The sequence below is a fragment of the Nothobranchius furzeri genome, chromosome 1 (genome assembly GCF_043380555.1).
Source record: "Nothobranchius furzeri strain GRZ-AD chromosome 1, NfurGRZ-RIMD1, whole genome shotgun sequence".
NCBI classification, from domain to species: domain Eukaryota; kingdom Metazoa; phylum Chordata; class Actinopteri; order Cyprinodontiformes; family Nothobranchiidae; genus Nothobranchius; species Nothobranchius furzeri.
Genome location: NC_091741.1, coordinates 35,634,825 through 35,706,913, shown reverse-complemented (window position 1 = coordinate 35,706,913; position 72,089 = coordinate 35,634,825). Strand labels below are relative to the sequence as shown.

The window sequence follows — 72,089 nt, the reverse complement described above, 5'->3', positions numbered from 1 at the left end:
ATCATTTATTTTCAATACCAAGAAACTAGAAACCCATCCACTCGTCTGATCCAGGGATTGTTATCACTTAGGGACTTCTATGTGTTAATCTGTTCTGAGTTGTAAAGTTGAGTTTTATTCCGGCTTTAGTTGATTCAGTCAGGTGGAGACTTTACCATGGCTGAATATTCCACACAAACTCAGGCTGTTGTCCATCTGTCCTGTTTACAGTCTTTCTATGGATCTGAGCAGACAGTTTTCCTGTCGTCCTAAGGCTCGGTCTACACAGCAGGATTTAAGAATTTCCAGGTGATTTTCAGAAACATGAGAGGCCTGCATGGCACGTAGTGATAAAAATACACAGATGTAACATTTTTGGTCCTACAGTGTGTGGTGTCAGCAGGGCAATAATACACAAGAGCCGTTTTCACACATTAGACGAGAAACTTCTCTAAACCAGATCAAACATGGCTTTATGGTGGAGGAGGAGCGGTCCATGTGCTTCTCACTTTCTGGTTGGCTACATGTCACAATCAACAAGCATGTGTCGGTACTGAACTGAGAAAATCTAACATCAGTGGCGGCTGGTGAATGATTTTTTTTGTTGGGGCTCAATTTAACAGGTGTTGTGCCAAAAAGAGCATGCCAGCCGAGATCTGCATGACCTGTTGGGGGAGGTGAATATGAAAAACGAGGTTTTTTAATAAATTTGTACTATTAGCATGTTTCTCGTCCATTTACCTCTTTATAAAATGATGGATTGTGGGCAGATAAATTTAAAAAGTGAGTTTCTCTGAAGAAAAAAAATTAATAAATCATTAAAATTTTTGTAATTTTCAGTCACATTCCTGGTTTTTTAAACCAACAGCAAAATTCAAGCAGGCAGAAATAAATTTAAAAATATTCACTAAACAGTCTCTAGACTGTTTAAATAAAATGTGTCAAACTGTTAAATTATGTTGATTGGTTGTGCTCTTACAGCTGTGATCAATGTGCATGTGTTAATAAAAGGGCGTGGTGCTGCTACGGTTGTGACCAGTCCCCACTGAATGGTGCCTGCATGGTGTTTGTTCATTCCTCTGTCAAGATTAGCTGTCCGACAGTTCTCCTGTCTTCCCTGTCTTCAAATGGCTGCGTCAACAGGTTATGGGCCCAGAAAGGAAAGTGGAAACCGATGGCAACGATTGTGTTTTGACGGAGATGAGAAAAATTATGAGTTGTGGGAGACAAAGTTTTTGGGTCACCTGCGGCTGCTGGGACTTAAGGAAACAATCCTACGCTCAGATGAGCCAGGCGAGGGTGGAGATGATGATGATGACGACAACGCCTCAAAGAATGAGGAAGCATACGCGGAATTAATCCAGTTTTTGGACGATAAGAGTCTTTCCCTCATAATGAGAGATGCCCCAGATGATGGAAAAAAGCCCTGCAGATACTGCGTGATTATTATGCGAACGAAGGAAAACCCTGAGTGATCAGTTTGTATACTAAGCTGACGTCACTGAGGAAAGCAAATAATGAGAGTGTCACTGATTATATCATCCGCGCAGAGACTGCAATAACGGCACTGAGAAATGCAGGAGAGACGTTAAGCGATGGACTGCTGATTGCAATGGTTCTGAAAGGGTTACCAGAAGCATTTAAGCCATTTGCCATTCATATAACACAAAGTGATGACAAGATAACATTCAGTGCATTTAAAACGAAGTTAAGAAGTTATGAGAGCACTGAAAAATTGAATTCCTCCTGCAACGATGATGCTGTTATGAGAGCTGGAGATTCGAGTATGAGGATGAGGGGGAAAAGAGACTTTACTCAGTTAAGATGCTACACCTGCGGCCAGACGGGGCATAAAGCACGAGAATGCGGCCAGCAGAAACAGTGGTGTACATTTTGCCGGAGCCCCACTCACAGAGACTCAAACTGCAGACGCAAAAGGAGAGATGACGCAAAACACGCAGCTGATGAAGAATGTCACACATTTGCCTTCAAGATCAGCGACAGCGTCACGAACGGAGTGAAAGAAAGAGGTCTGATGGTTGACACAGGAGCAACTTCCCACATCATCACCGACATCGAGAAGTTTAGAAGCTTTGATGACACCTTCCTCCCGGAGAAGCACTTCATTGAGCTGGCTGATGGGAAGCGAACGAGTGGCATCGCACACAAACAAGGCGAGGCCGTGGTCTGCCTGAGGGACAGCAAGGGAAGTCCTGTGTCGGCGACATTGCAGAGGGCGCTCTACATCACCACGTTCCCGCAGGACATCTTTTCGGTCAAAGCTGCGACCACCAATGGAGCTGAGGTCCACTTCAAGGAGGGAAGCAACCAGCTGATCCACAAAGACGGCACCAGGTTTGACATTAAAGAATACGGGAGACTGTACTATCTGAACACTATAAATAGCGAGAATGACTATAATGAAGAATGTTATGGATGTTATGATATTCAAACATGGCATGAGATACTTGGTCATTGCAATTATGAAGAGGTGTGCAAGTTAGAGAATGTAACCAAAGGAATGAAAATCAAAGGTAAAACTGATCAATCTAATCTAAACTGTGAAACCTGCATACAAGGAAAGTTTGTTCAGACTAGAAACAGAGAGCCTGATGTGAGAGCTAAAGAAGCACTGGAGTTGGTGCACACAGACCTAGCTGGCCCTATAAGCCCAGAGGCCAAAGACGGTTTCAGATATGCGTTAGCTTTTACAGACGATTATTCAGGCGCAATGTTTGTTTATTTTCTCAAAGCAAAAAGTGGTACTGTTAAAGCAACAGAAAGGTTTATTGCTGACACTGCTCCTTATGGTAAAATAAAACGTTTGAGGTCAGACAATGGAACAGAATTCACTTCCAATGAGTTTCAGTCATTGCTTGGCAAACATGCAATAAAACATGAAACCTCAGCACCACATTCACCCCATCAAAATGGGACGGCTGAGAGGAGTTGGAGAACTTTATTTGATATGGGGAGATGCATGCTGCTACAGAGTAACCTGCCAAAACAGCTGTGGACGTATGCTGTGATGACAGCTGCAGTTATCCGGAACAGATGCTTTAACAAGCGTCTAGGCCAAACCCCATACTACGTGCTAACAGGAAGACAACCTGATCAGTTTGCCATGCATACAAGCATGATAAGAAAAAGTTGGACTCCAGAAGTGAAACTGGAATCTTTGTTGGCTATGATAGAAATAGGCAAGCATATTTGGTTTACTACCCAGAAACAGGAAAGGTACTTAAGCACAGGTTGGTGAAGTTTGTAACCAAGACTGTGGTTGAACATTCAACGCAGACCGATGAGATTTTAACCGATGACGATGTATTTGGGGAGAGGCTTATCCCTTCCATATTTAAAGAGTCAATGACTAAACAAGATCCTGAAATGAAACCTGAGACAAAGATTGAGGCCTCGGAACCAGAAAACAACATTCAAATCGAAGAAAGTCACGGTAGACGTTATCCTAAGAGGGAGAGGAAACGTCCAGAGTACCTGAATGACTATGAATGTAGAGTGGAGGAAGACGAGGAATCAATTGATGTTGATTATTGTTACAGGATGCTAAGCAATATCCCACACACATACAAGGAGGCTATAACCTCATCAAAGTCTGAAATGTGGGTACGTGCAATGCAAGAAGAAGTGAAGTCCTTAGAAGAAAACAACACGTTCACTTTAACTACACTACCAGAAGGTAAATCCATAGTGGGGGGCAGATGGGTTTATGCTATCAAAGAAAATGCTGATTCAACAGAGACATATAAGGCCAGATATGTAGCGAAAGGATATAGTCAAAAAGCAGGAATTGATTACAAAGAAACATTTTGTCCAACAGCTAATATGACTTCTGTACGCACATTAATGCAGCTTGCTGCACAGAATGACTTACAGTTGCATCAGATGGATGTTAAAACAGCGTATCTGAATGCTCCCATTGACTGTGAAATGTACATTGAGCAACCTGAAGGCTTTGAAATCAAGTCTGACACGGGTAAAAAACTTGTGTGTCAGTTGAAAAAGTCCTTATATGGTCTAAAGCAGTCTGGGCGGAACTGGAACAAAATGCTGCATGATTGTCTTTGCAAAAACGGTTTTATACAGAATGAAGCAGATCATTGTGTCTACAGTAAACAAACAAAATATGGACAAATTCATCTGTTAATCTGGGTTGATGATCTCCTTATTGCATCAAAGGATACAAAGTCACTTGAAGAAGTGAAAGACATGTTAACAAAAATGTTTAAGATGAAAGATCTTGGTAATTTAAAAACGTTCTTGGGTGTTGATTTTACACAGAAAGGAGAGATAAAGATGAACCAAACGAGATTCATAACAAAAATATTGGAAAGATTTGGTATGTCTGACTGTAAAGCTAGATCTACTCCGTGTGAACAAAAGATGCATTTTGATGATGAAGGTGACTCCGTTGATGCAAGAAGGTATCGTGAAATGGTTGGCAGTTTGATCTACGTAATGACTTGTACAAGGCCTGACATATGTTGGATTGTTAGTAAATTTCCCAGTATCTGTCTAAACCAAAAGAGCAACACTTAACAGCTGCAAAACGTGTTAAGATACCTAAAAGGGACAATAAATCAAGAGCTGTGCTATACAAAACGTGAAGGAAAGCTTGAACTTGAAGCTTATAGTGATGCAGATTGGGCTTCAGATCGCACCGACAGATGCAGCACTACAGGTTATTGTTTTAGCTTAAATAAAAGTGGCTCTATCTCATGGAGGACCAAGAAACAGCAAAGTGTTGCATTATCAACATGTGAAGCAGAATATATAGCTCTAGCTGCCACAGTACAGGAGAGTTTATGTCTTTTACAACTGCTAAAAGGGTTGACTGATGAGTGTTATGTGCCTGTAAAAATCTTTGGAGATAACCAAGGTGCCATCGCTTTGTCTAAGAATCCAGTCTGTCGACAGAGAAGTAAACACATAGACATAAAGTACCACTTCATTAGATCTATGCTGAATGATGGAAAGATAACTATTGAGTATTGTCCAACAACAGACATGGTTGCAGATATTTTACCAAAGCCTGTAACAAAGGCCAAGATGGATAGGTTCGGGAAATATTTGTTTGGAATGTGAATGTCAATTGTCATAGTGGAGAAGGAGTTCACTGTATAAGAGCAAGTGGGGGTGTTAAATTATGTTGATTGGTTGTGCTCTTACAGCTGTGATCAATGTGCATGCGTTAATAAAAGGGCGTGGTGCTGCTACGGTTGTGACCAGTCCCCACTGAATGGTGCCTGCATGGTGTTTGTTCATTCCTCTGTCAAGATTAGCTTTCCGTCGGTTCTCCTGTCTTCCCTGTCTTCAAATGGCTGCGTCAACACAAACATCTAAATATTCAATCATTATTTTATCATCATTCTAGTCAAAAACTAAAGTTTTTCAGGAGAAACACAGATTAGAAAAGTGTTCACAATATGAATGTATTAAAAATAGCCTCTTCATCTTCGTCTTCTTCGTCTTCGTCTTCCTCCGCTTATCCGGGTCCGGGTCGCGGGGGCAGCATCCCAATTAGGGAGCTCTAGGCCGTCCTCTCCCCGGCCTTGTCCACCAGCTCCTCCGGCAGGACCCCAAGGCGTTCCCGGACCAGATTGGAGATGTAACTTCTCCAACGTGTCCTGGGTCGACCCGGGGGCCTTCTGCCGGCAGGACATGCCCGAAACACCTCCCCGGGGAGGCGTCCAGGAGGCATCCTGACCAGATGCCCAAACCACCTCAACTGGCTCCTTTCGATCCGGAGGAGCAGCGGTTCTACTCCGAGTCCCTCCCGAATGTCCGAGCTCCTCACCCTATCTCTAAGGCTGAGCCCGGCCACCCTACGGAGGAAACTCATTTCGGCCGCTTGTATCCGCGATCTCGTTCTTTCGGTCATTACCCAAAGCTCATGACCATAGGTGAGGATTGGGACGTAGATCGACCGGTAAATCGAGAGCCTGGCTTTCTGGCTCAGCTCCCTCTTCCCCACGACAGATCGGCTCAGCGTCCGCATCACTGCAGACGCCGAACCAATCCGCCTGTCGATCTCCCGATCCCTCCTACCCTCACTCGTGAACAAGACCCCGAGATACTTAAACTCCTCCACTTGAGGTAGGACCTCTCCCCCGACCCGGAGGTGGCAAGCCACCCTTTTCCGGTCGAGAACCATGGTCTCAGATTTGGAGGTGCTGATCCTCATCCCAGCCGCTTCACATTCGGCCGCGAACCTACCCAGCAAGAGCTGAAGGTCAGAGCTGGATGAAGCTAGGAGGACCACGTCATCCGCAAAAAGCAGAGACGAGATTCTCCTGCCACCAAACTCGACACACTCCACACCACGGCTGCGTCTAGAAATTCTGTCCATAAAAGTGATGAACAGAACCGGTGACAAAGGGCAGCCCTGGCGGAGTCCAACCCTCACTGGGAACAGGTCAGACTTACTACCGGCTATGCGGACCAAACTCACGCTCCTCTGGTAAAGGGACTGAATGGCCCTTAACAGAAAGCCACCCACCCCATACTCCTGGAGCGTCCCCCACAGGGTGCCCCTGGGGACACGGTCATAAGCCTTCTCCAAATCCACAAAGCACATGTGGATTGGTTGGGCAAACTCCCATGCCCCCTCCATCACCCTTGCAAGGGTATAGAGCTGGTCCACAGTTCCACGGCCAGGACGAAAACCACATTGCTCCTCCTCTATCTGAGATTCAACTATCGATCGGACCCTCCTCTCCAGTACCTTGGCGTAGACCTTTCCAGGGAGGCTGAGGAGTGTGATCCCCCTATAGTTGGAACACACCCTCAGGTCACCCTTCTTAAAGATGGGGACCACCACCCCGGTCTGCCACTCCCTAGGAACTGCCCCCGATGACCACGCAATGTTGTAGAGACGTGTCAACCATGACAGCCCTACAACATCCATAGCCTTGAGATACCCAGGACGAACCTCATCCGCCCCCGGGGCTCCGCCGCTGTGTAGTTGTTTGACTACCTCAGCAACTTCTGCCCCCGAGATCGGACAGTCCATCCCCAGGCCTCCCAGCTCTGGTTCCTCCTCGGAATGCGCATTGGTGGGATTGAGGAGCTCCTCAAAGTATTCCTTCCACCGTCCGACTATAGCCTCAGTTGACGTCAGCAGCTCCCCATCCCCACTGTAAACAGTGTGAGCGAGTTGCTGCCTTCCTCTCCTGAGGCGCCGGACAGTTTGCCAGAACCTCTTTGGAGCCGATCGATAGTCTTTCTCCATGGCCTCACCAAACTCCTCCCACGCCCGAGATTTTGCCTCGGCAACTGCCACTGCTGCACCCCGCTTGGCTATCCGGTACCTGTCTGCTGCCTCCGGAGACCCACAGACCAGCCACGCCCTGTAGGCCTCCTTCTTCAGCCTGACGGCTCCCCGAACCTCTGGTGTCCACCAGCGGGTACGGGGGTTGCCACCACGACTGGCACCGGCCACCTTACGACCACAGCTAGCAACAGCCGCCTCGACAATCGCAGAGTGGAACAAGGCCCACTCGGACTCAATGTCCCCCACTGCTCTCGGGACGTGGTCAAAGCTCTGCCGGAGGTGGGAGTTGAAGACCGTCTTGACAGGTTCTTCTGCCAGGCGTTCCCAGCAGACCCTCACTATGCGTTTGGGTCTGCCAGGTCTACGCGGCATGTTCCCTTGCCATCTGATCCAACTCACCACCAGGTGGTGATCAGTTGACAGCTCCGCCCCTCTCTTCACTCGGGTGTCCAAAACATACGGCCGCAGGTCAGATGATAGGACTACAAAATCTATCATCGACCTGTGACCTAGGCTGCCCTGGTACCAAGTGTACCGGTGGGCATCCTTATGTTCGAACATGGTGTTCGTTATGGCCAAACTGCGGCTTGCACAGAAGTCCAATAACAAAACACCGCTCGAGTTCAGATTAGGTGGGCCGTTCCTCCCAATCACACCCCTCCAGGTCAAGCTGTCATTGTCCACGTGAGCATTGAAGTCCCCCAGCAGGACAATGGAGTCCCCTGATGGAGCACTATCTAGCACTCGTCCCAGGGACTCCAAAAAGGGTGGGTACTCTGAACTGATATTTGGCCCATAAGCACAAACAACAGTCAGGACCCGTTCCCCGACCCGAAGGCGCAGGGAAGCTACCCTCTTGTCCCCCGGGGTAAACCCCAACACACAGGCAGAGAGTCTCGGGGCTAACAAAAAGCCAACCCCAGCCCTCCGCCTCTCACCCGGAGCAACTCCAGCAAAGTAGAGTGTCCAACCCCTCTCCAGGTCTCGGGTTCCAGAGCCAACGCAATGTGTCGAGGTGAGTCCGACTATATCTAGCCGGTACCGCTCAACCTCTGCCACAAGCTCCGGCTCCTTCCCCGCCAGCGAGGTGACGTTCCATGTCCCAAAAACTAGTTTTCTTGTCCGGGGATTGGACCGCCAAGGCTCCCGCCTTGGTCTGCCACCCGATTCGCATTGCACCGGACCCTTCATGCCTCATCACTCATAATTCTCATAATTAAGTCTGAAATTCGCGGTTGTGACGACTGAGCTTATTTCAGATGCGCTATCCACATATCACCACCAGGGAACGCCAAATCACCATTCTTATGTGTCACACAGACAGACCGGTAACAGCAAAATTGTTCCACAAACGTGCTTAATATTTGCCAATATATGCAAATTCAGCATAAAAAACAAACAAAGCTCATTTCATGAAGTGAAAAGCATGAACTCAGTCTCATCTTTGCCGGTTTAAGGATGTAATAATCCGTGTTATAGTAAAAAAAATCCTTTTTTTTATGCAAGAGAGTGTTCAAAATGCCACATTCCATCATTTTCTGGTTCTTCATATTGACAAAACTCCATGAGGTGTACTCAGCTGCTCTACCTCAACCAAGGACCTGAACTGTGGAGATTTTGCAGGATGCAGGTTCGAGTCCTGCTCAGTCTGTCACTGTCGTTGTGTCCTTGGGCAAGACACTTAACCCACCGTGCCTGCTGATGGTGGTGGTGACTTCATGGGATTTTTACAAGTAAAATTATTTCTATTAGAAACAAAATCTTTAGCATCCTCCCTAATGTGATTTTGTCTTCCTCAGTAAGTGAGGCAGCATCAGAGGTGACTGTAGAACCTCATCACTGTTTGAACCATTTTGATCCAGTTGAGCTTTCAGATTTATCAAAAATATTAGCTTCATCTAAACCTTCAACTTGCATTTTGGGTCCAATCCCAACCAAATTATTTAAAGAAGCATTTCCTTTGGTTACTGCCCCCATTCTAGATATAATCAATAGGGCCCGACCGATATTATCGGCAGATATTGGGGTCATTAACACTATCGGCCAAAAAGACGGCCGATATAGCCGATATTGCGCTACCTATCCAGCAGATGGCGCCAGCTTTATGAACTCATGTTGTGTGGCTCCTCTCCTCGGGGGTGGAGCCACCGTCACAGCACACATGCAGCAGAAGCAGTGGTGGCTGGCCAGTAGAGGGCGATAGGGTGCCACCCTCCCAGTTTCCCCTGTGTTTTTAATTTTTATTTAAAAAAATAAATAAATAAAATTAACAATAATCACATATTCTAAGTTAATTGTGTGTTTTGTAACAAAAATAAATCATATATATATATATATATATATATATATATATATATATATATATATATATATATATATTGGTCTCTGCCGAGCGGTGGAGGCTGTGTGCTGTTTTTCAATCGCCCAAACAAGACGGGACCAGTTGTCCAATTGCTGACAAGAAAATCAAAGGGTAGGAATGGGAATGTATCCAATCAGCGTCGACGTTGTTTCAGAACGTTTCAGAAGCATGATGGGCGATGGAGCTACCGCCAAGGCTTTTGTTGGTGTTCGGTAGAACTCGGAGAGTCTCAACTCCAGCACGTTTTTGGTCGTGACTCGTGACGGTCGTGACGCAGACGTAGACATGGACGCCAGTGCGCCTACAACATGGATACCGGATCTCAGCAGCCACTGAATTCAGTTCGGTCTCTTCTCCAGTATCCGTTCGAGAGGAGAACTATGGTGGAAAAACTTAATGTCAAAGAGCTTGGACCAGATCAGCCCGACGTAAAGATAAGCCAGCAGGACAAGGAGAAGGGTAAACTGTACACACGACGCTTCTCCCAAAATTGGTACACCAGGAAGCAGTGGCTAGCTGGATGCAATCACGCTAATGCGTTATTTTGCTTTCTGTGTTTGTTATTCAAAACGGCTGGGATCCACAGAAGGTGGATGTGGAACTTGTGTCTAATTGGGGACTCCATTCATTCTCTGACTGAGGAATGCAGCGCAGCAGTGCAGCAGCCAACAAAGAAACGGAGGACGTTTGGACAGGGAGAACAGCAACAGCTGGGTACAGAGGTAAGCTGTACATTACATTTCTGTAAACAAGACAATCAGAATCAGAAATCCTTGGTTGTCCCACAAACTGGGACATTTGTTTAATAACATGTACATTGTTTAATGTGCAATAACTGTAGAAACTAATTTCAACACACATACCTATTATACATATTTAATCATGTAAATGTGTATTTCATGTAAATTTGTACATACATCAATCTGATTCCATTTTACTTGTTACACTTCTGCTGCAGCAAACAAATTTCCCAGCTTTTGGGACAATTAAACATTTCTGATTCTCAATGAGATGTTTTTACATTTGAAGTAAAAACATCTCATTGAGAACCAGAAATGTTTTATTGTCCCAAAAAGTGGGAAATATGACATTTGTAAGAGGATACTGATGACATTATTTCCTATGAAAGTGTTTCCACTTTCCATAAGTCCTAACAGTGTAAATTTCTGGCATTTTGTCTAAGTAGTGTTTACTACTATTACTGTAACAGTGACCTGCTCATAATTTTTCGTGTTCACTCAGATGTTGAAATTAAACAAAATGTTTTTGTTACTTGCCTCTTGCATTGCCTATTTACCATATATGGTCATGTTATTTTATGTGCGATTTAATGCAGTATTTTTCAACCTTGGTCTGCAAGGCAGCGTGCCAATAGTCAGACACACCTGGATTAATCAGTTTGTCCAATGATGTAAGACAGGAAATAAAAGAGCTGTGCTTAATTCAGGAAATAGTGGAGTTGTGCACAAAGCTCAGAAAGCACAAGTTTGTTTAAAAAAAAATAGCACAGCCCCACCAAAAATATTTTTCACCAGCCGCCACTGAGCAGAAGCAATTCAGTTTAGCAGAGACGGCAGTGATGAGGAAGTAGGTGGTAAGTCTTCAGTTTTAAGCATATTTGTTGTGTCGGTGGTAAGTTGAACGGTAAAATAAGCAAATGCAAAAGTATGTTTCCCCTCAACATGCTTCCTAAGTTTATTGTGTGCCTCGTGGCCTCGTACTGAAAAGTTAACCTGAAAAAAAAAACCTGTTGCAGCGTTACGCTCTATGCAGAGTTCACGCTGCTTCTCCTTTAGTCATGCAGGGCAGTAAGTAAGTAACAATGGCCTTTTTCTGGTAGACATTCTGGAATATTCTCAGACAATTTCATCCGCTCTTCTTCAGCAGTCTTTTCAAACTCACACGTCCACTGTCGTTGCCGGGGACGGGGGAGGGGGGGTTGGCAACAAGGCAATGAAGCGCTATGATAGCAGAGAGTCCTTCCTCTTCTCCGAGGAAGGGCAGTAATACAACGAGAAAATAAATATTCCTCTCTACAATAGAATATTGTATTTTTCAGCCTTATATTTTACATAAGGCTTATATATTGCCACATACTAGTCATTTAACGTATCTTAGTTTTTATTTTCCTAATACTGTCGGCTTTGGAAAGGATCCAAAACACAAAAGTGTAAAACTCAAAAGTATTTTAATGCCAAAAATCAGGTGACAGAAATAAAATCAGGTAGCTAGGATGCTGAAACCAGCAGAGTATGACTGAAACTGAACCGTATACACTGAGGAGTGAGAGATGACAGAGGACTAGTTATGAGGAAGAGCTGTGAGAGGGAGCAGAGGACAGCAGAGGAACTATAAATGAAAATAATTTAAAAGAAGAAGAAAAACCTAAAAGGGGGAAAAAGAATAACTAGAAAAAAACCTGACCACATAAGGAGTAGAAAATTCAGTGGAAGGAAAAAAATAGAAGACTTGAATACTAAATGAGAAAACCATAAAAGCTGGGGAACCAAACAAAAACAGAGCCATTGGTTTTGAGCCACAATGTCTGATATCATTTATTTACATGATAATTTTTTAACTTTAAGTATAAAAATGCCACATTTAATGTATTTTACTTTATCTTAGTATCAGCAGATATATAACTGTACTTTTATGCTGATTATTTTGTTACAGATGGAAAAAGAGGGTCGTAGTAAGGTGTGGGACTACTTCACTAAAGATCCATCCGGTGATTTATGTTTGTGCTATTATTTCCTGTCCAGGGTGAATAAGTTCACCAAGTTAACTTCCACAGACTCAGAAAACAAAAAACTTGAATGTTAGATGTGACTGAGTTTGTGTGTTCTGTTGTTTGAGATCTGCCAAATAAATTTTATTTGCATTACTTGGAAACCCTAGTGAGTTATTGAGACAGTCCTTTGGTGTGTAATAGAGAAATAAGTTAGCATCAAAAAGGCAGAGAATGAAGGGTTTAATCTTAAGAACATTTTTATTTTTATTTCTTTTTTTGTGAGGGAGATGTAGCGGCCATTATATCGGCTATCGGCCTTTGTTAAAAGTTTTATATCGGTATCGGTCCCCCCAAAAAAAAGCATATCGGTCGGGCCCTAATAATCAATCTATCCTTAGTAAATGGATATGTACCACAGGATTTTAAGGTTGCTGTAATCAAACCTTCACTTAAGAAGCCTTCTCTGGATCCAGAAGACCCAATGAATTATAGACCAATATCTAACCTTCCATTTTTATCCAAAGTCCTGGAGGAAATAGTGACCATCCAAGTATGTGAGCATTTAAACACTAATGCTCTGTTTGAGGAATTTCAGTCTGGTTTTAGAGAGTATCACAGCACTGAAACTGCATTAGTGAGAGTTACAAATGATATTCTCATGGCCTCAGATAAGAATCGTGTGTCTGTTCTAGTCTTGTTAGATCTCAGTGCTGCCTTTGACACAGTTGATCACAATGTTCTTTTAGAAAGACTTGAACATGTAGGGATCAAAGGAACAGCGTTAGGCTGGTTTAAATCCTACCTGTCTGACAGATTTCATTTTGTAAATGTACATGACAAATCTTCTTCATACTCCAGGGTTACTTGTGGAGTACCACAGGGTTCAGTGCTTGGACCAGTTCTTTTTACTATATATATGCTCCCAATTGGTAAAATCATTAGACAGCATGGGATAAACTTCCACTGTTATGCTGACGATACTCAGTTATATTTATCCATTAACCCTGATGAACCTAATCGGTTGGGTAGATTACAGGCTTGTCTTGAGGACATAAAACATTGGATGACTCTAAACTTTTTGCTTTTAAATCAAGACAAGATGGAAGTTCTCAAGGAAATTGCTTAGCCAATCACCTGACCTTAATGGCATTACATTAGTCTCAGAGAACAAAGTAAGGAACCTTGGTGTTATCTTTGACCAGGACATGTCTTTCAAATCCCAGGTTAAACAGGTTTGTAGGATTTCCTTTTTCCACCTTCGGAATATTGCTAAGATTAGAAGCATCCTTTCCAGGAGTGATGCTGAAAAACTAGTTCATGCATTTATTACATCAAGACTGGATTACTGTAATTCATTACTCTCAGGAAGTCCACAGAATGTAGTTAAAAGTCTTCAGCTTGTCCAAAATGCTGCAGCTAGAGTTCTGATGAGAATTAAAAAGAGAGATCATATCTCTCCTGTCTTGGCTTCCCTACATTGGCTACCTGTTAAACGCAGAATAGATTTTAAGATCCTTCTTCTCACATATAAAGCTCTTAATAATCAAGCTCCATCATACATCAGTGATCTGATTGTTCCATATGTTCCTAACCGAGCACTTCGCTCTCAGACTGCAGGTTTACTGGTGGTTCCCAGAATATCTAAAATTAGGATGGGAGGCAGATCTTTTAGTTATCAGGCTCCTATCCTGTGGAACCAGCTCCCAGCCTTAGTCCATGAGGCAGACACTTTGTCTACTTTTAAGAATAGGCTTGAAACACTTTTATTTGATAGGGCCTATGGTTAAAATCTGATGTTAGCCTAAATCTGGACAAGTGGGGGAGTAGAGGGAGGTGGAGTGTACAGTCGGTAAAGACGACTCTCCCTTGCCCTGCCTCCAACATGCCTCCATCTAAATAGGATAGATTATCCAGAGTTATCTCTGTAGTTATGCTGCTATAGGCTTAGACTGCTGGAGGATACACTGACCACTGACCAAGTGTTTTTCTCCCCAGAAGAAGCTACAACGATGTTCTGCTGAGCTGTGGTGGCCTCATGGAGGGGGCCATCGTCTAGCACACTGCTGCTAACCACTTAAACATTCTCCCTCTCCTGATAATAACTTGTTGCTTTCCTTGACGTTGGATGTGCTACTACTAGTTTATCCGTTTAATTATAGATCCACTAGGATAAATACAATAAAGTTTATCTCTCACCAAATAGAATATTTACTAATAAATCACAATATAACTATAGACGCATTACTTTGCCGTGTGTGTGTGTGTGTGTGTGTGTGTGTGTGTGTGTGTGTGTGTGTGTGTGTGTGTGTGTGTGTGTGTGTGTGTGTGTGTGTGTGTGTGAGTGTGTGTGTGTGTGTGTGTGTGTGTGTATGTGTGTCTCTGCTCTGTCTTCTTCATCCCCAGTGAGTCATGGAGGATGGCTGCTTATACTGAGCCAGGATCCTCTGGAGGTTTCTTCCTGTTAAAAGGGAGTTTTCCTCTCCACTGTCGCTATATGCTTGCTTAGTATGAGGATTGCTCTAAAGTCACTGACACTAGTCAGTGACTCGATGCAATTTGCTGGGTTCCTTATATAGGAAACATTATTTCTGATTGGCTTAATGAACATACCTGAATTGGAATGTTTATTATGTGAAGTGCCTTGAGACGACTCTTGTCGTGATTTGGCGCTTTATAAATAAAATTGAATTGAAGGGACCGTTGGTGCCTGTGTGTGGCAAACTCACCTCTGTCAGTGTATCCCTGGGCAGCTGTGGCTACAGTATAGCTCATCACCACTAGGGTGTGAATGGGTGAATGACTAATTGTGTTGTAAAGTGCCTTGGGGAGTTCCAGGTGTCACGTATCAAAGGGGTCAATCTTTCACCATCTAACTGACACAGCATACCCTTCATACACGCCAGGAACTGCAAAGGCAAGGCTGCACCAGCTGGAGGATCCAGACGCACAAATCAACCCTTTGCTCACTTATTGTTCCTCAACGCTGACAAAAACAATCCGTCCCAAGGTCTGACGCAGGACCCAGACTGCTGAGTCCTCACTCTCCACTGGAAGCTCCTGTAGGATTTTATAGTTGCAAGTTAAATAATCATATGTGACAAGTGAACAAGATGTTTAAATGAAATGTTTGAATAATCTGTGCTTAAATTAATGAATTTGAAATGAATATTGTTCTTACAATGATCCATTTATATAAAAAAAATCAGTGTGTGTTTGATTTAACAAGTTAATCATTGTTTACACTCATACACATTTCAATAAAATACATGTTATGGTTAATATTCACCTCACATAAGAGTTTTGAACATTCCTATTCACAGTGCTTTGTATCTGAGGAAGGCGTGGCTTTCTGAGGGATGTTGGTAAAACTCCAAATGTGTCGAATTGCGAGCATGCTCCAGTTAGCGAAGGTTAATGGTAGAGATTGCAGTGCCCAAAAGTAACAGGAAATACATCACAAGATGATTCGGTGGGGTCAAAAGTGTCAATAACATTTTTAAACTACACTTAAATGCAGATTATACACAGCACTCATAGTTTGTATGATGTAGAGATCATTTAGTTTAATTTTCATGGTTTATTTTTTTATATTTTGTGATTCCTATGTCCTTATTCCTGTGAGACTGGTGGGGTGGTGCCCTAGCGCCCCCTATGGGCGAGCTGCCATTGTCCAACATGTTTAATATCTGATTTATGAACAGAGCCAGCCCAACATCCTTCCAAGCAGACCAGACACACCACACACGGCAGGACTATCTTTTAAAATCCTTTTTAGAGCCATTGCAGTAATCTGGCGAATCCTTAAGATTTTCGGGAGAGGAGCATCAGGTTCAAAAATCGGCATAATTATCTTTCGGTGTTAACCGGCCTTAGAATCAATCTGGATGGATATCATCATAATAAATCAAATTCAAACATAATTTTAAAAAATCAATGATTTTCTCAACTATTTACCCCCCAAAAATCTAGGGATATTAATTTCAGGCCATCCCAGTTGTTTCACCAAGAGAAAAGATTTTAAGTTTTGTGGTTTTAGCAAAATTACTCACGAACCTCCAGATGGATTTTAATGAGTCTCTCAAAGAAATTATTGGATAAACTTTTAGAAACAACCAGATTAAAGATGGCCACCACAGCTAAACATCCATATCCTATAAAAATGGTTATGAATCTTGTAATCAAATAAAACTTTTAAGAACGCCTTTATTTACGTATCAGTCCAAAATATGGTCAACCTTTCGTCCATCTTTTAGTAACTTTTTTTCGTTTTTGAGCAGCCATGTTTTGTTTCCAGTGCTGGTCTAAGGTTTGCAGCATGCCCACCTGTCACAGTTACAACAGTGAAAAGACATCGACGCAGGAAATGTGGTTACACTTTTGTCACTTAAGCACCGGAAGTTTTACTCCTTCTGCCATACTGAGGTTAAACTTGCAGAAAGGGCTGCAGCTTTTGCATGATAAAAGCACCAGCCAGTGACATGAGCTTGTTGAATAGTGTATATCCAGCTCTTATAACACATTGTTATTATAACATTATTGGTGACTGAAAAATGGTAAAGTAAAAAAAATAAAAGTCGCATTCATATGAGTGATTTTTAAGGTTTCCGACAGGGATCAGGGACCTGTATCAGCCCAAAATATCACATTGGTGCATCCCTAAAATGCATTTGAATTCAAATTATTTCAGTAGATTACGTTGTTCTTGTGATCAATAGGAGTCAAAACTGAAATGCAAACTTGATCTTTCTTCCTGGCACTCACAGAGTACAGACCCTTCTCTTTTCGCTTCCTTATCTTTTTTTCCCAAGGCTCTTTTGTCCTGTCTGCCCACAGAGTGCTTCTTTGCATTTCTTCTGAAAAACCCTATTTTTAACCATGGATTTGATAAATTGGTCATTCAACGCAATGGATAAGATTTTTTCAACAATGAGAACGGAGCAGGGGGCTCCCACATGTCTACAGGGGACATACCCGGTGGGGTATATGCTGGATTCCTGGAGGGAGTGGAAGATCGTATGCCTCTCCCAGCTGTCCATTGAGGATATCGAAGACGTGTGGATATTCGGCCTGATGATCACTGGATCTCTCCTGATTGGAGTGGGAGGATATCTGGTTTTCTGGAAATTTGGGAAGACGGGAACGATTGGAGGGCGACCCGCACCCACGGAAAGCACCGTCCTTGTGGAGACCTCTCAGACTGGGACATTACTCGAGGTGAATCGTAAGCTGGACAATGTTCTAGCTGCGATACCGGTATTAGTGCGCAAAATGGATGTCATCTCGGAGAGAGTCACCGGACGGTATGGACAAGTTTAAAAACCCAAAATTGGCTTCACTGAAGGACTGGAAATGATCAGTTTAAAGACTGAAGGCAGAGAGGAAAATTATCTCAGCCTGACCCAAACAAATTCTTGTTATCTGAATCTGACTCCCTGGTAGCCCTTGAGCTGCAACAAACCCCCACAAAGGAATGCAGATAGATTCTGTGAACACCCCCCCCCCCCCCCCCCCCCCCCGCCGCCTTCGGATTGGTGGACTTCAGCCTGGCGAGGTCATCAACTACAGGAGTCAATGTGCTCTCTTTGCTTCTCCCAAGATCTCCCTCCCACCTGTGACTGTACAGTGGCTGAGCGCCGTAGATGGCTGCTCTCGCTGGGGGAAACAGGATCCCAGCCCCCCCTTCCTATTGGAGTCTCATGTTGTGTTGTCTGAAGTCTGTTGCATATCTGTGAGGTGTTTTTTTGCAGAGCAACGCTGCCCTCCTGGTGGGAGAGTAACTCTGAAGTGCCTTTTTTTCCCTCCACCTGAACCAATCCTCATATAACCCTCTTATCTCTATTAAGGTAGCGCGACTCGGGTTGCGAATGACCAAAGTCACCAATTCTTGTCATGTGTCTTGCCCATGTATGTCTGATCTCTGAATTGTGTGTACTGAAACTCTAATTTCCCTCTGGGATTAATAAAGTATTGATTGATTGATTGATTGATTGATTGATTGATTAGATACACAGCCGTTGTTTCCCTAAAGGCAGCTTTACTCTTGATAAAATCACTGCATAAAATTTAACTGCAAAACAGCTAATCAAAGCAATGAGATAAAATTGGAGGAAAGCCGCAGAGTTTGAATCAAGATTTGTCGGTTTCTTTTGTACAGTGCTCTTTTTTTCAAGTAAAACTGTAAGCAGTGCAAAGGAAAATTCCCAATTTTCCTTAACTCTACTTTCAGGAGCTCTTTAAGGGTTTCTACTTTCGTTTTCATGACAGTAAAGAAGACGACTGGTGTCACTCCTTGAGCTCCAGACTCAGAGCCACACAGTCATATATTCATCATCTGCGTTTAGTATTTCAGACCTATTAATAGTCAGCTCCCAGCCACTGCTAAACCACTGTGACACACACACACACACACACACACACAGTGCTCTACAGCTGGACTCAAATATCACATCGACCGCCACCAAACTGAAGCCTGCCGAGGAGGAAGCACGTTACAGGTTGCTGGTTTCCGTGATTGATCACAAATTCGTGAGGTTTCATTTACTTTGTGTGCTTCTGTGCTGCTGTTATTTAAAGATTACGGATGAATTATTTTCAGATGAGGTTCTGCAGGCTAGTTTGACTTTAGGGTGTGAATAGGCAAACATTTTCCTGTCCTCTCCTGCACCCCCTCTGAGGAGGACCTCTGTGTGTGGAGATGTTTAGTTGTTTTTTTAGAGTTAAAACGAACTTTTGACAGATAGAACTCAGTATTTACTGTCTGATCTTGTGGTTACAGCATCACAGATATTTTCTTTTGTTTCTTCTTCTCACAGGTTGTTTGATTCGTCGAGGGCGGAAAGAAGCAGACTTCCTCTCAGCCTCCTCCCCCTCCCTAGCAGCCCATCTTGCCTCTGGAGGAAAAAGGGGGTAGATGGTGTGTGCTGCAGCAGAGGGAAGGTGCTCAGCGGCAGCAAGTCTGACAAGCCTCACCTCCTCAGACTAACTCACAACAGTCAGAAACATTTTCCTGGAGCTTGTTTTGGATATTCGAGTCGAGGCCAGAGGGTAATCGGCAAACATGTCTCCGTTTCTGCGGATTGGGTTCTCCAACTTTGAGATCGATTCGGGTTTGGCTTACTACGAGGAGGTGCTGAACCCTTACTGTGCTGTTTACATGAAGGAGGCCATCGACACAGGTACGTGACCAACAGCAGCATCACACTGCGGATGGATTCATTAGTCAAATTTTTATCGTTAAATTTCACTCATTTCTTCTTAAACCAGCTCATCACTGAGTCCCTTTGAAATAATTGAATTGATAAACATATAGTAACATCTTCTGTAACCCATTTACATTTTAAGAATCAACCTTTTGATGAGTTCAGCATTTCAAAAATGAGCTTTGCAGATGTAAAATATCTCCACAGACATGTTATTATGGGCCTCTGCTCTGTAATGTTCCCAGGACTCGTCGGACCTGCTTTCTGTTATTTCCCTCCCTGATGATGAAGTAAATCTGAGACAATAAGCACTTGTGGCCGCAGTAGCTCAGGAGGTAGAGCGGGTTGTTCAGTTATCGGAAGGTTGCAGGTTTGATCCCGGCTCCAGCCCCATAATGCTGCTGTTGTGTCCTTAGGCAAGACACTTAACCCACCTTTCCTGTTGGTGGTGGTCGGAGGGACTGGTGGCACCCCCCACCTCTGTCAGAGCCCCAAGGCAGCTGTGGGTGCACTGTAGCTCATTATCACCTGTGTGTGTGTGTGTGTGTGTGTGTGTGTGTGTGTGTGTGTGTGTGTGTGTGTGTGTGTGTGTGTGTGTGTGTGTGTGTGTGTGTGTGTGTGCGTGAATGATTCACTGTAGTGTAAAGCGCTTTGGAGTCCTAGGTGTGGGTCATTTGTCTCCTTTAGGAGAGTTGAAAGCTCTTCTAAAACTGACCAATGTGTTTATTAGGCAGATTTTGTGACTGCGACAGGTTGATTTGAGCTTATTTAGTTCTTGTGCATTTTGGTGCACTTTATAAAAGCATACTTCAGCTTAATCGTGTCTAATCTGAAGGAACATCCTGGGCAAATTACGGTTAAATAAAAAAGTCTTTGGTGTTTACAAAAAGCACAGATTATAGGTGTGATTCACTTCAAAAACATTTTTAATGGTTACTTCTGATCATAATCGGTTACTCTGAGTTTTTATGCAGGCCAAAAATTAAAATAGTCTCCTACACCTATCTCCTGCATTAGCTCCTGATTAATCCTGACCGAGTAATTCCGACCATAACGGCTCCAAGGATAGTTTTGATTAAGATAGATGAGATCTTTACTTGCCATTTGTACACACACACTTGGTCTGAGAACATTGGAGTTATTTGTGCAGAGCTTAGAGTCTAGACTAATCCCTTACTGCACACTGGAAGCATCAGCAGCACGGACTGGCAGCGGAGCGTCACCGCTTCAAATAGAATCCATTATAGTCTATGGAGCGTCACAAACCAGCCGCAACGCCACATTTTTCAGGCGGGTCCCAGAAGCGCCGTGCTGCTGAAGATAGGATTGGGGGCGAGCTGGGCGATATGGTCTAAAACCAATATCACGATATATTGAGGATTTCACCTCAATAACGATAAATCAACGATAACTACAGGAATGCACAGAAACAAAAATTGACCACTAGGTGGCGCTGTCACAGGTATCACCTTGAGTCACATTTTTACGTGACTCGAGGCGATACAGCATCTTAAAGGGACATGAATGTTGCCAACCTACACACATCTTTTAATTTTTTATCATCAAATTTATCGACATGGGAAACATTCTCTCGATAAGAGTCAGAATTTTCGATAACGATAAATTTTTGATTTATTGCCCAGCCCTCGTATCGGGTTCAATTTTTTCCACGAGCCACTTCTGGGATGCCTCAATTTACGCCGTTGACATAGGGCTAGACAAGAAATCACACACGGTTTCAGTGTAAAATCCTTGGTAATTTTCAAAATAAAAGTACAGCAGCTATGTAATTTCCACGGGCTGCGTAGTGGCGCAGTTGTTAGCACTGTTGCCTCGCAGCAAGAAGGTTGCAGGTTCAAAACTCGGCTGCAGTCTTTCTGCGTGGAGTTGCATGTTCTCCTCATGCATTCTTGGGTTTCCCCCACAGATCACAACATGCCCTAAAGGTTGAAAATGGTAACGTCGCTTTGGATAAAAGCCAAATAAATAAACGTAAACATATAAATGAAACTTACGTGTGACCTAGCGGCTTATTTACCTCCTGCATCGTTCCAGAAGTGCAGCGGTGTGTTTTGCATGGCTTTAATCCTGGCAGTGGCGAGGAACAACGTCAAATAGAAGAAGAAGAAGAAAATATCATTTCTAAAGCGCCTCTCAAGATAAAAATCACGAGGCCCTATAGACCAGAACCAGGATCTTGAAATGAACCCTGAAGTTGACTGGCAGCCAGTGAAGCTGGAGGAGAAGCGGGGTGATGTGGGTGTGTTTGGAGGACTTGGTCAGAAGCCTAGCACAGGCGTTCTGAACCACCTGTAGACGGTTCAGGGAGGTTCTGCTCAGACACGTGAAAAGAGAGTTACAGTAGTCTAAGCGTGAGGAGATGAAGGTGTGGAGAACTGTCTCAAGTTCAGAGCGGGACAGAATGGGACTCAGCTTAGCAACGTTCCTGAGATGGAAGAAGGAAGAGCGAACAAGAGAACTGACATGAGAATCCAGGGTGAGAGCTGGGTCAAAGGTCACGCCAAGATTCCTGATAGAAGGTTTGGTGTGGGAAGCAAGCTGACCAAGAGAGTCTCTGACTTTGGGAACCAGCTTGTCTGGGGCACAGATGAGGATCTCAGTCTTATCTTCATTCAGCTGAAGAAAGCTCCCAGCCATCCAGGTTTTGATAGAGTCTAAGCAGGTGTGTAACCGCTGCAGTTTAGACATCTCATGGGGCTTAAAGGAGATGTACAGTTGGATGTCATCTGCATAAAAATGGTAGGAGATTCCTTTGAAGGAGCTCAGGATGTGCTGAAGAGGAAGCAGATAGAGGAGGAAGAGCAGAGGCCCCAGCACAGAACCTTGTGGGACACCATGGGTAAGAGAGGTGGTGGAGGACCTAAACTTGGAGACGGCCACAGAAAAGGAGCGCTCAGAGAGATAAGAGGAGAACCACTCCAGAGCAGATCCTGATAGGCCTACCCAGTCTCTGAGCCTCTCCAGTAGCAGGTGATGGTCAACAGTGTCAAAGGCTGCAGTCAGGTCCAGCAGGACCAGAACAGAACAGTCCCCTGCATCACTGTGAGTCAGAAGGTCATTAGAGACCCTAAGAAGAGTTGTTTCAGTAGAATGAGCTCTACGAAAACCTGACTGGAAGCTATCATAGATGTTATGTTCATCAAGAGCAGCTGTGAGTTGTTTAGCCACAACCTTTTCCAAGATCTTGGAGATGAACGGAAGTTTAGAGATGGGTCTGAAGCTGCTATGGAGAGAGGGGTCAGGACTCGGTTTTTTAAGAAGCGGGTGGATTACAGCATTATTAAAGTAAGCAGGGACCTGACCAGAGAAGCATTAATTATAAAGAGCACGCTGGGACCGATGGACTGAAAAGCACTTTTAAACAAGGATGAGGGTAAGATGTGGAGGGGGCATGCAGAGGTCTTCATAGAGTTAACTAGTTTGGTTAACTCAGGCAAAGAAACAGGAGCAAAGCTATCTAGGATGATGGGCCTGGTTGGAGTCGGGAGAGGTGACGATAAGGCTGAAGGAGAGATGCTAGATCTAACCTTATTGACTTTGTCCACAAAGAAAGACAGAAAGTTCTCACAGTCTGCAACAGAGTGGATGGAGGCTGTAGGAGAGGCAGGAGAGACGATGCTGCTGATGGTGTTAAACAGCACCTTGGGGTTCCCTTTGCTCTGGGACACCAGGTTGGAGAAATAGGAAACCCTAGCGTCTCTGACTGCAGAGTTAAAGGATGTCAGAAGATCCTTTAGGTGCAGCAGATGGACGTGGAGATGGGTTTTCTTCCACAAACGCTCAATCTTTCTGCATTGGCGCTTCAGGCTGCGAAGGCTGTCATTAAACCAGGGAAGTAGGGTTCACTGCAGGAACTGATCTGGTTCCGACAGGACAGATGTTGTCCATAATGGAGAGGCAGTGCTCGTTAAACTGAGAAGTTAAGGAATCTGGGTCGTTATCATAAGAACAGGGTGGATCAAAAGCAGCAGAAAAATTGCTAGCTGTGCTCTCATTAAGAAAACGAGAACTAACCACACGGCGAGCAGGAGGTGGGGACGCAGAAACTGACAAGTTAAAGAAAAAGCAATGGTGATCTGAAATATAAACGTCCTCAGGACAAACACTGTCAGCATTTAGACTCAGGGTAAAAACAAGGTCTAGCGTGTGCCCCCTGGTGTGTGTGGGGCCAGAAACATGCTGGGTAAAGCCGACGGTGTCCATAAGGCTTCATGGCAAAGAGATCAGAGGGATCATCAACGTGGATGTTAAAGTCACCAACAATCACCAGTCTGGACAGCTTCGCAGTGGAGGATAGAAAGTCACTAAACTCCTGAAGGAAAGAACTGTTTGGACCAGGTGGACGATAGACCACAGCACAGTAGAACGGGTCCTTACGCCCGACTTTAATCAGCTGCAGTTCAAAGGAAGCAAAGTGACCAGAGGTTGTAGAGCTACATGGAAGATGGTCTCTGAAAACAAAAGCTAGGCCTCCACCACGACCAGAACCCCGGGGCTGGCTAAGAAAAGAATAACCACTCGGGCAGAGTTCAATCAGAGCAGAATAATCTGATGTTTGCTGCCAAACTTCAGTCAGAAACAGAAAATCCAGGTTTTTAGACAGAATTAGATCATTGAGCAGGAAGATCTTATTGTTAACAGAGCGGGTGTTTATTAGAGCCATGCTGAGTGAGGTGGAGGAATCAGAAACTACAAAAACAGCTGGAGTTAGTGGACGTAAATTAGCAGGGTTAGATCCACGGTGTTTATAAAAACCACTTATGGAGGGAACAGGAGGAGAAACCACTGAGGAATAAGGATAAACCGACCTTAAAAAACTTGGACGGATGAACCGCGCCGCAACGCGGCCTGGCGGGAATGCGGAAGTGGCGCTCAGGTCACCAAACAAAGGACAAGAAGCTAGAAGATCGCGCCGATGTTTACCAGATAAACCACGCTTTAAACCACTCTCTCGGAGACCTCTGTGTTCCACCCGGTTTTACCCAGCGGTCAGCCCGGCGTATCTCTGACTCAGAAGCTCTGGTGTTGTGCACAGTTAACTCCGGTTGTAGCTAGGTTGCTGCCTCCATCAGCTTAGCTCCCACCTCCGCATTAGCTTTGGGTTAGCTTCAGGTTAGCTTGTAGCTAGTTTGACCGGGTGTCGTCAGTTGATCCCAGCCTCACAGCCCCACCCTCAGCTCCTCCTCTCTTCCCTTTTATGGAATTGTCTGGGCTTGACAGAACCTGTGACACGGTTAAAATGGCGGTGGTGGCTACCTCCCATTTTAGCACAAAAACCTGTTATTGGAGTCTATGGAAACCCATTGTCCATATATGTATGTCAATGGGTGTAACCTGGATTTTGTCAGATATTCCTGCCGGTGATGGCGTAAGAACTACCTGATCTGCTTTGAAGCATGTTGGGACCACTCAGATGTGATAATTAACATGCTTCGGTCTGACTTTGTGCCGGTTAAATGTGACGTGTAGCCAATCAGAAAGCGAGGTGATGGAAGCACGCTGCATGCTCCTCCGCCATGTTTGTTTACTCCAGTGATGATTGATCTCTTGACCAGAAAGGGTCCTGTGTGAAATGGGTTCACGTGTCGGCTTCCTTGTGTCTCAGCCGACTATTTTAAATCCTGTTGTGAGAATGGAGCCTTAGGTTGTAAATCATCTTGTTTTCATTTTCATCACACATTAACATACAATCCAGTTAAATGTTGCTCTGATGCTAAATTAGGCTCTCAAACTGTTTTCTGTTACAACGAATATGCATACAAGGACTGAAAAACCTGCGCATACTTCATTTTTAAAGGTCCCCGGTATGAAGAAATCAGATAACAGCAGGTATTTTTGTTCTCCATCTGGTTATCTTTAGCTAAGACAGAAGTATAAAGTTAAAAAGACTCATCAAGGGTTCTTGAGTTTCTTTTCCTTTTGAGCGAAACCACAGAAGTTGCCCTACATATTATCAGAAAAACGGTGTTTTGCACATTTTATTTCCCATCAACTGACTCACCAAAGGCTGTGTTGTCATCAAGTGAATTTCTAGTTAGTATTCAGCATTTTTGGTGTACGATGTTGGCGTAAGCGGAACTGTACACATTCAGTTGGTTGTGAAACGGGGCTATTTTTGGATGAGCACATTAGCTGGTTAAGCTAGTGGGAGCTTGGGCCATGGGGAAGTGCAACATTAATGGTAACTGGATGGCTAATCCCACGTTCGCGACATGGTTAGTACTGGTTCCAGGCAATAGCTGGAAATTATAGCTTATATTTAATTTTAAAAAATTGCTTAAATTTGGTCAAAGTGGCCTTAAAAAAGGTCTTAAAAAGTCTTACATTTGGCGCCCCTAAACCTGCAGATACCCTGGACACCGCGAACGATTCGTTAGAAGAATCTTTTCTTTGGAAATGTTGAAACTCTCAGATTTCAGATTATACAGATATTTGTGTATTTTTAAGAATTAATTGTAGTAATATAATTGGCCACAAAATAAAGCACTTTTAGTGGAGCTTTATGGTATTTATGCCAAAATAGCTGTGTAATACATCATTTACAGTTCGTGTGAAAGTAGATTAAAACAGAGAAAGTAGGAGAATGGATTCAACGGTTGTTGGCTCATCAGCCCTGATGGACGTGTTAGAGATGGTAATTATTTATAACAGATAACTTGTTTGTGCTGTTTGTTAATTACTTACATAGCTTCTTAACTACTAACTTTGGGACTGACCTAATCACTTATGTACTTAGTTACATTACTTAATAACTTACAAGTCTATTCAACTAATTACCAATGCACTTGCCTATCTCCATATTTATGTATTTATACTCATTTATTTGCTCATCTTTATACTCACTTTTGGCAGTGTGAAGGTGCAGATGGAAGGCCTTTGTCCGCTAAGACAAAAGGTTGCAGGTTTGAATCCTGGCTGCGACCTTTCAGTGTAGCTAGCATGTTCTCCACATGACAGTTTGAATTTTCTACGGGTCGGGTACTTCAGGTTCTTCGCTCTAGAAAAACAATGTTTGGTTAATTGGAAGTGTGAGTGTGCGTGGTTGTTTGTCTTTATGTGTCCCTGTGATGGACTGGAGACCAGTCCAGGGTAGGGCTGGGCAACAAATCGAAAATTTATCGTTATCGAAATTTCTGACTCTTATCGAGATGATTTTTCCCATGTCAATAAATTTGATAATAAAAAATGAAAAGATGTGTGTAGGTTGGCAACACTCATGACCCTTTAACTCATTCATTGCCAGTGACGACTAAAGTCATTTTTACTGTGTGGGCGTCGGACGAGCCCCCGCACCGTGAGAACAAACATCTCAGCTCTGAAGCCGATTTTCATCCGCGTACGTCACACGTCACATGATCAGGAAGCAGAAAATCCATGTGTTAGGAGATCGTTTTGGGCCGTTCCTGTAAAAAAAATGTGAGGTGCGAACCGGAAAAGCTTCTGCCGATCACAATTCAACAACGGATTATGAAAGAACGGATAATGCTCGAAACACGCGGATTCTTCCTGATGCAAGAGGTGAGGCTCCGCTTTGTTTTGGTTGTTTTGGCGTCGACATCATCCTCGCGCGCAACGTTCTGACACTCTTAAAAATAAAACAGTAAAAACTGTGAAAAACGCTGGCAACGAAGGGCTTTAGCGATCAGGAAACGGCTGGCATCAAATGAGTTAAGAAGCTGTACCGCCTTGAGTCACGTAAAAATGTGACTCAACGTGATACATGTGACAGCCCCATCTAGTGGACAACCTTTGTATCTGCGTATACCAGTAGTTATCGTCCATTTATCGTTATCGAGGTAAAATCCTCAATATGTTGATTTTAGACCATGTCGCCCAGCCCTAGTCCAGGGTGTCCTCCCACCTCTCGCCCAGTGACTCCTGGAGTTAGATACCAGCTCACTGCCAAACTATGGAATAAATATTTCAGTAGATGAATGGATGAATGTACTCTCAGTGGCCTAGTGGTAGAGAGTCCGCCCTTGGACTGGGAGATTGGACTTCAAATCCCAGTTGGACCACACCAAAGACCCATTGCCTCCTTGCAACACTCAGCTTTAATGGGTTGGATTGGGGGGTTAAACCACCAAATAGTTCCCAAGTGTGGCCACAGCTGCAGCTCACCACTCACCACGAGGATGGGTCAAATGCAGATATGAATGTTACCAGTGTGTGATGACTAATGGGACTTTAACTTTCCTAATTATCGTTATGACTTGATTACACATAAACAGAGTTGTAGGAGCCCTGAAAAGGTCTTTTTAGATAATGGCTAAAAAGAAACCTTGTTTTTTTGTGGAGTGGTTAAAAATGGTTTAATGAAAGTTTTATGCACATATTCCACACTTATTGTTGATTTTGTGCATATTGAGTTCCAGCACCACACAGGTCTGGCATAGTCACTAAAGTTGTTTGGGTTGTTTTCAGGTGGATTGACTCACACTTCCTAAGTCCTACTTACTTGTTTACTTACTAACTTCCTTACTCACCTAACTACTCGTAAACTCACCTGAACACTTTCTTATAGCTACTTAATTACTTACTTTTCAGTTTTATTTTTAACGCATCCGTTTATGAATGTTCAAAAGAGCAGAGCAAACTTTTTTTTTAAGTGAATGAAGTCTAAATGACACTCTGGGTCAAAACATCTTGAATGTTGCATGTGAAGGTTACTGTGTGATGCACAGAGGGCTTCTCTCTGAGCGCTTTACCAGACAGCAGCTGGCAGGGCTGATGGATGGGCAGGCGATGAGCCGATGATGGAGAAACCCGCAGGTCACTTTGAGAGGAAGAGCTTAGCTGGTTTTATTGTTGCAGTGCTGGGAGGCCATGTGGCTTTTATGCAAGCGGACCAAAAACGCTGCTGGGCTATAACCCTGTTTATCTGTCACTGGTTTGATGGATGAATTTTCAAAGTGTCAGAATGAGCTTGTGACTCGTGACCACACAAGTTTTTCATAAATTACATTCATAATTTGGTTTAAATGCCATGAAGTAAATAAAAAAATTACCACGATGCACCTGTTTCAGGAACTAGCAGAGTGCCACATCAGAGTTGAGCAGAACACGACAAGATTTGGAGTCTTACTTCCTGATATATGAACATCTCTCCACTGATTGGCTAACAGCAGCATGACTCTACCACCGACTCTGTTTGCTCTGCAACGTTGATGTTTTAACTCCACAAATAACACAAGCCTGGAGGAGTTCTGCTGTGTGTTGGAGTTGCTAATGCTAACGTTAGCTTCCACTAGCTGAAACGTTCTCTGCTGTTTCCTGGACGCTAAACCAACAACAGCCTTCCCCGTCGTGAGTCCATGAATGTTAAGTGGCAGTGTGACGTGGATCTGTCGGGCTTCTCTAATCCTAGAGTTTCATCAGAAGCTAAAGCAGGAGATAGGTGTAGGAGACTATTTTCATGTTCAGCCTGAATGAAAAACTCAGAGTGACCCGTTATGATCAGAAATAACAAAAAAAAAAAAAGTCAGTGTTCCACACCTTCAAGTGGAAAATATGTGAAAATTTTGTTTTAAACAAATCTGGACACTTAATCTTTTTATTTATATATATATATATATTTTTCGTTTTTAACTCATGCTGGTTGTTTTGGTCAAATTGTACAGAAGCATATCAGAGCAGGGAAAAATAAAGAACATTCTCTTGTATTAGAGAGAACATTTCTTTTATTATTTAAAGATAATAAAGCACATTACTAAGCATCTCATCAAAACAAGTTTAACATCTCGTAATAATGCGAACACTTGTAGGTAAAACGGCGACATTTCGCGGGATGTTTGCTCCTTTTGACAAGTTATTGCTTGTTTTCCACACTGATGGAAAAACACTTCTGTAATTATGGCAGTTTCTGTTTAGCAGAATATAAAATCTCGGTAACACTTAAGTTTAGGGAACACAAATTAACCATTAATTAGCTGCCAATTAAGAAACCTAGTGAACTACCAAGTCTGAACTAGTCATTATTAAGCACTTATTAACAGCTTATTACTAATGCCGTAATTCTAACATTAACAGGCCATGAATTAAGAGTTTTACAATAATAAGCCATTCATAATGGTTTGTTAACTGAAAGTAAATGGTTTGTTGCTGATTAACGTACTAATTAGCTCAAATCAATATGTGGCTTTTAAAGAAGTAATTCAGGGGAACATATTCTTGCCTTTCAGTGTTTAATTAATACAGAACTACTAGTAATTAGGTATGAACACAATCTGACTTTAGAATGGGGAACATGTTCTTGCTTTCAAGTGGTTAATTGATTGTGGCTCTATTATGTTTATGTTTATGTATTTAGCAGACGCTTTTGTCCAAAGCGACTTACAATTATAATCGGCATGTTGCCCTTGAGGTTAAAAACAACAATAACAACAACTTCTTGACATAAATCATGGAGAGGAGGGAACAAGGAGTGGACAGTAGAGAGGGGGGACGGGTGCAGGGAGGGTGCTAGTTTAGAAGATGCTCTCTGAAGAGCAGGGTCTTCAGGAGTTTCTTGAAAGTCGAAAAGGAAGCCGCTGCTCTGGTGGTGCTTGGAAGGTCATTCCACATTTGTGGAACGATGCATGAGAAGAGTCTGGATTGTCCTGAGCGTGGTGTAGGCACTGCTAGCCGACCATCCTGTGATGACCGGAGCGGCTGGGCCGAGACGTAAGCCTTTGCAAGAGGATTCAGGTAGATGGGAGCCGTACCATCTCGGACTTTGTATGCTAGTGTTAGCAATTTGAATTTGATGCGTGCTGCTAGCGGTAGCCAGTGGAGCTCAATGAACACAGAGGTGACGTGTGCTCTTTTTGGCTGATTGAAGACCAGACGCGCCGCTGCGTTCTGGACCATTTGAAGAGGTCTCACAGTACAGCCTGGAAGACCAGTTAGAAGAGCATTGCAGTAATCGAGGCGGGAGATGACAGTAGATTGCACCAGGAGCTGGGTGGCATGTTGTGTTAGGTATGGTCTGATCTTTCGTATGTTGTACAGCGCAAAGCGGCATGAACGAGCAACAGAGGCAACATGATCTTTAAAGGCCAGGTGTTCATCAATCACAACACCCAGATTTCTAACTGCCTTTGAAGGAGCCAGAGATAGGAAGTCATGTGAAGTTTGTTGTTCATGTACATAATACCAGAACATAATATTTTTGGTTATTAATGCAGAATAATGATTACCCCTGAATTACTTCTTTAAAAGCCACATATTGATTTGATCTAATTAGCATGTGCGTTATAATCAGCAACAAACCATTTACTTTCAGTTAACAACCCATTATGAATGGCTTATTGTGATAAAAAAAATCCTAATTTGTGGCCAGTTAATGTTAGAATTGTGGCATTAGTAATAAGCTGTTAATAAGTGCTTAATAATGACTAGTTCAGACTTAGTAGTCCACTAATATGCATATTAATTGGCAGCTAATTAATGGTTAATTTGTGTTCCCTAAACTAAAGTGTTACCTAGATTTTATTTGTGCTTGTTTTTACAGAAGTAGAAACAGAATATTTGTGTCTTTGGATTTAGATTTCTTTCATGTTTGTCTCTGTAGGTTTTACTGAAGTGAAAGTGAAATCTTAATTCCTGCCTTTTGCTGAGTTCTGACAGTAAGGACGAGCTTTCTCGTTGCAGACAAAGGTCAAGTGTACAAGCAGAAGAAGCCCACCATGTACCCACCGTGGAGCACCACCTTCGATGCCCACGTGCACCCCGGACGCATCATGCACGTGATGGTGAAAGACCGGACGGCAGAGCTGAAGTCGGAGGCCACAGTGGCTCTGGACTCACTCGCCACGCGCTGCAAGAAGGAGAACGGCAAGCTGGAGATCTGGGTTGGTGCAGCAGAATCTGAGTTTTTAACACATTTGATAAATCCAGATGGGTTTGCTCACGTTGGGATCAAAAGGTCAAATGATGAAAAGAGGGTAATCCTCATTTTAGGTATTAAAAGCAAACACATCATCACTTTATCTGCACTGCACAGACATAAAGAGGTTTAATCCACTATGTCAAGATCTGTCAACAACATGAGATTATTCAGACCTGGAAATCTGCCTTGACTTCCCTTTTCCTGTGAAACTAAGGACACCGAATGACTCAAGGATGATGATTCACTGTTGAATGACAAGAATTAAACTTCTAGTGAACAACCTACACAGCGATTTTAGGAAAATGTAAAGTGCATCCTTTTTTAACACCTTGTCAGGAATATTCAGGGGTCAGAAACCAATTCAGTTTATTTCTATTGTGCCAATTCACAGAACAGGTATGGATTCACGTTTTACTAAACGCCTTTAACCGGTTATTCACGCCCCCTAGGGGCTAGTTGTCTGGGGGGGTTAGCTGGAATCTAACCCCCCCAGACAACCCAACGATATCTCAGATTTATAATACCATACCATACCATAGTTTATTTATACAGCACGTTTAAAACGCAGCATGGGAGCTGTCTAAAGTGCAGCACAGGCTAAACCAAAACACAACCACTCTAAGCACCTAAAGCAGAAGATAAAAATACCGATCAAAAGCAGATAAAACATGAGGAATACCAACAACACAATAAAACACTAAAACGAGTCTGAAAGCCACGTCGTAGAAGTGGGTCTTTAAACGAGATTTAAAACCCGCCAGTGATGGAGCCTGCCAAACTATAATGGGTAACGAGTTCCACCGCTTTGAGGCAGCATGTACAAATGCTCGTTCACCCCGTGATTTGTATCTCATCCGGGGCGTGCACAGCAGCAGGAGGTCAGCCGACCTCAACGTGCACGTGGGTACATAGGGAGTGAGCAGGTCAGAGAGATGGGGAGGCGCCAGGTCGTTGAGTGCTTTAAATACAAAAGTCAATAACTTCAACTGTACTCGGAGAATGACAGGGAGCCAGTGAAGAGGTTCCAGGACAGGGGTAATACGGGTACGTTGGTACGTATTTGTCAAGAACCTGGCAGCAGCGTTCTGGGCGACCTGCAGCCGATTCAGGGCAGAGACCGGAACACCGACTAGGAGGGTGTTTGCATAGTCCAGGCGAGAGGTAATGAAGGCATGGATGACTGACTCAAAATGCCTCCGTTCCAAGATTGGTCTGAGGCGAGTCAGGCGGCAAAGCTGATAAAAGCAAGACCTCACTACGGAGTTTATCTGTGGGGCCATTGAGAGTTCAGCATCCAGCTTTACCCCGAGACTTGTCACACACTGTTTGGGGTTGAACGTTAAAAGGTCACAAACAGGGTGAGAGCCATGATGGTTGCGGGGGTCAAAAACAATAGACTCGGTCTTCCTTTCATTTAACTTTAAGAAATTGGATGCCAGCCAGCCCTTCACATCGTCTAAACATGCAGCCAATCGCGAGCCCGCAGTCTCCTCATCCATTGCTGCATATAATCGACAGTCATCAGCGTAAATGTGATAGCTCAGGCCGTGCTAATCTGAGTGATACAGAGGTGCTTCTGAGCAGACCAGAGCGTTCTTAACACACCACACACGGCAAGAGTACCTGATGAATTCTCTTGTTCTATGATATCTTAGAGTCAGTTAGCTCGTGAGCAGCTTAATGTTGCCTGATGTTGTTGTTGCCTTTAATTATTTCTGTTTTTTCTTTTCCTAACGGTGTATTAATGTTGTGTTCTGTTGCTGTAGTGTGGAAGAGGGACGTCAGATCTGATCACATGACAAATTCAATCTACAGATTCAACAAACCTTCAACCGTTAGAGCTGTTACAGAAGTCAGACTTATCTTTAGGATTGTCGGACGAAGAATCACGTCAATAATCTGCATAAATGTGTGGCCTGTGATCTGAATCTAACAACTTTAGCCTGTGGGAGGAAACTGGAATACCCCCCATGTGCTGGGGGAGAACCCAGGGGGCCACAGACGGGACTTGAACCTGCAACCTTCTTGCTGTGAGGCAACAGTGCTGCCACTGCTCTTCCTATTCTCACTCACTAACTATAATGTTTCAGATGAAGACAGGAGTCAGGCACCTCTATAAAGGTTGTGGAAAATCAACATTGTCAGCAATCGCACAGCTCACCTAACCAAGAGTCCAAAGTAAATTCTGTCAGCAGTAAAGCCTTTTCCTGTGGAGCTTGGCATTCGGTGCCTACCCGCAGCTGTCTTCTCTTTCTAACCCAGAATCAAACAAACATTGTAAATAGAGGACTAAAATCAGCTCCACGTTACTCCTTCTGTGGGTGTTTTCTTTTGCCAGCTGCTGGCTCTGTTTCAGCTCAGCATGAGCCACGTCCTTATCTTTTAGATTAAAGTTCTCTCTTATTTTTCTCATTCGTTTGCATTTTGTTTGGTTCCAGCTGGAGATGAAGCCACAGGGCCGCCTGCTGATGGAGGCCAAATACTATCTGGAGAAAAGTGGTGAGCGATGCAAACGAAATGTTGGTTTTATTCATATTCAGTGAAATTATTAGAGCTGACGTAATTTTGGTGTGAGATTTTTGTTTTGGAATATAGAAAAAGAATCTAAAGGAATTAGATCAAATGATGAAATATAGTGAGTGGGTTTGCACGCTGTTGACTAGCCTCCCTTATCCTACGTGTTCTCACATGGCAGATAAGACCTTTGACCTTCTCCCGCCTGCTGCCTCCAAGCATTGTGACTGGTCATTTGAGCTCTTTATTTTTTTCCACTGGTACTTTCCTGACATTAACATCAAGCCAAAGGTCTGAGAACTCCCAGCAGCTACAGAGAAGAAGCCCTTTCACTGCTCTATATTTAGCAGATCGGGAAATCGGTGCTGAGAAGACGAGCGCCGTGTGTCAGGAACTTCCTCCCACATCCAGATGTTTGCAGAAGTTGATAAAAACAGATGTGTTGCGTTACCCATCAGTGCTGCTGAGTGGATTTGGGGAAGATTTATTAACATAAACATCAACCTCCCAGTTCTAATTCCCCGAGCTAATGATATGCAGATGTGTGACAGTGTGATTTAAATGAGGAGCTTGTGTTTTAGATGAATTAGCAGTCTTGTTTTGTGATTTTGCTCAAACATCCTGAGAAGCGTGGCGTGGTAAAGATGGCTGACTCACAGAGGCATGCGTAGCGAGCACTTCTCACTCTGCTGAAGAAGGTGAGAGTCTGAAACCGTGGTGTGAAGGCGGATCACTGAAGCGGCGCCGTGCTGTGTTTCAGACACTGCAGGTCAGACTGACGCTGACCCGGAGTCTGATCGGGGCCGAGACGGTCTGTTCACCCTTCATCAGCGACGCGGTGCCATCAAGCAGGCCAAAGTTCACGTTGTCAAACGTCACGAGTTCAGCGCCACGTTTTTTCCTCAGCCGACCTTCTGCTCCGTCTGCAAAGAGTTCGTCTGGTATGATTGAGACAGTTCGATCCTGCAAATGATCCACTTTCCTCGTTATGGTGTTAGTCATCTTCATGTCTTCTTTTCAACTGCAGGGGTCTTAACAAGCAGGGCTACCAGTGCAGACGTGAGTGTCGCGTTTTTTTCCACAGTCACACACAGAGTAGGTGTCCACCTTCAGGGTGTAACTGTGTTTTCTGTCTTTTAGAGTGCAACGCTGCTATTCACAAGAAATGCATAGACAAAGTCATTGCAAAATGCACCGGTTCAGCCATCAACAGCAAAGAAACGATGGTGAGTGGATCAAACTGAGTCTGCATCAGTCGGAAAATAATCCATTGTTGCTTTTATGCTTTTTCTGGGTCTTTTTCCGCTTCCTTCTCATCTGATGATGCAGAATTTGTGTGCCCAAAACTATTAATGAAACAGCTTCTGAAGCCTGCGGGGTTACCTGTGCAGGTACATTCTGATTTTTATAGATGCTTCAGGTCAGTGGGTTCCACCGGGGCAGCGACATAACCTAAAGGATGATGCCCGATTCTACGATGTGATTAAGATGTGTGTTAATTCAGGCTTTCAGCTCGAGTCTCGGTTCTATTTCGCATTAAACGTCACATGTAATGCATCGTTAGATTTTTTTTTCTGCGCTCAAATTTCCCAAATGACTAAATAAACTAAGGAGAGTAAAGAATAAACTCCTCATTAGAAATAACAGGCTGTAGTATTTAAGCAGAGTGAGGAAAATAAAATGCTGACAGAATAACTAGCATTTCCAGTCAAGCCCGGTTCACCATTTTCAACGTGTGAGAGACCCCAGCTGTGGCGGTGTTGGTCCTGCAGTGTGTGGTGTGCTGCAACACGGCAAAATCCACACACAGAAACATTCCCCCATCAGTTGGGAAATCTCATGAGTTAAAACAACGGGTGCTTCTCGATGTTGAGGCGCCTTGCTTACGAGGACACGGTCCTTCCTTGGTCAAAGAAAACGGTTAAATGGAACAGACTTGCATCACGTGACCGCGGCTTCCACGGCGGTCACGTAACGTCACGTGACACGGGAGATAACGCTATATTTTATACGTATTAGTTTCAATATAAATATATAACGAGACTTTTACTTTTTAAATTGTGTATATGTTTATTAAATTAAAAATATAAGTGAGTTACTACCCGCCAGCCACCGAAGCTGCAACTACTAAGCAACTAACCAATCATAGATAACTTCTTTGGATCTAAAAAAACATCACAATAGAACTATAGACACATTATTGTGTGTGTGTGTGTGTGTGTGTGTGTGTGTGTGTGTGTGTGTGTGTGTGTGTGTGTGTGTGTGTGTGTGTGTGTGTGTGTGTGTGTGTGTGTGTGTGTGTGTGTGTGTGTGTGTGTGTGTGTGTGTGTGTGTGTCTTCTCCATCCCCAGTGAGTCGTGGAGGATGGCTGCTTATACTGAGCCAGGATCCTCTGGAGGTTTCTTCCTGTTAAAAGGGAGTTTTCCTCTCCACTGTCGCTGCATGCTTGCTTAGTATGAGGATTGCTGTAAAGACACTGACACTAGTCAGTGACTTGATGCAATTTGCTGGGTTCCTTATATAGGAAACTTTATTTCTGATTGGCTTAATGAACTGTGAATTGGAATGTTTATGTGAAGTGCCTTGAGACGACTTTTGTCGTGATTTGGCGCTATATAAATAAACTTGAATTGAATTGAATTGCTGTGAAACTCGCACACAAGAATTTCACTCGCATGTACTGTACCAGTGTACCTGCACATGTGACGTGACAATAAAAGTGATTTGATTTGATTTGATATGTTTGTTCATGCATGATGCCTCAAGCATACGGACTCCATGAGTAATGAGATCAATGAACTTATGCAGAGGACATCTGACTTAGAAGGGATGGAACTGGAGGTTTCTGTGTATACAGAATTCAATACAAGCTATTTAGGAAATGAAATAGACCCAGATAATAATCTTCTTGTCTCTATCAAGAAAAGTTGTGCGTATTACCCACAAGAGCATTTCAACAACAGCATCTATACTGAAGGCAAATTCTCAATCATACACTTTAATAGCAGAAGCATGAACCGGTATAAACTTTTTTATCCTATAAATGAATACCTGCAACATTATGTTCACCCTTTTAGTGTTATTGCCATCTCTGAAACTTGGTTCAATAAGAAAAAGGGAGTTAATTTCCATGTAGATGATTATAATCTTGAATATGTAAACAGGAAAAATAAAACAGGAGGTGGGATACATCCATAAAACAGTAAAGTTTATGGTGAAAAAGCACGTCATTAGCTTTGGATGACATAATGGAATGTTTTACGGTGGAAATTCTTAATGAAAAGAAAGAAAACATTATTGTAAGTTGTATATAACGGCCACCCGGTTCGAATATGGACGTCTTTCAAGAAAGGATGGAGAATATTTTTTCTACAGTGAACAAAAAACCAACATACATATGTGGTGACTTCAATATAGATTTGTTGAACCCAACCAAACTTAAAACAACTGATGCTTTCATTAATACAATGTATAGCATGTCATTTTATCCTGTAATCACCAAACCAAGTAGAATAACAACACACAGTGCCAAAAGTATTGATAATATCTTTACTAATGATATGGCAAATGATGTAATCAGTGGTCTCTTCATATCTGATATTACTGACCATTTGCCCATTTTTACCATTACTGGGTGTGAAGTAAAGAAAGACACAGAACTTGACATGGTCACCTACAAAAGAATAAAAACAAAGGAATACTTTCAATAATAGTTTGTCATCACAGGATTGGAGTTCGATTTATAGAGAGACCGATGTGGACAAAGCATGTAACTCCTTTTTAGAAATTTTTGATTCCTTATATAATACTGTCCCATTATAAAATGCTCCAAGAAAAATAAATCTAGATGTCCTTGGCTTACAAAAGGAATATTAAATGCTTGTAAAAAGATAAATTATCTTTATAAAAAAATGTATCAATTCCAAAACTAAAGAAGCAGAACAACGATATAGGATATACAAAAATAAATTAACTAATATAATAAGACACAGTAAAAGACTGTACTATAGGAAGATATTATATGATAACAAAAAATAATCTACAAAGAACATGGGACATATTGAATGGTTTGATTAAATACAAAACCACAAAGACAGGATATCCACACTATTTTCGAGATGCACATGGAAACAAATGTAATATGGAATTAGCAATAGATGGCTTCAATTATTTTTTTTTTAATATTGGACCAAATTTAGCAGGTGAAATTCGAGACATCCCAGTTGGACAATTTAATGAAAATATGAAAGTAAACACACACTCAATGTTTCTTGCAGCTATAACCGAACAAGAACTTATAAATATTGTTTATAAATGCAAAAGCAAACATTCTACTGACTGTCATTACATAGATATGTTCCTGGTGAATAAATACTCAATTCTGCTTGACAAATTGGAAATATATGGAATTAGAGGTGTGGCATTGAACTGGGTAAGAAGTTATTTAAGTGGAATGGTACAGTATATTAATACTGGACAGAAAAAGTCAAAAAATCTTGACATTGTGGTGTACCCCAGGGATCAGTACTGGGACCTAGTTTGTTCAATTTGTACATTAATGAAATTTTTGAAACATCTACATGACTAAAATTTATTTTATTTCCAGATGATACAAATATATTTTATAGCAGTGACAATTATCCAAATCTTATCAAAACAATAAATGAAGAATTGGTTGTTGTGAAAAGATGGATGGACAGCAATAAGTTGTCATTAAATTTATACAAGACGAAAGCAATACAATTTGGTAATCAAGAAACAAAGTTTGAGTTGCCAATAAATATAGATGGTTTTCAAATTGAAATGGTACAAGAAAGCATATTTTTGGGAATCACAATAAACCGTAAACTGTCATGGAAACCTCACATCAGACACACAAAACAAAATATCTCAAAAAGTCAATCGATAATAAATAAAGCCAAGTCATTTCTTGATTGCAACACACTTTGTGTATTGTATTGCTCCTTAGTTCTCCCTTATTTTACTTATGACGCTGAGGTATGGGGGAATAATTATCAATGCTCCTTACAGCCGCTTTATATATTACAAAAAAGAGCGGTATTGAATTGAATTGATTAAGGCTGGATTCTTAGAACACACAAATCAACTTTTTTTACAATCAAAATGATTAAAATTACAGGATATAATTAAATATCAAACAGTTCAAATTCTTTTCAAAGCATTTAATAAACTTCTACCAAATAATTTACAAAAGCTATTTATAATTAAAGATCCGTCACATGACCTAAGGAGAGATCAAATATTTAAATTACCACTGGTGTGAACAACACGTAAAAGCTTTTGTGTGTCTGTGTGTGGAATAAAAATATGGAATAACTTAAAGACGGATCACAAACAATGTCAAAATATTCAGATTTTTAAAGCACACTACAGAAGAACAGTTTGGTTAAAATACATTACAAATGAGAATGGGCGATGATGTGAGTAAAGGTGTATGGGAATACATTATATAATCAATGATATTAACAAGAATTGTTAAATTGTCTACATTACCAGTATTATTATTGTTATGATTTTCTTTGGTCATAAGGTTGTTGAATTTGAGTTTTTTCTACATATTGAATGTTAAACTATTAGTGAAAAATAGGGGTGAGCTTGAATAGGCTTGGCTTGCGCCCACTCTCTTTCGAACATGCCTACAACAATGTCAGCTTGATTTATTATTGATTTATCTTGTGAGGTTTATTATTGATTTATATCCTGTTTTTAATTGTGATGTTACTGGCATGTTGGAAATAAATAAATAATGATGATGAAAAGACAGAAATGTGGAAATGCTCTGGTTTCACTTTTATAAATAATAATCACAGTGGAAATCCCACACAGATGCATGCTTGTGATGTAAATCCTTGTTCTGATTGATTAGATCTAGAATGATGGAGCCGTACACTGGTGGCAAAGGTCCTTTAGTCTTTCTGTGTGATGTGTTGCAGATCCACAAGGAGCGCTTCAAGATCGACATGCCCCACAGGTTTAGGGTCTACAACTACAAAAGTCCCACCTTCTGTCAACACTGTGGGACTCTGCTGTGGGGGCTCGCCAGGCAGGGGCTCAAATGTGACGGTGAGGAAGCACCTTTAGATATTCGTTAATCTTATTCACATTAGAGAGAAAGAAATTACAGGTGGAGATGCAGCTATAACCAAAAAGTAGCAACCTTTGAAGTTTGGATGCAAAGGAAAATAAAAAACCAGGATCTTCTGATCAGTTTTTAAATATTAGGATTCAAGTGTCCATAGTCTTCCAGGTTCTCTTTCCTATCTGTAAGTTTCAATGTTATGAAAGGCATCTGGAACGCTTCTCAATTTCCACCCAAAACAGTAATTCTTGGCCCTAAACACGACTAAACCCTTTGATTTAACAAAAATTTATAAAATCACAGGTAACGCTTCCTTTTACAGTCCCTTATTACTAAGTACTTACATGGTAATTACATAGTAAGTTAAAGTGTATTATTGTATAATTTAGGTGTATAATTGTAACAAAGTATAATTATTGTGTAAAGCTGTATTTACTGGGAATGTTTAATACAAATAAAAACTAAAATTGAGCCTGAGTTACATGGTAATAACGGTTTAAGAACTCAGAAACAATAATACACTTTTACTTACAATGTAATTACCATGTATGTACTTAGTAATTAGGGGACTGTAAAAGCAGGCGTTACCAAATCACAACACCTTAAAAGTGAATCTTTCGTTGACTTTAAGTAAAACAATTACACAGAAAATTTACATGTAATTAAATTACATAAAGTCAAATTTTTGGGCCAACCATTTTTTCAGTGTAGTTTCTGCAACTTGAGGAGGGGTTTGGTGACCAAATACTAACAAAATTAGACATGAACAGAGAATTTGTGAGTAAATTTTTACAAGACAACCTGCAGAAAAGCTGCTATTTATTAGGATTTGTGTCCCCGTGTGTAAAACGTACCAATTCAGTGGTCAGGAACAGTCTCAGCCCAGTGTGACTTTACCAGCTGTGTTATTATTTCTCTCTGACCCACCAATGTAGGTCACAGATGTTTACCCTGATTTTATCACAGTGTCTAAAAAAGCAGGTCAGCATGACTACCTTTTGTTCTCATGTTACAAAACCACATTCAGAGACATTTAGTGAGACTTATAGAGTTATATTTTATTTACAGATGTCAGATCTGTGTTGAGATGATTAAAGATTAAGGATAATGAAGCTCAGACATCCTCATGATTATAGATCTTGCATGATATTAGATGATGATGATGTCATTTCTAGATTATGTTAGATAAGAGCTTGGATAAATGTGTCAAGGTGAATTTTATTATTATTACTTAGTTTTCAAAGGAAATTTTAATTGAACGTAAAAATGTTTTTAAAGAAACAAATTAGTTATTTGGTAAATTTAAACTTATTTCTGCTAAAATGTACAGATTTAGACTAAAGATTTCTTTCAAATGTCTATTTAAGTTGGAATTATGAGGTATTTTATTGTCATTCCAGATTTAAACTAAAACAAAAGTTTTTATTTTGGCCTAAATGAACACAAAAATAACAATACCACAAAAAAAACAGTGAAAAACAATAAAGTAAATATAAATACTGGGTTAAACTAATAAAAATGACCAAAGAGATAAGAATAATATCAATATAGATAAATAATGATCAAGTACATTTTGTGATCTCAGTTCAAACTTAAACATTCGCATTTATAATTATAAAATACAACCAAAGACATAAAATCTTAAATGAAACAAAATATTCAACAATATTTATAAAAAATTGATATAAAATCCTTTTGACTTTTGTCTGAATAAGATGGAGGAATAACAGACATGTCCCACTTCCTAAAGAGGAGAGCGTTACCCGTGAACACACAGATTTCTGGGTATTTTTAATGCTTTTTGTAACATAAGAGGCTTATTTTCCAAACCAATGGAGATAATTTCATCTGAGAAGCTGAAACAGTCTAAATGATCACATGATTTCCACCGGGGAATTATGACAGTTTAGTACACAACATGCAGAGCTTCCAACGACTGAGATGGCAGGAAATATTTTCCTTTTTACCATCACTCCATCAGGAATCAGCTTCGCAGAAACGTGATGCAGCTGCTGCAGCAGCTGTGTGAAATAAGCCACTGAATCTGTATCAAGAATTTATTTACTATGCAACAGAGCATTCACCAAAACACTAAGAATAATTTTACAGTTAGGATATTAAAGTAGTAATGAATATTAACATCAAATGGCAAAACTGGGTTTATTTGGTTTTTTGTGCAGAATGCAGCATGAATGTTCATCACAAATGCCAGAAGAAAGTGGCCAACCTCTGCGGTGTCAACCAGAAGCTGATGGCAGAAGCTCTGGCCGTCATCGAGAGCCAGCAGCAGGTCAGATCAACACACTTCCTGTGATGCTTCAGAGCCCAATGGCTGCACCAGACACATGGTGGTGGATTATGACGCAACAATCCCAAACTAACAACACTCATTCTGGTACTGTTTGTATGTGCAGATCCCAGCTTTCAAATTCCTACCAGTATTCTAAAAACAGGAAACTTAAAACAGGAAAAAAGTCAAAAGCGTGCAAAAAATACTCTGATCGGCAAGAGCGGCAGAGCTGAGGCAGGCTTGAGATCAAAATCCATGAGCTGAAAGTCTGACGAGGATAAAAAGAGGTAAAGAGATACCGTCAAAGAGGCAAAAACATCATCAGTCAAAACACACAAACTAGGAAAAGCTAGAATGTTGACGGTATGGCCGCAGGGAGAGACTGAGGAGAGCTTTATGTCGTGGGTCACAGTCGAGAGGCTTGAGTATGTTTGCAGCTGGAGCTGCTCATGTTTAAACATGAAGACTCGAGAGCCAGACAGATTCAAATCATCACAGCCCCACAAGTCTGAGCTGATTCGATTTAAAGAACGACATTTATAAGCACCATCAGCCCTCTGCTTACAGCACCTCTCACATAAACTCTGGGGAATCAAACTTTTAACGACCATTTTATTAGGATTGCATTAATGAGTGAATTATCAACTCTCTGTATGCTGAGCTCCCATCAAATGTGATGCTTTAATTTCTCTCATTGCTTTGTTCATGCTCATCACCAGTTGTGTGAATAACTACAAAGGTGTGACGTTGGTGTGCGTGTCTAAGACCTCGTCACTGCTGATGGATTTTAATGGCAGGTGGGAACTAGAGGTAGTCTCAAAAGGACACCATGGCATCTCTGGGAAATTTACAACATTTAAGATGACCAATGGTTCGCCGGAAGCTACTTTTGCTAGCACAAACAAATAGTTTATCTTTGTTCTGCTAACATCACATCAATGTCAGCACTAGCATCTGTAGCATAAAGCAGCTAACGTTGCTTATTTGTTGCTATGTGTTGCCACAGATAGCACAGGACACGATTCTGTTTGAAATAACACTTTAAAAGCTGTTGTTGGAGCTCTGTCCTCCTGTAGCCACACTCAGTTCATGCTGAAGTAGCTCCGGAGGCCACCTTGCTGACACACGACACTTATTATCTAAAACTGTACACAGGTAAGACACAGCCCTCATGTGGCCAGTCTGACTGAAAGCTGCCATCAGCTAGAACACACATAAAGAGGCCTAGAGATCAGTGTCTAAGTCCCTTTAAAAACAAATCACAGTTTTTGAACCAGAAATGAAGATAAAACTCTCAGCAGCTTTATAAAACTATTGTATAAATTAGGGCTGCACGATATTAGGAAAACCTGCGATATTCGATAACAGTGCTTAATATTGCGATATCGATATTACTCGCGATAAATGAACAAATACTAAAGTATGCTTACTCGTGATAAATGAACAAATACTAAAGTATGCAGTGTTGTCTGGCGTGTGACGTCTGCTCTGGGTTCAAAGCAAACAAAAACTAATGCATGAATTCCATTACAACATAACATTTTTATTGCAAAAATATGCAGCTGCACCTGCTACTGTATTAGCGGCTGCACCCGCTACTGTATTAGCAGCTGCACCTGCTACTGTATTAGCGGCTGCACCTGCTACTGTATTAGCAGCTGCACCTGCTGCTGTATTAGCGGCTGCACCTGCTGCTGTATTAGCAGCTGCACCTGCTACTGTATTAGCGGCTGCACCTGCTACTGTATTAGCAGCTGCACCTTCTGCTGTATTAGCAGCTGCACCTGCTACTGCATTAGCAGCTGCACCTTCTGCTGTATTAGCAGCTGCACCTGCTACTGTATTAGCGGCTGCACCTGCTACTGTATTAGCAGCTGCACCTGCTGCTGTATTAGCAGCTGCACCTGCTACTGTATTAGCGGCTGCACCTGCTACTGTATTAGCAGCTGCACCTTCTGCTGTATTAGCAGCTGCACCTGCTACTGCATTAGCAGCTGCACCTTCTGCTGTATTAGCAGCTGCAGCTGCTACTGTATTAGCGGCTGCACCTTCTGCTGTATTAGCAGCTGCACCTGCTACTGTATTAGCGGCTGCACCTTCTGCTGTATTAGCAGCTGCACCTGCTACTGCATTAGCAGCTGCACCTGCTACTGCATTAGCAGCTAAACAACAAACTGCATGCATGCAGTTTCTCAGTGACTTTAAAACATCACCTCCACCATAAAACTTTTTCTGATGCTCCAAATACAGAAAAACATCCCTTACCAGGGTTTTTAGAATAAATAAAAATTCAGAAAATATGTTTAAATGTTAAATAATAGTAAACATCACTTAAATGCAACAGCAAATTCTCTCGTTGCTGCTGAACATTTTCTCCACTTATGTGGTTACGATATAAGGCTGTTGCTGTAACTGGGAAGTGAACTGTGCTGGGCCAAACTAGGAGAATATTAAGATTTTCTGAGGGAAAGAGAAAAACAATTGTCTACCTTTCAGAAGAGGAACTGGCAAAAAAACTACATGGAAAATATGTGAAAACGTTTGTTTTAACCCCAAATTGAACAAGTTTACCTAGATCTTAAAAAGCAGCTCAGATGATGAAACTGCAACTATGATTCTGATAACAAGCTAACAAATTGAACTAGCTCCTCTAAGATAAGAGGCTAGCAGAGCTTCTGACTGACAGTTTATGTGCAGCAGCAAATCAACTATCCTGATTAACAAGGTTATAAAAGCTCATAAAGGAAAAATCACTTTGATGTGTGGGGGAACTTTTCCAGGCCCTCTCTAGCAGGGTGGGACTGGGAGGAGAGTGCTGTAGCCTTTTAGCTGGAAGCTAACCGGAACCTGGGGCTAACGTAACCACCCGGTGGAACACTAGCGACATGAAGGTGGGTTGGTTCACCCCGGCACGGTAAAAATGATTACCGACACCGAGCGGACTCACGTACACGTTTGAAAGCAGCGCTGAATCCAGAAACCTCAGCACAAAGTGTGTCTGTTGCTCTGAGCCAGAATGACGAACAAGGGAACGGCGCCGCTAACTCAGTTTGGGTGTTGCTTTTATTGCGTCCCCGGCTCTCTAGGAGAGATGAGGAGGGGAGTAATAAAAGTGGTGTGTGGATTAAATAATAATCAACGTGCTGTGTCACAAAAAAAACAAGAAGTTTATTACAAAATGAATATTTACAACATTAAAAGGAATCTCTATGTACAAAAACAAAAGGAGCTTATCTACAAAACGAAGGGGAGAACGGAAAACACCAACCCAAAAGTTGTAGGGAATAAACCGAGGATAAAAAGAGCGGGGGAGATCCAAAGTCAAAGTCCACAAAACGTTCCGAAGTCAACAAACCAAATGGTCAAACCCTATATCCAAATCCAAATACCAAGAGTGTGTAAACCGAAGACGAGCGTGAGCAATACGAGTTTTTACCAAGAAAGCAACCGAGGAGAAGAGAATAGTATATACTCCGAAGAGTCTACACTACCCTGGACCTTCTCGTTGACTGAGGGCCGGAGAGCAGCTTTTAACAGCTGTCAAGTGATTATGAGCGATTACAAACAGCTGTTCACCGGGAGACAGGCGAGGCAGAAGCCACTGAGGCCATCCTGTGGCCGAAAAGGGGCATGGCACATAACACTTTCCATCCTAAGGGTCTACGTAGGGGGCGGGCGTATTACGTGAACTGACCCATCTGATTGGCCGCATATCAGAAGGACTACATTTGATTGGTCAAATAATACTTCCGCTTAAAAAACAGAGCTGGTTTACAAAAAGCTGATGTATGACACGGATGGAAATGTTGAACCAAACATTTATGGCTGTTTCTGGCGTGCTTTGCGATGGGCCTATCGCACTTCCTGTTATCCCAATGACGATAATTTTTCGATATATTGTGCAGCCCTAGTGTAAATGTTGTTTTTTAAGCAGAACCATAAATGTCACACCAGTGTGTGCAGAAATACCCTGTAGTGTATTTGGGATTTGGATCACCACGAGTTGTGGTTTTCACAAAAATAGCTGCATTATTAACAGTTTATGCATTTGCACTGGTTGCACTATTTAAGTTATCCCAACTCAAGTTTTACAATTCTGAGTGGAAGTGTGTTTAAAAGCATTTTTACACAACTTTTCATTTAATTTCTCAGAAGAACCTGGGACAGCAGTAGCTCAGGAGGTAGAGCGGGTTATTCAGTAACCGTAAGGTTGCAGGTTCGATCCCGGCTCCGACCAGAGAATTCTGCTATTGTGTCCTTGGGCAAGACACTTAACCCTCCTTGCCTGCTGGTGGTGGTCGGAGGGACCGGTGGCGCCTGTGCTCGGCAGCCTCGCCTCTGTCAGTGCGCCTCAGGGCAGCTGTGGCTACATTGTAGCTCATCCCCACCTGTGTGTGAATGTGTGAATGACTGATTGTGTTGTGAAGCACCTTGGGGGGTCGTAGAACCCTAAAGCCGGGCGTACACTGTGCGACTTTTTCACTTTTTTGAGCCGATTTTCCAGTCGTGCGAGAAGCCACGACATCGGGGCGAGTTTTGCGCCGAGCGGTTGTGTAGTGTACAGGGGGTTACGAGAGGCGATTAACACCACGTGACCAGCCGCCGATCAGCAGTCGTGAGGTCGCACGGACTTCTGGTGTGTTTAATATTTCGCTCGTCCCTCGTGAGGGTATCGCACTGTTGAAGTGGCGCTGCGAGCAGCTACGATCCAAAAAGTATCAGAACCGCTCACGGCGCATGCGCGCGCAATCCTGCATCAACGCCGGCCGGTCGCTCGCTATTTCCCTAATAACACACGCTGTTCGTTTTTGTTTCTACACGTTTTTTTACTCACAAAGATTGTCAAGAAGGCGTGTTTGTCGTGTTCATGTCAAATTAAACTGGTCACAAAACACAGATTCACTTTCTTTATTTCGTTTTCCTCATCCAACCCCCATAAATCCCTGTGTGTCCTCCTGCAGCACTCCCGAAGGACAACAGGCAAGACAAAAAAGTCTGACGTGTTGAGTAAAAACTGCTATTTTTAGCACATTTTTAGGGCCGACGTGTTGCTACCAGACGTACAGTGTGAGCAGTCAGGTCGCATGCGAGAACTGGGTCGTGCAGTGTGAGCACATGACTCGTGAGATCTGCCCTGCGAGGAAGTCGTACAGTTTGAGCTGAAGCTGAACGCTGCGAGTGAAAAAGTCGCACAGTGTACGCCCGGCTTAAGAAGGTGCTATACAAATACAGGCCATTTACCATAATTTCAATAATATTTAAACTGTTGAACACATTTACTTTGATGCTGCTTGTGTTTTTTTCTCTGAAGGCAAAAAGCACCAAAGACAGTGACATCATTAGTCGAGAAGGACCAGTTGGCGTTGGCCAGCCGGGGGTGGTCCGAGCACTGTCTGGGATAGTAACGGGTCTGCCTGTTGCAGCCACACCTGCAGGCAAAGGTTAGTAACTTCTACCTCATAGATTCTGTCTCTGTCCTTAAGAAAACTCTTTTCACACCAACTGTTTGGCTTCTTGTTGCAGATATGGTGGGTGTTTTGTGGGAGGGGCCACCAGAGGTCAGCAGGTCGACCCCTGAGCAAGCCTCAGAAGAACCTCTTTACGCTGTCCCAAAAAAGGATCACCAACCTAAATTCACCATCGAGGATTTCACTCTGCACAAGATGCTCGGGAAAGGCAGCTTCGGAAAGGTGACAATATAATTTAAATAAAAATGTCACCAAGGCGGGTGTTCTCCGTTTGTTAGCCGTTTAGCTAGCTGAGCGAGGACACACGGGAGGTGTCTTGTAGCCTAGCCTTGGTCAAAAATTACCCAGAATACACTGCGGTATTTTCAAAAGGACGGCGGATCAAAAGCCGGCAGCTACTTCGGGGACAATTTTCAAGTTAAAAAGTAAGTCAGCTAATTTAAAATGTTTTTTTAGATCCAAAGAAGTTATCTATGGTTGGTTAGTAGCTTAGTAGTTGCAGCTTCGGTGGTTAGCGGGTAGTAACTCACTTATATATGTAATTTAATAAACAATTAAAAAGTAAAAGGCTCGTTATATATTTATATTGAAACTAATACGTATAACATATAACGTTATCTCCCGTATCACATGACTTTACGTGACCGCCGTGGAAGCCGCGGTCACGTGATGCAAGTCTGTTCCATTTAACCATTTTCTTTGACCAAGGAAGGACCGCGTCCTCGTAAGCAAGGCGCCTGACCTCGCAAGACATCGCCTCGCAAGGCCAGGCGCCTTGACACTGAGAAACACTATGATTTTTGGAGTGAATGGATGGATTGTCTCACAGCTTTTGAGAAAGAAACTTTTCCCACCAGACCAACATTAGTTAGATCCTTAACCAGACCATGTGATCATGCATGTTTGTGCTGCCTCTGTCCTCTGAAAACCACTGATTCATTTCACTGCTGCTTCATCACAGCAGACAAACGCTGCCGCTTTAAGCTGCTTCCTCTGTAACCTCAGGTGTTTCTGGCCGAGCTGAAAAGGAGCGGCCAGTTTTTTGCAGTGAAGGCTCTGAAGAAAGACGTGGTGCTGATGGACGACGACGTGGAGTGCACCATGGTGGAGAGGAGGGTTCTGTCTTTAGCCTGGGAGAATCCCTTCCTCACACACCTTTATTGCACGTTCCAGACAAAGGTGAGGATCCAGGAGAAGCTTCAGAAAATACAGCCATGACTCCTTTAGCCGTTATGAAATAATTTAGATTATTTTGTCGCTCAGTTATTTAAAGATCAACTTTACTCATGTTTTAATAGATCTGCAGCAGTCTCGGTAATAATGTAAGTCGTACTCTGGGGAAACAAAGCCCCAGTGCACCTGGTGGAGGATGTAGAGCCACAGGAGAAAGTAGCTTGAGACGACAGGATGTGGAGTCTTATTTCCTGATACTTCGACATCTCTCCTCTGATTGGCTAACAGCATCACGACTCTGTTTATTCTGCAATGTTGATGTTTTATCTCCACAAATAACACAAACCTGGAGGAGTTCTGCTGTGTGGTGGAGCTGTTAATGCTAACGTTAGCTTCTAATAGCCGAGACGTTTTCTGCTGTTTCCTGGACGCTAAACCAACAACAGCCTTCCCCGTCGTGAGTCAAGATGGGTGAGTCCATGAATGTTAAGTGACAGTGTGACGTAGATCTGTCAGGATTTTCTAATCCTAGAGTTTCACCATCTGTTTTCTATCAGAAGCTACTGCAGGAGATAGGTGTAGGAGACTATTTTCATGTTCAGCCTGTATGAAACACTCAGAATGACTCGTTAAAATCAGAAACAATCAATAAAAGATGGTTTCTCAGTGAACCACACCTTTAATGCAAAATCTTTCAAAAAAAACACTTACAGCATAAAATATAAATAGGTGGCAAGTTTTAACATTCAAAATCCCCACGTTCGGTTTGACTTATTATATAAAAATATAAAGTTAAGCAACATGAAAGAGAACTAATAAACTGGGCTCATAACACTTATTTACTAATAAACATAAAAAGTAAACAACCATGATAATAAAAATTAAGATAATCCAGTCTTGTTTAAAGACCAAATTGCAGGTTAAATTTATTTTTATTTCATACAAATGATTATTGTGGGTATTTTGTATGACAATACATAACAGCCCCTTATTTCAAGTAAAAAACCCCTTTTTTAGCAAACCTAAAAACACGTTTTTTTTATTATCTTAACCTCTGATGTTATGGGGGGGAGTTATAAGCTAGTCCTGCCTGAAGCTCAGTATGGCCAGTAGGTAATTTTTGAGTAAAGAGGTCGTGTTATCAAGTAAGTGTGTGTGTGTGTGTGTGTGTGTGTGTTCACTAGTTTAGCATTGTGCTCATTTTTCTTAGAAATGGTAAACTAATGTGTGTGTGGAGGCTGTACAAACTCCAGCAGGTCGGACATCGAATGCACAGGTTTCCAAATAAGAGAATGTAACAATCTTCTGTTCCCGGTGTTTCGTGCAGCTAAAAACACGGTCGTTTGTGGTGCACACTTCAGACTTAAGGATTACAATCTCAGTGATGTGATGGGAGTTCAACATGCCTCCTATCCTCCAGAATCCCGTGGTGGAGCATACCTGTGGGCTCCTAGATTGGCGTCACAACCAGGTCAGGGAGGTCCGCGCTGAGCTCCAGAAGAAGATAAGGAGCTTTTAAAAATTGCTAGCGGGCCAGGGAAGCTGGTTTCTGGGTCGGAACCAGCTGAGAACCACCTGCCCTGAATAGGCGTCCCTCCCTCTCTAAAACGCTAAGCTACGTTACGTTAACGGATATTAACGAGTGTGAAAGCTGACAGATGCTCATTATAGTTTATTATTGTCAAGAATCAATATTATATACATATATACATATATATATATATATATATATTGTGCTGTCCTCGCCCTGCGTCTCTTAGTTTCACCTTGCTAGACAGCGAGATAACGATGCTCCAATAACCAGACTTGTTTTCCTTCTTTGTGCTGATTTATTGAAGAATGGCCTCTGACCATTGCCTTCTCTTTGACCATCGTAAAACTGAAAGTACAAAATACTGTATTAGCTAACTAACATTGTAAACTAGCTTGTTACCCGCTTGCTGCAAGCTAACAAGATAAAACTTTCAAATGTACAAATTATCGTACCATTTTTACATAAAACAAAAGATAATGATCATCTTATCGACACTCATACTTGCAGACATATCTCGTCCAAGGCAGCAACATTTTAAGGCCCGTATCAGCTTAGAACAATAACATTACGACATCACCTTCCACCATCTTTGATTTCTTCTTCACGTTCTCAATTTTTTTTCCCAAAGTAACCAAACCTATATTACAAAGCAGCCACTAGAGGGAGCTCCAGGGCAGTTTACAACGATAACATCCAGTTTGAGTTATAAAAGGCAGAACACTCCCTGCCTGGTACAATGCAATTGTGCCACTACAACAAACTTTTCTGATAAACATTTAGAACAGTTACGGCTATTTCAAACACTTATTTATCACTTGATAAAAGCAAAACCAAATCAGCGATGGGTCTCAAAAGCAATTTTTCATTTCCATCTTTCCCAGTCTTTACTTCTGCTTTTCGAACCTTGTTGTCCTTGCTCTCAAATGTCTTTACAACTTTTCCCATGGACCAGTCATTTCTGTGAGCGAGAGCTTTTTTCAATAACACAACATCCCCAGCTTTTATGTTTGTTTTATCATCAGTCCATTTTCTCCTTTGCTGTAGTGTTGAAAGATATTCACTTTTCCACTGTTTCCAAAAAGAGTCTGCCAAACACTGTACTTGCTTCCATTGCTTTGAGTAGAGGTCTGGTGGTCCAAAGCTTTCTGTTGGTGCAGATAATGCGTTGACTTTTTGTGTAAGGAGCATTGCTGGGGTGAGAAGGTTTGGTTTGTCTGGATCTGTTGAGACTGGTACAAGTGGTCTTGCATTCATTATTGCCATTACTTCTGCCATGAATGTACTTAACACTTCATGCGTCAGTTGGACATGCACTGCTTTCAACAGAATACCATCTAGGATGCGCCTTGCCACTCCAATAAGTCTCTCCCACGATCCACCCATGTGTGATGAGTGTGGAGGATTAAACAACCATGTGCATCCTTTCTCTTGCAGGTATAAGTTTAGTTCTGTGTCCTTGTGATCAATTTGCAACTCATTGCATGCTCCAACAAAATTTGTACCCCTATCAGATCTGAGTATTTGAGCAGGTCCACGGATGCAGAAAAATCTCCTTAACGCATTGATGAAGCTGGATGTCGACATTGATTCAATGAGCTCAATGTGCACAGCTCTCGTGGACATGCAGGCAAAAAGCACAGCCCAGCATTTACTGTCTGCACTTCCTCTTCTGGTGCGACGTGTGGTGACCGTCCAGGGTCTAAAGACATCCAGTCCTACACTAGTGAACGGTGGCATTGGTGTCAGCCTGTCAACAGGCAAATCTGCCATCTTTTGGGTCTGAAGTCGTCCTCGAAGCTTTCGACAGAGAACACATTTGTGAATAACAGAAGAGACGAGCCGTTTACTGCCAATAATCCAAAATCCAGCACTTCTGAGTGCTCCTTCCGTTAGGTGACGCCCCTGATGTGCTACCTTCTCATGATAGTATCTAATAAGAAGGATGGCCACATGATGAGCTTTAGGGATAATGAGTGGATGTTTCTCATCTTTTGTTAGGTTAGAAGGTGCCAATCGACCTCCTAGTCTGAGGAGCCCATCTTCATCAATAACTGGATTTAATCTTTGAAGACAGCTTTGCCTTGGAAGTGGCTGATTTTCTTTTATGCATCTGTACTCTTCTTTAAATGTTTCACTTTGTACTGTGTGAATGATGCACTTTGCTGCTTTAGACACTTCATCTACAGTGTTAGTTTCCCTGAAACACTTCCAGCCTTTACCTTCTGTGTTTGTTTTCTTGAATGATGCTGCCACATGCTTTGGTAACAAAACTTGTTATATCAGGTCTGATCTCTGCATCTGTGTTGGGATCAATCAGTGTGAAGCTATCACAGTGAGACTTCTCTGTGTCGTGTTGTGTCAAAAAGGAAGGACCACTGAACCAGTTCGTCGAAACCAATGCAGAAGCTGCAATCGGTCTAGTGGCTGTGTCTGCTGGATTGGCTATGTAAAACCACTGTGACGGATGTGTAGTCTTTTTGATTCTAATCACTCGGTTTGCCACGTAAGTGTAGAACCTCTTTGTGTTGTTGTGTATGTAACCAAGAACGATTTTACTGTCTGTGAAAAATCTGACAGTGTCTACTTCAATGTCAATCTCATCTTTGATGAGTTCGTACATCTCTACGGCTAACACTGCTGCACATAACTCCAATCTGGGGACAGTGTGAGCGGGTCTTGGGGCTACTTTGGACTTGCCCATGATGAACCCTGTGTGCCACTGACCTTCACCATCAAAAGCTCTCAGATATGCCACTGCTCCTATGGCCATGGTGGAGGCATCTGAGAATATGCAGTTCTTTTTTCTCAGCAACGACTTGGGAGAACGGTAGGTAGCACCTCGGTATCTGTAGCCGCTCAAGATCCTTCAATGAGCTTCTCCATTTGCTCCATTCCTCTTCTCTTTCTGTAGGAAGCGATTCATCCCAGTCCTTTTGCTCTGAGGTCAATTCACGGAGAAGAGCTTTTCCCTGCATTGTGATGGGTGACACGAAACCCAGCGGGTCATATAGACTGTTGACAGTGGCCAAGACACCTCTCCTGGTGAACGCCTTTTGTTCAGTGGTGACGTGAAAGGTAAAACAGTCACTTTTAAGATTCCACAGTAGCCCCAAGCTCCTTTGCAGGGGTATGTCGTCCAACTCCAAATCTAAGTCTTTCAGATCCTTGGCTCTCTCAGCAGCAGGAAACGCCTCCACTACTTTGTGGTCATTAGAGGCTATTTTGTGTAGCCTCAAGTTTGACTGTGCCAGCATCTTTCGAGCACTTGTGAGTGTCTCAACAGCTTCTTCCACCGTTGCTGTGGATGCGAGACCATCATCAACATAAAAATGTCTCATTGCAAACTGCTTTGCATCATTTCCGTGCTCTTCTTCTCCCTCGACTGCAGCATGCCTCATACAGTAAATAGCTACAGCTGGGGAAGGGCTATTCCCAAAAACATGAACCCTCATTCTATAGTCACAAATACCTTTGTCGGGATCGTTAGCTTCATACCAAAGGAATCTCAGATAATCCCTATGATCCTCTCTCACTTCAAAACAATAAAACATTTGTTGCACATCAGCTGAAAATGCTACAAGCTCTTTCCTAAAACGCATAAGGACACCTAGCAGTGTGTTATTTAGATCGGGTCCACTTAATAAGACTTTGTTAAGGGACTGTCCTTGAAATTCTGCACTTGAGTCAAAGACTACTCTCAGCTGATTAGGTTTTTCTGTGTGGTACACACCGAAGGATGGTAAGTACCAGTGTTCTTTGTTTGAGTCCAAAGGTGGAGCGACTTCTGCGTGATCGTTGTCCAGCATGTTTTGAATGAATTCGATATATTGTCTTTTCATTTCAGGGTTCCGCTCCAGTGTCTTTCTGAGAGATTGGAGGCGCTTGAATGCTTGCTCTCTGTTACTCGAAAGCTTTGATCTTGGAGAGCGGAATGGCAAAGGCGCCACCCAGCTGTTACATTCGTTTTGATACACCTCCTTTTCCATGATGTCAATGAAGTCTTTGTCCTCTACTGACAGTGCTGGTTTGTCATCATCCTTTGTCCTGACAAAAACAGTTTCTCCCAGTTGATTGGTGTTTGTGTTTCCTTGTCTTTTTTGGGGTTGGGTGTAGTGTTTAACTGGTCTTTGATTTGAAACGTATTAGGACATGGGCAGAGGTATGAAGCACGACCATTCGGAAGAATATGTGTTTTGAGAACACTCACTTTAGGGGGCTTATGTGTCTTCCCCATGCAGGCTTCCCCGACTATAACCCAGCCTAAATCCAAACGCTGCGCATAAGGTGTATTGTGTGGCCCATTGATTTTCTCTCTGACTTTATGTACCTGTATAATGTCTCTTCCCAACAGCAACAGAATAGGTACTTGTTCTTCTAAAGAAGGTACTTTTTCAGCTATCTTCTGTAAGTGTGGGAACTTCATGGCAACCTGTGGAGAGGGAATCTCTCTCCTGTCATCTGGAATCAGGTCGCATTCAATCAGGTTTGGGAGTGGAAGCTTCACTTTACCATCCATTGACTCAATTATGAAGTTTGTTGCCGTTCTGCCGACATTATCCGACAGTCCTGAGCATGTTCTGAGCGTGTAAGTTTCTGAGCGTGTCTTAATATTAAAGAGCTCAAAAAACTGAGACTTAGCTAGTGACTTGTTACTTTGTTCATCAAGCACTGCATACATCTTTCTAGCCCGTTCTTTTTCGCCTTCTGGATATACTACCACAGGACTTATTTTTGAGCACGAATGTGGGCTATCTGCATCACCACAGATTTCTGTGCATTTGGAAACAACTGAGGCAATTGCACCATCCTGTGTCTCCCCGCCATCATCTTTATCAGCTTCAGAGCTCTCTGCTGGAGCAGGGGGTGGACCTGGATGTAGTACTGCTAAATGCCTGTCGCTACCACATTCCATGCATTTTATTTGCGCCCTGCAGTCCCTTGCTAGATGTTGAGTAGAACCACAGCATTTAAAACAGATTCTGTTCTCTTTTAAAAATGACTTGCGCTCATCTATGGGCTTTGCTCTGAAACTCTTGCACTTTTTAAGAGGGTGAGGTTTCTTATGTATTGGGCATACCTTGTCAGGGCTTTCTATTAGCTTGCTGTAACTATTTTGAGGTGAACTAGTGTCTGCAGGGATGTCCGTTTTATGCACACTAATCACTTGCCTGTTGCTGCCTCTGAAGCTTTTCTCCTTCTTGAAGCTTGTGTCGGCAGGAGGTGTGATGACAAAGCTTGGGTCGTTTCTTATTTTGGCTTTACAAACTTTGAAAAGACACTGAAAGGGGGGGAAGCGACTTGATGTTCTTCTTTGTACTTTGCTCCTGTTGCAATCCATTTTTCCTGCAGTCCATAGGGTAACTTTTCCACCATGGGGTTGACCCCGCGAGCTGTGTCCAAATATGAGAGGCCTGGTAGGTATCCTCCATCTTTTCCACATTCTAATTCCTGCAGAATATCACCCAGCTCTCTTAACTTTGTGTTGTCTCTGTGGTTTAGTTTGGGAAACTGTTCAATCTTTTTTAACAGTGCATTTTCTACCACTTCCGGAGATCCATAACATCCCTCGAGTCTTTGCCATACAAGGTTAAGAGCTGCAGCTGGATTAAAGACATGGACCGATCGGATTCTTTTGGCCTGCTGACCAGACTCAACTCCAAGCCATTTGACCATTAAATCTAGCTCCTCTTGAGCTGTAACATGCAAGTCTTTAATAGCACTTTGAAATGACGCCTTCCACGCCCAGTAGTTTTCTGGGTGGTCATCAAACTGCAAAAGTCCAGTACTTAACATTTCCCTCCTTGTCAGGTACCTCGTAATATCCTGGACACCCTGTATCTCTGTTGATGTTTGAAGAGTGTTGTACGGATAAGGTTTGGGGGAGTCCGGTCTCTCTCTCTGTTGTGTTTGGAGTTCCACTTTAACATTAGCCTTTTGAGCACTGTGTGAGCCGTCATTGTCTATATCTGCATTCATAGCCATTTCGCATTGTTCTCGTGCGACTCTGTGACAGGTAAGTGGATCTACTTTTAATTCTAATCCTTCAAGGCAAATATCTGAGTGTTTTTGTACATACTCCGCCGTGCGTTGTTTTGGACTAGCGGGTGGTCCCACCAATGGATAGGGCAGTTCACTTTTGGAGAGTCCCTCCTCCTCTTCTTCATAAACTGCAACCTCTGCTTCTGCAACTGCAACAGCCTTTTGACAACTCAAAACATGTAAATTAGCCTCAAGTTCGGTTTTTTTGTTTCATTATAGCTGCTTCCCTTTCTGAATACGCCAGCTGTGCACGTGCAATCTCTGCTTTTGCTCGTGCTTTAAGTGCTGCCGAGCTTGTGGATGACCGCTTGGATGTCCGCGAGCGTCTAGACTCCGTCTGTGTGTCTGTATTGCTTGCATTATCCTTGTTCTCCATATCCTCTGCGTTGTGCACTTGTTCTGTTTCTCTTTGGTCTGATGTTTTTTCCTCTTCTGGAAGACCCAGTTGATATTGCTTTCCTGACCGTAAACTCATAACTGATGTGCTGAAAATAGCTCCTCGTGGTTGCGCCCGCCGCGCTAATGTCTTTTTACTGTGCTGTCCTCGCCCTGCGTCTCTTAGTTTCACCTTGCTAGACAGCGAGATAACGATGCTCCAATAACCAGACTTGTTTTCCTTCTTTGTGCTGATTTATTGAAGAATGGCCTCTGACCATTGCCTTCTCTTTGACCATCGTAAAACTGAAAGTACAAAATACTGTATTAGCTAACTAACATTGTAAACTAGCTTGTTACCCGCTTGCTGCAAGCTAACAAGATAAAACTTTCAAATGTACAAATTATCGTACCATTTTTACATAAAACAAAAAATAATGATCACGACACTCATACTTACAGACATATCTCGTCCAAGGCAGCAACATTTTAAGGCCCGTATCAGCTTAGAACAATAACATTACGACATCACCTTCCACCATCTTTGATTTCTTCCTCACGTTCTCAATTTTTTTTCCCAAAGTAACCAAACCTATATTACAAAGCAGCCACTAGAGGGAGCTCCAGGGCAGTTTACAACGATAACATCCAGTTTGAGTTATAAAAGGCAGAACATATATATATATATATATATATATATATATATATATATATATATATATATATATATATATATATACATGTATGTATGTATATATATATATATTTATATATATATATATATATATATATATATATACATGTATGTGTATATATATATATATATATATATATATATATATATACATACATACATGTATGTATATATATATATATATATATATATATATATATACATGTATGTGTATATATATATATATATATATATATATATATATATATATATATATATATATATATATATATATACATGTGTATGTATATACATGTGTATGTATATATATATATATATACTGACCAATACTATTTTAGTTGTCTGGTACATGATAGTAATCTGTATACTGTGATGTTAGCACATGAGTTTAAGCTAGCTAGCTAGCTAGCATCGTTCACTCACCGAGACACCTGCTCCTCCACAGAACCTCCTGACACCACAGCTACATCTCTCTCCCATCGTTTCATCCTCTGGCTTGTCTCTGCTCCCTGGGCCGGGCAGCAGGCTCAGAACTGGGGTTGTGGTCCACCATAAGTATAATAATAAACATTTAAAGTTTCCTCTGTGTCAGAACCGGCGTTAAAATCCATATTTTTCTCTGGATCAAGCTAACAGGACTCCCTCTGCCTGCATCATGTCTGGTTTGGCAGGAAAAAAACATTTTCTCACTAAAACGACTCCCGAAGCCTAAATAATTGATGTATGTGTACATTTTTATTTGGAACGAGTTCTGTTATGTTTCTCTAAACATTTGTTCTAAGGAGGCTCTAACCTGCAATTTGCTCTATAAAATCACATTTTGTTTTGCATCACAGGAAAACCTCTTCTTTGTGATGGAGTATCTAAATGGAGGAGATCTGATGTTCCACATCCAGAACTGCCACAAGTTTGACCTTCATCGAGCCACGTACGTGTTTAACGTGTGCACAATGACATGCTGAAGTCTGGGCCGGAGGTTTGAACCCAGTTCACCTTTTAAGGAAGTGATCATGCTGCTACGAAGCATGCCGATTGGTCATATCTGGCTGCATTTTTAGGCTACTTCTCTATTTTCTGTGAAGGGGTGAGGGTTATGTGAAAGAAACAGAAACCATCAGATTTATTTTCATTTTTTAGTTTCTATGCTGCTGAGATCATCTGTGGGCTCCAGTACCTACACTCAAAAGGAATCATTTACAGGTAAGCCATTCTTTTTTTATTTGGGGGGGTGTCGTCTCAGACTTGGACTCAAGTTTAAATCTGGTCAGACAAAGAAAGACTCTTAACTTGAACTCAGCCTCTGTGACTTGGGACTCGACTTGACTGAATCGCCTCTCAAAGACTTTATGAATGACTTAGAGTTACAAACTCGAATAAGATGCAACTATCACATACTTTGGACTTGTTTGTCAAAGACCTGACCAACTTGTAAAGATTCCTGTCATGTGAGACTTGAACCTGTTTATTTTATTTACTTTTGTTTCTCTGCAGAGACCTGAAGCTGGACAACGTGCTGCTGGATTCAGACGGTCATATAAAGATAGCAGACTTTGGGATGTGTAAGGAGAACATGCAGGACGAGTCTCGGACCTCCACCTTCTGCGGGACCCCTGACTACATCGCCCCTGAGGTGACCACACACTCCTTGTCTGCAACCTTCGGCTCTGGAACCACAAGTGGCTCTTTTGGCCTTTTAACAAGGGCTCCTTATAAGTGTCTAGAAATTATATATTTTTTAAATAGATAATAAAAAAGCAGGTTTAAGTAGCTTTTAAATTTATTTATTTATTTATTAATTATTGATTATCGCATCTGTCCTTGCGCCCCAGGGCAGCTGTGGCTACATCGTAGCTCATCCCCACCAGTGTGTGAATGTGTGTGTGAATGGATGAATGATACACTGTAGTGTGAAGCACTTTGGAGTCCTTACTCTGAGAGGCGCTATACAAGTGCGGGTCATTTATCATTTAATAATTGAATTGAGTAAGGTTCAACGCTGCTTTGATCACTTGGCTCCAACGAACAAAAGATAACTCCCTCTCTCCTCGTCCATTAAATACACCACACAACAATTATCTGCATTATTATTAATTTTATTCAAATAAACTTTCAGTTACAATTCTCTAAAATACAATAAATTATTATTTACTAGAGGGTTGCAGGTTCAAGCCCTGCTCAGTGTGTCCTAGCCGTTGGGTCTTTGGGCAAGACACTTAAACTGCCTCACCTGCTGGAGTCTGTTTACGGCAGCCTCACTTCTATAAGCGTGCCCTGTGGCTACGTTGTGGCTCATCTCCACCAGAGTGTGAATGTTTGTGTTGTAAAGTGCTTTGGGGGGTTGCAGGACTCTAGGAGGTGCTAAGAACGGTCGTAAATATTTCACGGTGTTTTACAGTTGAGGAACTTCCGTTCTGGTTCTGGTTCCTCTTAATCCTCTCAAAAAGGTTAAGTTCTCAAAATAAGTTTTGATAAAAGGATGAACAACTAAGTCCTTCACGAGTACTTCTGAGTTTAAAAAATGCAAATGAAATATGTGTGTGGAGTAATGGGCTCGACACACGGGAGGCGACATCTCCTCTCCTCCATTCATTTTCAATGAGACATGCACGACAAAGCGATAATCGCGGGTCTCCCTCCTACTAAGCGAAACGCGAAAAACGTGAGTGTGAAATTTTGCGCTCGTGCACGTGTCGTGCGCAGGCGACCCAGCGACGCGATCCCAGAAGGTTTAAACATTTTCAACTTTTCATCGCTGTCGCTCGGACGAGGACCAATCAACGGAGGTTTGACTCACTGACCAATGAGCGGACAGGATTCTCCGTACACCTCCGAGCAAACATGGAAGCCGTTTCTCCTTCTGTGACTGTGTTCATCTTAATGTGAGGTCCAAACTGTGTAATAAACTGAAGCATGTCCTGATAGACAGAGAAGCCCTCTCTGGGTTTGTAATATGGGATGAACCCATTCTCAGGGTTTTTTTTATAAAGTAAAATCAGAAGTAAGGCGACCCGCAGCAGCGGCCAGCGGCAAAGCCGTCGACGCGTTCTGTTCTGTGGCGAAATCGAATCTTCTGTTGTTTTGATTGGCTGTGTCAGGTTGGAGGGAATTAAGGTTATTTAAGCGGTTCAGAGTTTAAAAAAGCGGTAGATATGATGTTTCACAAGGTGCTGCTAGAGTTATGTGAAGCCTCCCGTGTATCAGGTAATAAAAACGACAGCAACGCATTTCGCTGATTGCGGTCGTTTGTCGCCTCCCGTGTATCGAGCCCACAACCAGGTAGGTAGGTTTTAACGTTGCAAATCTGCAACGCCTGCCTCCAGAGGGTTAAGCAAACTTCCAGCTTCTCCTGGCATAACCCCGTATCGCATGCTGGGTACTGGGGGTAGGGGTTGTATCAACTAGCCGACTAGTCGACTTCACTGCTCTGTAGTGACTTTTTATGCCTTTCATAGACTAGTCGCTGTCACGTGATAATGACCGACAAGATGGAGTCCTCGGAAAAGGCAGCAGGTGATGTGCCCCTGCGCGTCGGTATCTGACGCCCGCCGTAAAACGGACATTTGACCGAATTGTGACCTTTACCCTCTTGCAATTTAACCTTTACCTCACCCCCATCCTAACCTTAACCTACGGTGGCCCTGAAGTGCAAACCACAAAAACAAATCACAAAACGCACAACAAAATGAAAAGCGCAAAAACAAATTCACTAAACGCAAAACCAAATTGAAAACCACAAAAACAAAAAACAAACCGGAAAAGGTAGGTACCAATGATGCAACAACAGGCATCACTGATTGAATGATGGATCCGTTGGCCTTTTGAACCGGAAGTTGTTCTGCCGAACGTGGTTATGTGAAAGAGCAGTCAGCGGGTGTGTCCGAATCCACAGGAAGGATGCTTGGAGTACGGGTCCTTGCCGGTCTAGCAAGGCCGGGTACTTGCCAGACCGCTAAGACCGGAACCCAGCGGCTCTGAATTCGGACAGTCTAGCCTTCACCTCTACGGTGGCCCGTAGGTCCCGTCACAGCCGTGGCGGCAACTAATGTAATGTAATGTAATGTAAATTGGACCTTAGAACTTATTTTGCATCAAATGGGGGTAAAACCCACCTTTCTCAGGGGCCTAGTGGTAGAGTGTCCGCCCTGAGACTGGGAGATCAGGGTTCGATTCCTGGTCGGGTCATACCAAAGACTTTGAAAAAATGGGACCCAATGCCTCCCTGCTTGACACTCAGCATTAAGGGGTTGGATTGGGGGCTTAAACCACCAAATAGTTCCCGAGCGCGGCTGTGTCTGCAGCTCACCGCTCCCCCAGGGGATGGTCAAATGCGGAGAATAAATTTCGCACACACACCTGTGTGTGTGACAACTAATGGGACTTTAACTTTAACTAGCAAGGACCCGGCCTTGCTAGACCGGCGAGGACCCGTACTCCAAGCATCCTTCCTGTGGATTCGGACACACCCGCTGACTGCTCTTTCACATAACCACGTTCGGCAGAACAACTTCCGGTTCAAAAGGCCAACGGATCCATCATCCAATCAGTGATGCCTGTTGTTGCATCATTGGTACCTACCTTTTCCGGTTTGTGTTTTGTTTTTGTGGTTTTCAATTTGGTTTTGCATTTAATGAATTTGTTGTTGCGCTTTTCAATTTGTTGTGCGTTTTGTGATTTGTTTTTGCATTAAGTGATTCGTTGTTGCGTGTTTCAATTTGTTGTTGCGGTAAATGATTTGTTTTTGTGGTTTGCACTTCAGGGCCACCGTATTAACTAGCTTGCGCAAGCAAAACTTTGTTTCGTGTTTCATCCTTCCTCTCAAACACGCTTAACGGAAAATTTAGACTAACATACTGAGTAAAGGTTAGGATGGGGTGAGGGGAAGGTTAAATAGCAAGAGGGTAAAGGTCACAATTCAGTGAAATCTCCGTTTTACCTCGGGCGCCAAAAAGCGAGCAGAGCAGAGCGTCGCCTCCCGACGCGCGTCGGAAAAAAACGCTTGGTCACCCATCGTCAGTTTTAGCCGCTTCAGGTGTATGACGTCATCAATGATTCGCCAAAGTCGACTAGATTTTCACTACTTGACTGTCGACTTTTCAAAAAATGAAGTCATGCAACCCCTACTGGTGGGCATTCTCGCTGACTGACAGCTCCGTCTTGTGATCCGCGATTCCAGATTCACGTAAATGATTCGTTCTGTAGAGCTGGATAAATAAAAATGATGAAAGGTTATCTACTCAGTACCATAAAGGAGGGGTAGATAATCAGATTTACTTTGAGTTACTTCATTTAAACCAGCTACCCCAGCTTTAATGGTACGTGTTAGGGTTTTAATATATTTCACTGTCTTAAATGTTCTTTTCTAAGTAATCGTGTTGTAAAGTAAGTCTCGGGGCTTTTTCCTTTCAGCCCTGCTCTGGTATGCTGATAAGGCATGTAGTTTGTCTTTGTGTGGGGTTGGTGGAATAATCTGCCCAGCAACAGGAATCCATAGTTTCTGAGTGACTCAGCAGTTTTCGGCTGTCGGCAGGCAACTCCATAAATTGAGACTTCCTTTTTGGAATGTCCCGCCTTAGCCTAGAAACAACACTGTTATTGGCTAGCGGAGACAGTGATGACTTGCTCTTTGTTCATTTTTCCTGTGTTTTAATTAAAACGCTGTGGTGGGGGGAGAGAGTTAGAGTGAGTCTGGCCGAGTTGCTATTCACACATCTTCCGCCTCTCTCTCCGCTGCAGCGTATAACCTTATTGATCCTTTCTCTTGTGTGGTTTATTTTAAGGATATAAAAATACCCAACGGTACGTAAAACCTGAGCTCAGCTGAAAGTGAAAGTGTCTCGTCAGCTTTTCCAGATATTTGTGTTTGTTTTTACCAGATCCTGTTGGGTCAGAAGTACAACAGCTCAGTGGACTGGTGGTCATTCGGCGTGCTGCTCTACGAGATGCTGACTGGTCAGTCTCCTTTCCACGGCTGCGACGAAGAGGAGCTGTTTCAGTCCATCCGAACAGATAATCCCGTTTATCCCAGCTGGCTGACTAAAGCAGCAAAGGACATTCTAGTCAAGGTAAAGGGCTGTGAGTTAAATAAGAAAAGTATAACAGCCCAATGAGAAGGCTAAAGAATAAATGCTGTAATATGTGTAGTTTTATCATTTATTCCCGTCTTCCCTTCGTGTCTGACACGGGTGCCCGGTGTGTAACGGGTGTGTCGTCCATCAGCTGTTTGTGAGGGAGCCTGAGGAGCGGCTGGGCGTGAAGGGCAACATCCGACATCACGGGTTCTTCAGCAGCGTCGACTGGAAGGCTGTGGAGCAACGGCAGGTGGCGCCGCCCTTTAAACCCACTTTGGTACGCAGAAAAACATCCTGTCTACTCCTTGCGTTTATCTCCAGTCAAGATGTGCTGCAGTTGTTTAGATCCCAACAATAAACATCTCGTCACTAACAAAACAACTTGAGAGCATTTCCAAGGAAAACTAAATAAATTCTTTAGAAATTGTCTAATTCCAGGAACGATATTATTGTGTCTGATCTGTGAAGCTGTTCAGACATGCAGGAAAGCCTTTCCTCCATCAGTGCATCCATCACCCAGGTTAGGGTGGTCTCTGACTAAACCACCATCACTGGTAGCGACCACACAGCCTAACGAGTTTCTCAGGAGGAAGTGAGGATGAGTGAGGTTTTTCATATGAGTAGAACATTTTAATTTTGCTGATCACATCAGTACACTTGTTTAGTTAGCCTAGGTCTTGGCAGCTTAGCGGACATCCTCCTTGCCACTCTTACACCTTAAGTCTGCGTGCAAACGATCAGCTGTTACTTTGTGTTCGCACCGAACCGGGCAAAAGGGCTTTTGTTCACTCTGCTCCGTCTGCGTGGAACGGGCTGCAGGAAAACTGGACATTAGCCGAGTTTATCTGCTTGAACACGTTTAACACTGGGTTTATGTTTACATCTACCAGCCACTAGAGGGCACTGTTGCGCTAAAACATCCGTTCAGGAAGGCGAGGCTGGGACTGTGTAAAATGGTGGATTTGATAAGTCAAGCAGCTGATTCTGAGCACAGAAGATGTTCTCATGTTAAATACTGTTGTAAAATAAACTTATTAGTAGAAATGAGTCCTTATCCTGAACGGTTTGGTGCTGGAACGTGTCAGCAGTGAACCAACATCCCAACGGATGGAAAATTAGTCCTGCTGTTGCGATACCACCTCTGAACACCAGAGTTTGCCAGAGTGTCCATGCTGCATATTTAACCTTTAATATCTATTTAAAATGATCAATAACTCAGCGTTTAACATGAAGACGTCATGTGAAAATAGTCTTCTACACATATTTCCTGCATTAGCTCCTGATTGAAACGCTCAGTTCAGAAAAGCCTGGCAGATCCACGTCGCATTTAACATTCATGGACTCACCCATCTGGACTCTCGACGGAGAAGGCTGCTGTTGGTTTAGCGTCCAGCAAACAGCAGAGAACCTCGTCGCTAGTAGAAGCTAATGTTAGCATTAGCAGCTCCACCACACAGCAGAACTCCTCCAGGCTCGTGTTATTTGTGGAGATGAAACATCGACTTTGCAGAGCAGAGTCAGTGGTAGAGTCGTGATGTCAGCCAATCAGAGTTGAGATGTCCAAATATCAGGAAATAAGACTAAATCCTGTTGTCTGAAGCTTTGTCCTCAGGCTGAATTCTACGTCCTTAGACAGGTGCGCCGGATATTTTTTCCCAGAAACCAAATCACAAGTCATTCATTCCTACTAGAGACCAATGCAAATGTGTTGAAAATATGCGTAAAGTAGGTCTTTTAAAGTTAGCGTAGCTGATCACAAGGAAGCCATGACTTAAGCTGCAGTACTCTTCAACCCCATAACAGAGGTTTTTAGTGTGCAATCAAACAGATCTGTTGTCTTTTACACAAAGATACATATAGTTGAAAGTACTTCTAAGTAGAGGCTCAAGAGCATTCAAACTTGGTTTCCTAATTTGTGTTTTGCAGTAAAACATTTCATCTTTGTCTCCTCAGACGTCGCCGAGCGACTGCAGCAACTTTGACAAAGAGTTCATCAACGAGAAGCCCAGACTGTCGAGCGCTGACCGCACACTCATCAACAGCGTGGACCAGACCATGTTCAGGAACTTCTCCTTCGTTAACCCCGGGATGGCTCGCATCACGGCGCACTGACGTCACCGAAATAAAAGGCTAACTTTAAACAAGCAACACTGGACCGGAGTTCAACAAACTCACAAACGTACGAGAAGACCCTCCCAGAGAAGGTAACCTGACAGGAGGGCTTTTATTTAGGATTAAGGACAGTCTCATGATTTAAAAGTCATCAGGAAAACTGTCTCTGTGTAACTGTGAGTCTTAAAGCTGTAACATGTCCTGCAGTCAGACATAAATCCTCAGAAAACCACAACTGTTGTTCTTTTGGCATCAGGAAGATTTTATTCTAGAATTTTAATGAATTTGAGTAACTATGCTTCAAAAGCTACCGTTCATATGTAAATAACTGACGTAAATGCTGTGCTGTCTCAAACTATTCACATTGTTTAGACGTGTTGCAGAGATGAATCTCAGAGACGTAACCGGATGTGTCAGAGTCCTCGATCCGTGCAATTTTGAGTTTTATTGTTGATCGTGAGGAATAAAGTCTGTTTTTTAAATGTTGTTTAGTAACAGCTTGTTTACAGGTGAAGTAGAAGTGTTTACTTGAGGAAAATCTTTTTCAACTTACAGTAACATTTTACTTTGTTAAAGAGCAAGTCACCCCCTACCAGAGTATTACTCCACTCCCACTTCCTGTTTGAAAGATGCAAAAATGCTGTTGCCTAGCAGACCGAGAGGGCGGAGCCGCTAACAAATACACACACACACAGGCTCACACCCACATTGTGACATCATATGGTACCAGCTAACGTTCTAGGGTACCTCTTAGCCAATAGCGATGGCAGATTTAAATTCAAATGCAGTGCAGAGTTTTTACCTGACAACGGCACAACACAGACAGTATTAGGCAGAATATTTAAATTTTCAAACTAAAATGCACTTAAGTGCTAAACTGTTGACTTCACGTGTCTGCAGCACGATTAGACACGCATTTACATAGTTTATCAGGAAAAAAAAAGTAGATTTGGGGGTGACTTGCTCTTTAAATAGTTCTTGAAGAAATTAAGCAAACATATGTCCAAAATTTTAAAAGCTATATATGTGCAGGCATGGTGTGTGTGTGTGTGTGTGTGTGTGTGTGTGTGTGTGTGTGTGTGTGTGTGTGTGTGTGTGTGTGTGTGTGTGTGTGTGTGTGTGTGTGTGTGTGTGTAAAAACATCAGAATGTGTCAGTAAAATTCCAGCAAGTCACTTGAAAGACTGTGACCTTGAGTACTGATGCAGTCGGACTTTAAATCTCCAAATGGAGGTGGATTGCTTCACATCACCAGGTGAGCTTTTCCATAGTTTTGGGGCCATCACAGCGAACGATCACCACGACATTTGCGCTTGGTTCCTGGGACCATCAGCAGGTCACCGTCAGCAGAGCGCAGTGATCGAGGTTGAACACGTCTCCTAAGAAGCACTGAGAGGTAAAGAGGAGATGAACTTGCAAGCAACTAGAAAAATAAGACCAGAATTTTGAATTCAACGTGCTGCTTCATAGATAGCCATTTCAGAGCACGCAGAGCCAGTGATATACGATCCCACTTCTGCAGCCCGAAGATGAATCTTGCTGCAGCGTTTTGGACCATTTGGAGCCTAGACGGTGCTGACTGGTTTAGTCCGGCGTACAGGGAATTACAGTAGTCAAGCCTAGACCATACAAACGCATGCATCACCATCTCCAGGTTCTGACCTGAGAGCATTTGCTTTATCCTAGAGACATCTTAGCTGGAAGAAACACGATCTCACTACTGAACTGAGGGGCAGCAGTAGCTCAACAGGTAGAGCGGGTTGTCCAGTAATCGGAAGGTTGCAGGTTCAATCCCGGCTCCAGACAGAGAATTCTGCTGTTGTGTCCTTGGGCAAGACGCTTAACCCACGTTGCCTGATGGTGGTGGTCGGAGGGACCGGTGGCGCCTGTGCTCGGCAGCCTCGCCTCTGTCAGTGCGCCCCAGGGCAGCTGTGGCTACATCGTAGCGCATCCCCACCAGTGTGTGAATGTGTGTGTGAATGGATGAATGATACACTCTAGTGTAAAGCGCTTTGGAGTCCTCACTCTGAGAGGCGCTACACAAGTTTATCATTTATCATTTCTCATGAACTCACCTGGGAGTCCACTGGGAGGAATCCACATTAACACTCAAGTCAGTGATCACGTCTTCTCAGACGGAGCCAATGAAAAGAGATCCAGACCATGTAACTGAAAAGGATTACCTCGGTTTAACTCTCATTAAGCACGTGCCTCTTGTGAGTTTATTGGGGTTTTCACATCTGGTGCTAAAAGTGCTAAACCCACAGTTACTGATACAAACTCGGGGGTTTTCATTGGTAAATGGAGATGTGAATTTCCACCCTCCAGTGGCAAAAGCTGGGACTGTCAAACCTTAGAACCCTTAGAACATTTTAGCCTCGCCTCAGTAACTGAAAAAGAAAATCCTCATTTTTGTTGTATTCTTGGAAGTATTAATAAGAAGGAGAAAGGAACTACATTTATAAAGTTACAATAGAATTTTAAACTATCTAACCAAAGGGTTAACATTTATAAAATATAAGATATTAAACCAGTATAAAGACAAACAGGCTAACACTGTCCAGTCAAAATAAATGTTGGGGTTTTTTTTGCCAAAAAGTATGGAATGTGTTTGTGCGTACTGCACCCAAAAACTAAGTTGGCTGTAGATAATAAGAAGTATTTTAAATTCCACACTTTTAAAGTAACAGACACAGAAGTAAAAACTGGTTGACCTGGATCAGCTGGCGGGTTTTAGAGACATTCAAACATCCAATTAAAACAGCACTTAGGTAATCGAGTTTTGTTTGTTGGTGGAAACCTTTAAGTACCTGGGTGTTCACCTCAACAGCAAACTGAACTGGTCCAACAACACAGACGCTCTGTATAAGAAGGGCCAAAGCCGCTTCCACCTCCTGAGGAGGCTGAGGTCCTTCGGAGTTCATTCCCAGCTGCTAAAATCCTTTTATCACTGTGGTTGGCTCTGTTATCCACTCTGCTGTGGTCTGTTGGGGTGCAGGCAGCTCTGACCAAGACAGGAAGAGACTGAACAAGCTAGTTCACAAAGCTAGCTCGGTTCTGAGCTGTCCACTGGATACAGATGTGGGAGAGAAAAAAAACTCCCAGCCACTGCATTCCACTGTGGAGACCATGGACAGCTCCTTCAGAGGCAGACTGACACGTCCCAGATGTGAAACAGAACCGTAGGTCATTCATCCCCTCTGCAGCACGAGTGTAGAACTCCTTAGTCTAAGTTGTACTACCGTTATCCGGTTACACAGTAACATCAATGCAATACTCATCATGTGCTTAATACTCATTCAATACCAGATTTACATTTCATGTCCGTGTCTCTTGCAGTATGCTGCATACTGTTGGAACCCAAGTTTTTTTATTATTTTTATTCATGGCTTTTAGTGATCAAAGGTTACAAAACTAGCTTACTGCCGATGTGGTTACACACGTAGCTTTGTTATTATGTATCTTCTAATTATGTTGGTGCTGCTGTAACAAGTGAATTTCCTCATAGTGGGATCAATAAAGTTTATTCTATTCTACAAAGACCAGCGCCTGGTTTTCTGGGTCACGTGTGGACAAAAAGCATAAAAAGCCTAATCAAAAATTACTCCAGGATTTCTAACAGATGCCAAATCAAAACTAATTATGTAGTCATCAAATGAGTTTCTAGCAGTTTTAGGGTCAAATTCACACGTTTTTTTTTCTTTTTTTTTTTTACCGTGTCCTGTCTGGCTGTGAAGCAAACAGAATTGATGTCTGAATGCTGGTGACAAGCCTTACAGATTTATTCTCAGGTGGAGCATCAAAGCGTCTGCTTTTAATGTCACGCCTGATACTTAAAACTTTATTGTTATTGTTTTTGAATGCTTTGTAATTCCGACCAGACACGGAGTCAGAGGTGAAAGAGAAAGGAAAAGACAAAAGGTGGGAAGGGGGGGGGGGGGCAGGGGGGGGTCCACAAAAATAAACAATAATTAACAAGAGTCTGCTTCTAGACCTGCAGAAAGAGAAAGAATAGAAGAAGAAAAAATGGGGTACACAACAATACATCCGGAGCAAGCTATCACTGCATCAGCCTGATGATGAAATATAAAATCAACATTGTTTAACTGAACAATCACACGATAATAAATCACAGTGCATTTAGTGGCAACGACAGCCTTAAGACATGTGTTGAACGTGCCCAAGCCCATACTTTGAGAGCACCATGTGAGCACCTGTGTGTGTACACGCGCTTGTTTATGTACGGTTTCTCTATAGGAGCGTCCAACAGAGAGTGTGAGGGACCACAGATCCGCCCCCCAAAGATGCGTAGGAGACGGGGGGAGCTCCAAGTACCAGAGATCCAGGCGCTGCCCCAGAACACAGGAACCCCAAGGAGACTGCAACCAGAAAGGCTCCCGCCCCCCAGAGAGGCACAGAGGGTCGCCCCGGGGGGCCCCTCCCCCCCCTTGAACATCCGATGACCTGTATAGTGTACTCTGTGTAGAATTTTGTACTGAATTAATTGTAAATTGGGGTGTCTGATCATTTTAAAAGTTTTTAAACAAGTTTGGGACCAGAAGTCCTGGTCAAAGCTAACTGATAGATCCACCTCCCATTTTTCAATAGGGATTACTATTTTATCGTCTATTTTGGACAGTGTCTTATATACTTTAGACAGTAGTTTGGGGGGTTTGAGATTATAAAAGTCTAATACCCTTGGTGGTGTTTGTAATTCTATTTTATTGAGCTTAAATTTTTGTTTGACTACAGATTTAATTTGGTGATATTCTGAAAAGCTATTCTTATCCATTCCAAATTGGGAGACTATTTGATTAAATGGGATGAAGTCCAATCCTTCATATATGTGTTCCAGGTATAGGATTCCTTTATTTTTCCAGTCCGGAAGGTTGATCCTTTTGTTGTTTTGCAAAATGTCAGGATTGTTCCAGATAGGTGTGCGTCTGCATGGTACTAGTGAGGACTCTGTCATTTTAAGATACACCCACCATGCCGTCAGAGAGGTGCTGATACTAATACTTTTGAAGCTTTCATGTTTTCTTATGCTTGAGCTAATAAATGGTAAGTCTGAAAGCTCTATCGTATTGCAAAGTGTCTGTTCTATATCTAACCAGGACTCATCTAGTGGGGTATCTTGCAACCATCTTGGTATATATTGCAGCCTGCTGGCTAAGAAATAATAATAAAAGTTGGGTAAATCCAGTCCTCCTCTGTCTTTGGTCTTCTGAAGAGTTTTAAGCTAATTTGTGGGGGTTTATCCTGCCAAAGGAATTTAGTGATTGAGGAGTCCAGAGATTTAAACCAGTCAGCTGGTGGTTTGTTTGGGATCATCAAGAATAAGTAATTTATTCTGGGTAAGACCATCATTTTAATTGTAGCAACTCTCCCCATGAATGATATTGGTAAGGATTTCCATCTTGCAAGATCATCTTCCACTTTCCTTAAAAGTGGGATGTAGTTTAGTTTGGTTAGATCTGCTAACTTGGGAGAGACATTAATTCCCAGGTATGTGATATTCCCTGACTCCAATTGTGTATTAAGTAAATTGACAAAAGAGTAATTAATTGGTAGAACTGTGGATTTTAACCAGTTTATAGAGTAATCTGAAACTCTTGAAAAAGAGTTTATCAGTTCTATTGAATGGGAGAGAGAGGATTGAGAATTCTGGAGAAAGAGTTAAACATCATCTGCATGAAGACTTATCTTATGTTCTATTTTCTTACACTCTATCCCTTTAATGTCTGTTGTTTGCCTAATTGCTGCTGCTAGTGGTTCGATAAAGATAGCAAACAGTGAGGGGGAGAGTGGGCATCCCTGCCTGGTCCCCCTCTGAAGACAGAAGCTAGCTGATATTTGGTCGTTCGTCCTGACACGTGCTGTTGGTGAACTGTATAATGTTTGTAGCCAGTTTATGAAGAAGTTCCCAAAACCAAATTTATGTAAAGTTGCAAATAAGAACTTCCAGTTAACTCTATCAAAAGCCTTTTCTGCATCTAGAGATAATATACTAGTTTCTATGTTTCTACTGTAAGAGAAATCTATCAAATTAAGTAATCTACGTGAGTTTGTGGATGACTGTCTACCCTTTATGAAACCAGTTTGGTCAGGGTGTATTATGAAGGGGGTTACTTTCTCTAATCTTTTGGCCAGGGCTTTACAAATTATTTTGAGATCAACATTAATAAGAGAAATTGGGCGATAGCTGGTAGGAAATGCCGGGTCTTTGCCTGGTTTTAACAAGAGACTAATATTGGCTGAGTTCATGTTTGGC

At 42.5% G+C, this 72,089-nt stretch overlaps 1 protein-coding gene across 2 annotated transcripts; it reads left to right on the top strand.

Annotated features, from left to right (window-relative positions):
- The first annotated feature begins 19,198 nt into the window (after positions 1 to 19,198).
- prkcq (protein kinase C, theta) lies at positions 19,199 to 70,174 on the top strand. Of its 2 annotated transcripts, XR_011516233.1 has the most exons (18): positions 19,199 to 19,538; positions 31,215 to 31,414; positions 33,891 to 33,951; positions 34,727 to 34,907; positions 34,994 to 35,025; positions 35,107 to 35,192; positions 39,921 to 40,050; positions 42,247 to 42,356; positions 47,668 to 47,797; positions 47,880 to 48,046; positions 48,830 to 49,003; positions 58,476 to 58,567; positions 58,777 to 58,839; positions 59,131 to 59,269; positions 63,513 to 63,701; positions 63,856 to 63,984; positions 65,661 to 65,911; positions 70,076 to 70,174. XR_011516233.1 is itself a non-coding variant. In XM_054739879.2 (17 exons), exons 1-17 carry the CDS (start codon positions 19,421 to 19,423, stop codon positions 65,817 to 65,819), a joined length of 2,160 nt encoding a protein of 719 aa, XP_054595854.2. In that variant the 5' UTR covers positions 19,199 to 19,420; the 3' UTR covers positions 65,820 to 66,043. The 2 variants fall into 2 exon arrangements, 1 of the variants encoding a protein (XP_054595854.2); XM_054739879.2 differs by lacking the exon at positions 70,076 to 70,174 and having other exon boundaries at positions 65,661 to 66,043.
- Positions 70,175 to 72,089: the final 1,915 nt, after the last annotated feature.

Coding starts and splice junctions, on each gene's coding strand:
- prkcq (XM_054739879.2), top strand. CDS start 19,421: ATGTCTCCGTTTCTGCGGATTGGGTTCTCCAACTTTGAGATCGATTCG. Junction 19,539..31,214: donor GAAGGAGGCCATCGACACAG/GTACGTGACCAA, acceptor TTCTCGTTGCAG/ACAAAGGTCAAGTGTACAAG. Junction 59,270..63,512: donor CTGACTACATCGCCCCTGAG/GTGACCACACAC, acceptor TGTTTTTACCAG/ATCCTGTTGGGTCAGAAGTA.